The 72,089-nt window shown below is 46.0% G+C and overlaps 1 protein-coding gene across 1 annotated transcript; it reads left to right on the top strand.

Annotated features, from left to right (window-relative positions):
* Nucleotides 1–17,620: 17,620 nt before the first annotated feature.
* LOC125433326 lies at nucleotides 17,621–48,521 on the top strand. The gene is made up of 8 exons (XM_048497828.1): nucleotides 17,621–17,954; nucleotides 36,018–36,127; nucleotides 38,382–38,495; nucleotides 39,103–39,293; nucleotides 40,797–40,883; nucleotides 42,725–42,786; nucleotides 46,244–46,407; nucleotides 47,563–48,521. The coding sequence occupies exons 1-8, from the start codon at nucleotides 17,621–17,623 to the stop codon at nucleotides 47,746–47,748; spliced, it is 1,248 nt and encodes a 415-aa protein (XP_048353785.1). The 3' UTR covers nucleotides 47,749–48,521.
* Nucleotides 48,522–72,089: the final 23,568 nt, after the last annotated feature.

The following is a 72,089-nucleotide window of genomic DNA, read 5'->3' on the forward strand; positions in this document are numbered from 1 at the left end:
CTAGCTAATTTTGTAATTATCGATCCCCACCACTCCATTGCTGGGACTTCAGATAGCATGATATTGGCTATGGACTATTATGCACAGAATTGAAATTGAGTCTTATCCAGAATTTAAAGGTGACTGACCACACTCTAGTTTCAAGTCGATGTAAACCAGATTCTAAGCACAAAACTGTGTAGGGGAGGCAATGTGGAATCCCAGAAATGCTGTGAGAAAAGTTGATTGTATCCTCTCAACAGAGCTGTTCCAGGCATTAATCCAGAGTGGGACTCTGTTATAGTAGTTGTTGGACCACATTTGCCTTATAAACCTTTAACACTGCAGGAATATATGCATGTCCTTTAGAACTGAAGTACTGGACAACTACCACCAGTGTGGAATGACAACCCTTCACAGTGGCATTTCTGTGCACTGCCCATTGGGCATTAGAGTGAAAATAGACTCCAAGGTATTTGAACATTTTCACTTGTTCAATGGGAGTCCCCTGAAATGTCCACCTAGAGGGTCTAAAGACATTAGAAGCCACCATGATTTTTATTTTGGGGGGGCTCGAAGTTAGGGCATTGCGGCACAGTAAGCACAACATTTGGCAAGTAAACGGTTTAGTCCGATCCTGGTTCTAGACAGAAGTACCGCATCATCTGCATACAGCAGAATCGGCACAGGTAATTGACTAATAACTGGGAAGTGTGAATTTGTATCCTTGAGAGTAGGGGCAAAATCATTCAAGAACAGATTAAACAGGGTTGATGCTAAGACACAACCCTGTTTCACTCCTTTGGTTATGGAGATTTGGGGGGTAAGCATGCCCAACATTTGGGATTTTATTTGGCAAGTAGTTTCATGATGTTACCTCTTTATTAGAAGGAGGAGTCTTTTATCCAGGCCCAAGGAATCAAGTTTGAACCATGACCTATATTTGTTAACAGAGTCAAATGCCTCTTTTAAATTGAGAAAAGCAAGGTACAATTTAGTATGCCCTCTTATTTTATATTTTGAGAGGAAGAGATTTATGATCATACAATGATCTAAGGTCGTATAACCTTTCCTGCACCCTATTTGCTCAGGACCCAGGATCTTATTAGTTTCTAATCATCCGAGCAATCTGTTTAGAAGATATCTTGAGTAAAGCTTCCCAGCAATTGAGAACAAACTGATAGGTCTGTAATTAGATGGAGAATAAGGGTCTCCTTTTTAAAAGATTGGAGTAATAATTGCATTGGTCCAGGAGCTGGGAAAGACCCCTGTATCATTTGCCAGGGTAAACAACTTGGCCAAGATAGGAGACCACCAGTCTGCAAATACTTTATACAGCTCTGGTGGAGTCTGATCTGGACCAGGAGACTTACTAGGTTTTAATTGCTCGATAAGCAGACTGACTTCAGACTCCGACAGAAGACCAGGGAGGAGTGGAGAGCAACACAGAAAAAAAGATGTAACATTACCCACTGAACCTTGGAAGAGATTGCAAAAGTGACTGTACCACACCTGGGGATCAATATAGGTTGGCAGGTGAGTTCTCTCTTGCCACGCCACAAAACAACAACTATCCATCTGGCTCCAACAACCTCCCCGTTCTTGACCTTTAAAAGCCATTAAAACCCACCAACAACTTGTACACATGGGTCTCCATTTACCCTACTTCCTGCTTCTTCCTCTGCTCATTTAGGTAACTGATCCACTCTACAAATAAGCTACCTCCCATTCAGAAAGCTCAGAAAATCATAGTGATGTCCTGCCTTGCAAACATTCCTCTCAGCCAGAACTGTGAGGAGGAATCAAAGCCCTGAATGCATAGTGGCAGTTTTCTAGTCATTGGTAGGTATTTTCAGGTTGAATCAAAGGGGTATACTGTCTTTTATCTGTGTGTGTCTTTGAAGGAAGGTGTTGACAGAATTTCCACTCCAGGGACTTTTGCTGGAGAAACAGAGGAATCAAAAGAACATAAAAATCTTTCCCTCCAACCAACTGCACCAATGATTTAGAAGGAGTGTACCATGTTGCAGCAAAAAAAATAATAATAATTCCACAGCTTTATAATCTCTCAGTGGTTTCAGAGTGTTGCCAGAAAAGAAGGTGTTCTTATATATAGATTTGTATAATGTCATATTCAAAATTTAAGTGGCTTACAACACTATATTAAGAATCCTTAGTTTCATTAAGAATGTTGAGAAAGGATCATGGGTACCACACCATGGATGGCCCAGGATGGCCCAATCTCGGAAGCGAAGCAGGGTTAGTTAGGGTTAGTATTTGAATGGGAGGCCACCAAGGAAGCCTGGGGTTGCTGTAAGTTGGCTGCAACTTGATGGTACATTCTACCACCAGTTGGTGCTACTATAAAATGGTTGCCAAGTGAGTCAGGACTGTCATGGGGGCTAAAGAACGGGTCTATGATCAAAAGCAACTTATCACAGTACATTTTCTTCAGTAATTGTGCTTTTGATCAGTTCTCCAGAAGCAAGAGATTTCGAGAAACAGAAACAAGCTTAGCAGTGCTATAATTGCCTATAGTTTTCATTGGGCCTTTCCCCACTTTCCTTAAGCCCCGCGCTACTTGAGGAGAGTAGCGCGGGGTCCCTCGGCACTCCCCACTGAGAGGGGTGGCGACAGCGCAGCCATCCCAAAGCTGCTGCTGTCGCGCCCCTCAGAGCGCAGCATCGCAGGCGCTCTTCTCAACGGAGCCTTTTGATGGCCCTGTGCAGAGCGCGGGGTCGTGGGGACGGCCGGGCGCGCGCCTGGGATGCTGCGCACTGAGAGCAGCGCGGGGCATAGAGGGAAACGACGGGAGTGGGGAAAGGCCCATTGTTACAAATTTTATGAAACCATGAGTCTTCAGAAATGAAATTTTGTCTGAAGAAAAATAAAGCACTGGAAAAAAAATTTCTCCCCCGCATCTCTGCTCGCTCCAAAATCAAATTCAGTGCTTCTCTCTTGAAAATAGTGTACATATTCATTCTCAGTATTACAAAGTGAGAAACCTCTCCAACTATTTGGGATGTAAATATGACTTTAGGCAAGCTGGTACAGGTCTGTTAAGTGACATGACTTTCCATGACAGAAAAAAAAATACTCTGGCAAAAGTTGTGAACTGGGTGACCGGTGTGGCACGCTGGTAAGAGTATAAGACTAGGATTTGAGTGACCCAAATTCAAACTTCTGCTCCACCAGGAAAGCTTGCTGGGTGAGCTTGGACTAGTCACACACTCTCAACCTAACCTACTTCACTGGAGAATGGGAGAATGTTGTAAGGCCCTTTGGTTCCCCATTGGGCAGAGGAAAGGGATATAAATGAAGTAAATAAATCTAAAAAATAGCCATGTGAGACTTACTTTGCAAGTTGGGGTGAGGGGAGCGAAACCTCTCAGGAAGCGGTGTGACCTTGGCACCACTGTAAATGCCACTTGCACCAGAGTTAAGGGGCATTTACATTGGTTCAAAGGCATTTACAATAGCACTGGGGAGCCGTGCAGCAGTACAAAGGTCACACACCAGCACTGCTATAGTGCCAGCACTCCTTGAGTCTTATCCAGGAGCCAAAGCTGGCACTGAAAGGGGCATTCCTACAGCCAGCTTTAAGAAGAGGAAGTGTTGGATTTATATCCTCCCTTTCTTTCCTGTAAGGAGACTCAAATGGGCTTACAAACTCCTTTCCCTTCCCCACTCACAACTAACACCCTGTGAGGTAGGTGGGGCTGAGAGAGCTCAACAAAGCTGTGACTAGCCCAAGGTCACCCAGCTGGTGTGCGATGGAGTGCACAGACTAATCTGAATTCCCCAGATAAGCCTCCACAGCTCAAGTGGCAGAGTGGGGAATCAAACCCGATTCCTTCAGATTAGAGTACACCTGCTCTTAACCACTATGCCACTGCTGCTCCTAGTCGGCCTCCAGAGCTTTTTTGACCTAGAAATGCCTCCATTTGCCAGCACAGGCAAAAAAAAGTAGATCCACAGGCTGGGGAAGCCTCCCTGTTGGTTTTCTGGCCACATCGCAGCAAGCCTCTTTAGAGGTGCTGTGGTTGTGCCATCCCCAGCCATGCTGTAACTACGCCCTGCCCCCCCGCCCCCAGCATTACATTATTAGTCATGCCTAGCTTTATGCATTGATTGCCATGAAAATTATTTTGGATGGTTCCTTATGTGCAGGAGACATTCTGCTGTAATACTATGAGAAACAGATACAAAGAAAATAATTAGCATAGTCGTAGATCTGAGAAGCAAGGTGAATTCTCACTCCTGAAACGGAACAGTGCTGAAAGGGCAGGTGATATGATTTCCTGTTGTTGGGAAAGGTAACAAGTAATTAGCTAAATAAACAGATACAGGACTGTATATTATCATAGCCATACAGAAGCCGTGTTTCTGTATCTCGATCTTCCTCACGGGGATTAACAGCCAGCATTTCCCTAAAAATACAAAATAAATGAAAGAAGCCTGCGCCATATTGATATAAGAAACATTGATGTCATGTTTAAAGGGCTTTTTTAAAAGGCAACCTTCAATCTTGGCTTTTGACATTAAAACAACCTGGAGGTGGAGGCAGGCAAGCGTGAATCTCACATGGCAGGCAGTGGGGCACCTGGTCGCATTTAAACAAGGAAACATGAGGAAACCCCACTGTGAAAGCCCTGTAGGGCTAGAAGCATTGCAGAAAGCGTTCCATGCATAATGGGCCACAATCTCTGTAATCTGGAGATCAGTTGCAATTCCAGGAGCTCTCTAAGTACCACCTGGAGGTTGCCAATCCTATCTGCCCCTCATCTATTTATTTGTTTGTTTAAAACATTTCAGTGCCATCTTTCCAGTCAAATAGCACTCCGAAGGTGGTGAATATCAAAACATTAAAGCATTTCAACATTAAAACAGCTCTTAAACAAAGTATATCCTTAGAAAAAAATTGCCTAAGGGTTGGAATGAGTCGATGACTCACTTCCAACCAATGGGCATTCATCACTCCTGAAGACCCATTGGTTAGAAGTGTATCCTTCACATTCCAACCAGTCCCCTGCCCGCCTTCCCCCTTGACCCATGAACAAGCCATCCCTGTGGGTTGGATAGTGCAAAGCCACACTCCCCAACAGCCTTCCAGCAACCTGCCTTCTGTCCCACCATCCTTCCCTCACCCCCAGCAACAAGCTGAGCTAATGGGGAGGGTGATAAGAACCTGCCCTCCACATCGGGTCCGCCAGCACCTTCTCCATTGCCCCTCCCCCACCCCAAACAACAAGCAGGGGGCAGTGGGGAGGGTGGTGAGAACCTGCCCTCCCTGCCAGGCATGCCAGCACCCTTACCATTGCCCCAGCATGCTCCCTCCACCCCAAACAACAAGCAGGACCTACCTGGCAAGAACGAGGAGCAGTGACCTAGGATAAGTCTGGCTGGGGTGGAGGCTGGGGTGGGTGTGCACTTCTGGGTGGGGGGAAGGGAGGGAGAGGGTCTACCTCCCACCCTCCCCCCATCTACAACCCATTTTATTTCATTTTAAAATGGGCTCTACTGCTAATATAAAATAATTCAATAAAATATATAAACCCATAATACTGGATATGGCACTGCAGGATCAGAAAGAAATCTGCATTCAAATTTATCCTGCTCATTTCTGATCATGAGTTGCAGCCATCATTTGCCATCAAGAACCAACTAAAATAATAATAAATAAAAGCCAGTTAACCCATCAGCAATCTGCAAAATCATGTCTTCAACCTCCCTATCAATATATGTAACGATATTTCATTCCATAGTCACATAGCATTCAGGCTTCCTGTTACTCTGTGAAGTTAGGAAGATCCTCCATGTGCATGAAAGAACTGATCCCAGATGTTTGTGAAAGAACTCAATATGTTTATTCACATATTAGGAAATTTGAACTTAGAGGCCCTAACTGCAACAAATCCAGCAGTTATCTGGTTGCTACATCTCAAAAAGGATATCGAAGAGATTTAAAAAGTGCAGAGAAGGGCAACGAGGATGATTGAGGGACTGGAGCACCTTCCTTATGAGGAGAGGCTGCAGCATTTGGGACTCTTTAGTTTGGAGACGAGACGTCTGAGGGGGGGGGGGTATGATTGAAGTCTATAAAATTATGCATGGGGTAGAAAATGTTGACAGAGAGAAATTTTTCTCTCTTTCTCACAATACTAGAACCAGGGGGCATTCATTGAAAATGCTGGGGGGAAGAATTCGGACTAATAAAAGGAAACACTTCTTCACGTAACGTGTGATTGGTGTTTGGAATATGCTGCCACAGGAGGTGGTGATGGTCACTAACCTGGATAGCTTTAAAAAGGACTTGGACAGATTTACGGAGAAGTCGATCTATGGCAGTGGTGGTGAACCTATGGCACGGGTGCCAGAGGTGGCACTCAGAGTCCACTCTGGGGGCACGCGTGCACAGAGTTCATCATGTGATAATAGTGTAATTATTTCAGGGAGATTATTAGCATTGAACCCAAGACCTAGTTTTGGGGAAGCAGTGTAGGTAACCCTGTTAAGTGCTGTTAAACCCCACTGATTTTCACGGGAAATAACCAAAGCATGATCCTTTACCTGGGAGTAAGCTTGGTTGCTGGCAATGGGGCTTGCTTCTGAGTAAACCCTCCTAGGGTCGTGATTCACCCTTTCGAAGCGTTGCACAGTTCCTTCAAAGCAAAGCCACCGATTACCACCAAGCTTACTCCCGAGTAATGTGCACCTTGGAGCCAACCATTTTTTCTATACTAAAACCTCAGTATTCAGGTTAAATTGCCGTGTTGACACTTTGCGATAAATAAGTGCGTTTTGGGTTGCAGTTTGAGCACTCGGTCTCGAACAGGTTCGCCATCACTGATCTATGGTTACCAATCTTGATCCTCTTTGATCTGAGATTGCAAATGCCTTAACAGTCCAGGTGCTCGGGAGCAACAGCTGCAGATGGCCATTGCTTTCACATCCTGCATATGAGCTCCCAAAGGCACCTGGTGGGCCACTGCGAGTAGCAGAGAGCTGGACTAGCTGGACTCTGGTCTGATCCAGCAGGCTAGTTCTTGTGTTCTTATGTTCTTATCTCAACAACCACAACTCATATTCTTCTCAGACACTGGCAGATGACTAGTTCCTCCAGACATTAATTCTTTCTTTGCATCATCCTTTGCATCATCATTAATTGCATCATTATTACACTTTCAACATTCTTTTTCCAATCTACAGCAAGGAAGTAAAAATAAATTTACCATTACTTCATAGCTGCCAATGGGGAAAAGCCACAGTTTGAACAAAGTCCTTTTTGCCCAAGAAGATGTTATTTTCTGCTGCTTCAACACAGGGGCGTAACGAGGCAGCCCTGGGCAAACTGTAGCCCTGGGCAAAACCTGAGTTGGATGCCCCCTGGCATGCGGCCACTCCCACCCACGCACCAAATTTTTTTTGGCACCAGGACATTGGTGCCTGCAGGGGATGCATTTTTAGACATATCAGCACCAACATTTCAGCATATCATCAGGAGACTGTCCTTATGCTACTCCCCAAGTTTGGTGAGGTTTGGTTCAAGGAATCCAAAGTTATGGGACTCCCAAAGGGGGTGTCCCCTATCCCCCATTGTTTCCAATGGGAGACTAATAGAGGAGATGGGGGCTACAAGTTTCCGAAGGAGTCCATAACTTTTGCCCCTAGAACCAAACTGCACCAAACCTAGAGGGGTATCATCAGGGAAGTCTTCCTGGGATGAAGTCCCCTGAAAGGATTTTGAGACTGTGCCTTCAGAAATGTCCCCGCCCGGCTCTGCAACCCCCATGGACAGCAATACAGAAAAGCTCAATGCAGCACAAAGATTCTTGGGCAAATTTCTGGGATAGTTCCTGCAGGGGGGTTGCTTTTTTGGATAGTCATCGGCACCAAGAATTTCAGGGTATCATCCTGGAAACTGTCCTTATACAGGACCCCCCCCAAGTTTGGTGCAGTTTTGGTTTTAGGGGGTCCAAAGTTCACAGGGACCCTCAGAAGGGGTGCCCCATCCTCCATTCTTTTGCTAAAGGGAGATGGGGGGCTACCCACTTTCCCAGGAGTCCCATAACTTTGGCCCCCCTGGAACCAAACTGCACCAAACTTGAGAGGGGGCAATTCATCTCCAGATGATAACCCTGAAATTTTGGTGCCAATTACAGTGCTCCTCAAAAAAAGCACCCCCTGCAGGAAGATCCTCTAGAAATTTGCCCAAGAATCTTGTGTGCTGCATTGAGTTTTCTGCATTGCTGTCAATGGGGGTTGCAGGCTGGGGGGGCACATTTCTGAAGGCACAGTCTCAAAACTTTCAGGGACTCATAAAGAGACTGCCCTAATGATACCCCCCAGAGTGTGAGGGGAAAAGCAGTTTTGGTTCTTTAGGGCTGGGCCAAAGTTATGGGACTCCTCAAAACTGCTTAGCCCCCATCTCCTATTAGCTTCCATTGGAAACAATGGGGGATAGGGGCACCCCCTTTGGGAGTCCATAACTTTGGACTCCTTGAACCAAACCTCACCAAACTTGGGGAGTAGCATAAGAACAGTCTCCTGATGATACGCTGAAATTGTGGTGCAGATAGCCTAAAAACTGCGCCCCCTGCAGGCCAAAAATGGAAAACCACTAAAATACCCAAAAACGAACCCAGCATTTTGATGCCCCCCATAAGGTGATGCCCTGGGCAGCTGCCCACCCTGCCCAATGGGCATTACGCCAGTGCTTCAACATGTATCCATAGTCTTTTGGCATCTGTTCTGCATGTTTTCAGCAATGTAACATAAAATGGCAGGTGCTTTTGGCTATGACCAGAGATGTCATAATGTAAACTAAAAGGCACATTTCAATATTGCCTGACAAAGATCACAAAAGGCACTTGCTGGAAGCTGTCCTTAGAGGTCAAGAAAGCAATTTTCTATGCTATTATTACATGTGATCATGGTGTAAAAGGATCCTATATCAGTATTCAAATCGCTCTAAGGAAGAAAAAAAACATTTTTCACATGCCACCTTAACCAGATTGTGTTTGCTTCTTGCATAGCTCCTAGAAAAATCTGTGATAGAACTGACCAAACTATCTGTGATAGAACTGACCAAACAGTTTCATGCAGCCAACAGAGCCATCTCCTGCAGTTATACCCTTCTACGTCCATTGACATAGAATGACACTGCAGTTAATTGAACTTGTAGAAATACAGTGAAATCGCTTGACAAAACACAGACTTGGAAGCCTGAATTTTCATACAATTTAAGCCAATAGTTGAGGATGAATAGATAAATTCTCGTTTATGTTGGTCACCTTCCAGTTCCTATTTTCACCATAACAGAGGCTCGTTCCGCACATGCAAAATAATGCACTTTCAAACTGCTTTCAGTGCTCTTTGAAGCTGTGCGGAATAGCAAAATCCACTTGCAAACAGTTGTGAAAGTGGTTTGAAAACCACTATTTTTGCGTGTGCGGAAGGGGCCAGAGGCACAGGTCATTGAATATAGCACTGTTGGAATAATTTGCCTTCTGAAAATCCAAGAGGCAAATGGTTACAACCATGTCATATCCTCCATGGTGTAGATCCCCTGCTTGGGTCCAGAAATGATGGAAGAGTACTTAGCTACTGTTTCTTTGTTATATGATTCAAGAAACAGGAATTACCACTTTCAATTTAGATAGAATAAGAAGGATTAAAAGCTTGATCCAAAGCTTTACTAAAACTACATTTGAACAGATATTGTATTTGTTTTTAATTGCTGTAAGCTGCTTTTAGAGCCAATGTGGAGCGGGGATCAATAAGAGGATAACCAGTGGTGGGAGTCAAATAATTTAACACCTGGTTGTTTACGAGCACCATTTTAACAACCAGTTCTGCCGAAGTGATGCGAACCTGCTGAATCCCACCACTGAGCTAACTCATAATACATTTTTAAAAGTTTTGATTTCTACGAAAGCACTGCAACGCCTTCCCTGCACTATGAGCTTTCTAGACAGCAAAATTCAAAGAAATTGTCAAGCTGCTACCTAACCATCACTTCCCAGCAAGAAACTGAATATCAAAAAAGTTGTATATCTGACTGTTCAGAGGGTAGTGCTCTAAATGTCTTCCCTGATAACTGATCTTTGACTGCATATTCCTGGTAAGTGGCACATAACAAGACCAGAAGTGTAAAAATTCTAGGTTTTAAGAGTGGAGACAAACAAGATGGGCAGGCTTGATTCTTTTCTTTAATCAAGGGTTTGACAGTAGGGAATACGCTAGAATACTTGGGGTCGTTCTTTTTTGCCATATCTATAGACTTACATTTCTAACTAAAAAGGTTTTCATTTAACTGAGTTGTTACTACTGAGGAAGAAAAATCTTATTGTTCATTAGAGAGCATTTTCATAAATTATCCAGTCTAGCTTTAAAAGGGTTCCAGAAAGGAATAACCCGAGACCTTGTACTCTTTGTATATTATTATTATTATTATTTATTGTATTTATAAACCACCCTCCCCCGAAGGGCTCAGGGCGGTGAAAAAACAAATAGATAGAGCACAGATAAAATCAGTAAATAATCATTAAATATGGCTCTATATGTTAAAATCAACCCCATTAAAATGTATACCAGGGTGGATCTCAGTAGGGTTACTGCAAAAGACAACTCTGGTTGATTCCACACAGCATAATTATACAGGGTTACATTCGGTATTTAAAAATCTGGGTCTACTTTATCCCAGTTTCTCCCTGTGCAAGGGTGCCCATTTCTGTGAAGAAAACAAGTTTAGACCAGGAGGAAATACTCCAGTTTCTTTCTCACAAGCCCTGATTTTTTTTTGTTTTTACAACGCAGATGCAGCATGCGTGCTTGAACATTCCTGGTGTGTTGCATTCTGATTGGCTCTTCCCCCTAAAGGTAATGCTTCTGATTGGTGGATCCACAGCAACCACAGGAAAACCAAGCACGACACACACACACCCTTTTCTCTAGCTTTGGAAAGGAGCTGGTGAAGTGAGCAACACGGCAAACACATAGTGCTATACAAAGTAAAAACTTTTAACCAATACTGCATGGAGTACTATGTCTCATCCACTTTTAAAGGTGTGCAAGAAACCAAAGCATAAGACACTAACCCCCCCCCCCCCCCCGGACACTAACCGCCCCCATGATATACCAAATAATATCTGACTGGCTTTTGGGGCTGTCATGAGCTGCTTGAGAGAATCCTGCCAGACAGGCATGTCCTTCCCCCTCCCCCCCAGGACCCCATTGGGAACTTGAGCCCAGAGCTGCAGGGCTGGGCTCTCCGGGCTGTGGCTTGGCTAGTGAGTGGTGCTTGGCAAGATCGAGCAGGAATGGGGTGAGCGCTCATGCTTTCCTGCACAGGCTCACTTGCCTGGCTCCTAGAAGAGCTGTCAAAAGGCAGAAAATTTGCTTGGGGGATGTTTAGGAAAGGGCGGGCTGCCACGCTGGTCAGCAGCTCAACAGATATGAAACTGACATGACGTCAGGCAGGGCAGCAAGATCAGCCGGGGGGGGGGGGGGGGGGAATAAATCAGTTTTTCTGCCATTGGGTTTGCACAGAAGTGGTTTAAGTGCAGGATTTTGGGAAAGGATCATGATTTTAGCAGTTCTGAAAAACCCGGGATGAGGGAAATATCCCGGGACAAAACTTCTTGGCCAAACTGGGATATGTCCCTTGCCCCAGAATATTTGACTGTGTGGAATTGACCTATGAAGAAACAGATTGAAATATAGTAATTGTAAACACAAACAAATAACTGTATTGTACACAAAATAAAATGTAAGTAACCTATACTAAGCACCTGAGAATGGTGTCCCTAAGCCATAGGTGTCAAACGTGCGGCCCTCCAGATGTTATAGACTACAGTTCCCATCATCCCCTGCCAGCATGATGCTGGCAGGGGGTGGTGGGAACTGTAGTCCATAACATCTTGAGGGCCGTGAGTTTGACATCTGTGCCCTAAGCAATCACACACACACACACATATCAACAAAACAGTGCACTTCATAAAAGAGAAAAGGGAAATTGGGAAGTTTTTGCTTACAGTAACTGTCCATCTAGTGATCCTCTGTACAGTCCCATATGGGACCTGCTAGTGCAGAACAGCCATGGAGCATTTTTGATAGCAATTTAAGAGTTTTAGCTGAATAGTAGGTGCTCCCCTCCCCCAGTCACAAGACTGGGATCACCTCTTTTCCTGCTCAGGCCATATGAGTAGGGAGGAAAGGCATACCCTTTCCCTCCAAATGTTCCTTTGTTGCTGCGAAGAGCCAGCACTTTTGCTTGATGACAGCCCACAACGTCCACAGTATAACGCTTGATAAAAGTCATAGGAGTAGGCCAAGCAGTTGCTCTGCATACGTCATTAACTCCGCCCTGATCTTGAAAGCTGTTGACATAGCTAAGGCCCTAGCAGAATCAGTCCAAATGGAAATTGGGCATGGCACTTTAGCCTTGCTGTAAGCCAACTGAATAGCAGATGTAACCAGTGGTGCAGTTCAGCAGGTTCGCACCACTTCTGCAGAACCAGTTGTTAAAATGGTGCTTGTAAACAACCAGTTGTTAAATTATTTGAATCCCACCACTGGATGTATCCCAGTGAGATAAAGTGGAGACAGATACCGTGAGGCCCTTCTTGGGACTTCTAAAGCAAATAAATAAAGTTGGGTCCTTCTGAAAGGATTTAGTTCTAGCAATGTAGAAGGACAGAGCTCAGTGTACATCTAGGGCAGGGGTCTGCAACCTGTGGCTGTCCAGATGTTCATGGACTACAATTTCCATCAGCCCCTGCCAGCATGGCCAATTGGCCATGCTGACAGGGGCTGATGGGATTTGTAGTCCATGAGCATCTGGACAGCCGCAGGTTGCAGACCCCTGATCCAAAGAATGCATGGCTCAGTCTCAGAGGTGTATGGTCTATAGGGACATGGGGTACCCATGTCCATGGGCGCACACCTTTCGGTCACATGGGACACTGGGAGATGGCAGGAGCTGGCCTGCAGAGAGGAAGGGCGAGGCTCAGTCCAAGCCCTGCCCCCACCCCTGAGTCCTGCCTTCCACCCCAAGCATGGGGGGCGCCAGGAGGAGGTGTTGTCCCTGGGCACAACTTCCCCGATGCACTTCTGCTCAGTCTACCTGGGACTGGGGGTCCTGAAAAAATACCGGCAGAACCAAATCCTGTGATAGAGGGAACCAAAATACTACCTTGAATAGGTGTTTCAGGCTAGGCCTCAACACTACCTTGTCAGGGAAAAATTGCATAAACAACACACGGTCCTTGGGTCACTTACTCTGCATGCAGAAGGAATAGCTACCAAGAAGGTTGTTTTGTAGGACAGCAAATGCAGTGGGCACAAATTATTAGGTTCGAATGGAGCTCTTGTTAAATGGTCCAGCACCAGGAGACCAGGGTGAGACTCCATTGAGGTACAGGGGATTTAACAGGTGGATACATGTTATTGAGCCCCTTCAGAAATTTGTTTGCTAGAGATAGGGAAAATAGAGAGTAGCTGCCAACCTCATCATGAAAAGCACATATTGCTAATAAGAAGTGTTGGCTAGGCCAGAGCTCTTCAGGAATAACAGGTAAAAAAATCCTCCTCAATGACCCTGCCCTGGAAAAGTTCTCACGTCCAGCCCTATATACACACCTGCAGAGACAAAGAACTTGTTGATGTATTTCCTCCAAGTGTTCTTGCCCAGTGTAATATTAACCCGATACTTCTTCCTCTGATTAATCTCTCTAGCGACCATCTCATTTGCATTATCATTGTTCTTTAGCTGTAATTCCATCAGCTACCTTACCTCTCAGGCATTCCCAAAGTTGGACCATCAAGCTAATGCCTCAACCATTAGATCAAAAATTCAGCCATTAAGGTTGATGTCTGTATCTTGTCTTTCTCTGGAAAGGCAGGACTCCTGTTTGTCCTAGAAGATTAATGGCCACTCTGCATAACCCTGAGGGTCTCTTTTTCCCTGTAAGAAGTTCCCTCTCTCAGTAATCATAGTTCAATGTCTCTGAACACATCTCTGTCTGTGATATTGTTCCACACTACAATGTTCTTCCTGAAGGGCAACAGGTATATTTCTATATGATCCTGTTATATTTTGTGCACCGCCCTGAGCCCTTCGGGGGAGGGCGGTATATAAACCCAATAAATAAATAAATAAATAAATTAGCTGAGTAATGAACTTTGCAGCTTTGTGAGCCATTTTATCATAGGAACAGTTATCTAGCTAAAGACCAGCCTTTTTACCTCAGAAATCATTAAACACAAGAGAGCTTTACTTAAACTGAGAGAGAAACAGACTATATACACAAAGTATAAAAGTATTTCTCTTCTCCCTTTTATAAAATTTCCTTTCTCCCTTTTATACAATGCACCCTCTTGTTGATATGTGTGTGTGTGACTGGTTAGGGAATCAGTTCTCAGCTGTTTTGTGCAGGTTATACATATAACTTTTAATCTGGGCCTTGAAGCATAGAATGGGGGTCAGATGCAGCAGAGATCCAAGGAGCAGAGCAAGGAGCTGGCAAAGGAAGGAGAAAATGCCTGCAGAGTGCAGCAGGGGGTCTCAGAAGGAAACAGGAGATCTGAAGAGCCATTTTCTGTGTTTGAAGGAGGCTTCTTCCAGGTGGGGATTTGACCAATCTCAGTTTGTATTAGGTCAACATAAAAAAATTAAATCTCACTGGCTAGTTTAACATTAACTGCTGTCAAACTTTGATGGGAAAAAAATGGGAAAATACCTTGATTGTGGTATTGTGAGCCAAAAGTGCATGAGCACAAACAGCTTGTGTGAGGCAACATAATTAACATACTTTAATTAGTGAATTGGCAAAGGCTTTCACAACCGAAATCAACTGGCTGTTGGGGGTTTTCTGGGCTGTGTGGCCAGTGTCTGGCAGTTTATGCTCCTAACATTTTGTCCACAACTATGGCTGGCAGCTTCAGAGCCATGTCACAGTAAGTTGTGTTTCTCTCCATGGCACAGCATGGAGTGTTTTGTGTAGTTGGATATTTGTTTCATCTCCTTCTGAGACGGGAGGGGGAATGAGGTGCATTTGCATATATCCAAGTGGAGTTCATTTGCAATTGTATTTGCAAATTTGCAAATTTGCTTTTGTATGTGTGTGTCCTGGTAGTCTGAATGTGTGTGACTCATCTCAGAACTCAGAGTGAGGTGAGCCAGTGGGAGAGGAGGGGGGGAGGGAAAGAGTTTTAGCATCTGGTGGATTGTTGAATGGTATTTGAAAAGTCCCTTTTTATTTTTGTTTTGTTTAACACTGGTGGTCAGATTTTGTTAATTTCTGGAGTCTACATTTTTTTAAAAAAAAATCTTAAAATGTGGATTAAAATGACAGCTATAAGTATCATTAATCAGATGCCAATCACATGGCAACTAATGTTATTTTGTTAGGAGTGCATGTTTTGGAATTGGAGTGCCAAAATGAAATACAGAGATTGCTGGTGGACACTGCCATCAAGTTACAGCTAACGTAAGAGACATTCAGGGATGGTTTGCCATTTCCTGTCTCCATGTCACAACCCTGAAATTCCTTGGTGGACTCATCCAAATACTGGAGCCAACTTTACTTCACTTCTGAGGTCTGATAAGATCAAGCTAGCCTGGAGTTTCCAGGTCAGGTCTTTAAAATTATTGCTTAGAAAGATTTATTACATAAGACAAAGAACGTTTGCCCAGAATCTATTTCTCTCTCTGCCTTTGTTCCATCATTAATCATTTTTTTCCTGTTGTTGCCACAGGGAGGCGTACACATCACACAAGCCTGGTTTAAACCATATAAGGGACTTTTCCTCTTACAAGTCTATTAAATATTGTCCAAATAAGAGCAGTGTGAGATTTTCAGAAAATACACATCAGGAAATTCACAGTTCCTTTAGATGTCACATTACTGTAATTTCAAGCCCGTGATCTCCTCAGCAAACATGTAATATGGACACATTTTTAAAATCTATGGACACATTTTAGGGCAGTGCTGGGCATGTATGTTTAAGGACCAGCATATGTCTCCACACACTTACATATTTACTGTGGAAAACACTTGTGTGAAACTAGCATAGTTTCAGTAATTATGCCTTCTATATAAGGCGTGCAGCTATGACAAATGCCCTGTTTTATGACTCTTTATTCTGAGCAGTCACCCTTTTGCACGATGTGACCACAAGAGGGCAGCCAAGCAGCTTAAAAACACTCAGCCAACCTAAGATATCACATAGATGCCTCTCTCAAGACATCTTCCTTGCATGAAACCTTTAAAGTATTTAAAGTAGTTAAAGTAGTTTAAAGTATTTATACTTGCATATTTGTCATCTCACATATGTATTTAATCCAGGTGTATGCCATCCACACCTGGCTGCTTATTAATTTTCAATTTTTCCATTAGATCCATCCCAAATCTCCAGGAATCTCCCAACCTGAACTTGGCAGTCTAGCCCTTTTTGACTCGGTCCTTTCCTTATATTTATTTATCGATAAGCTCTTTTGACCAGAGGTCTCAAACTAACTCCGTTCTGCCAACAGTTATTTCCTTTCCTGGAAACCTCCAGCACAGATTACTTCCCTGTATTTCCCACGGTGAAAACTGATGCAAAGTATTGGTTCTGTTTCTCTGCAGTTGTCTCATCTTCTTTTAGCCATTCATTCAGTCCTTTGTCATCTAAAGGTGTCACCTCCTCCCTGTCTGGTTTCCAGCTTCTGGGTATTTAAAGAAATTCTAAATATTTTTAGCAATGTTTTCCTCATCTCTTCTTCTTGCCCACCTTATATGACACATGAAGTTGCCTTGGAATGAATCATACCATTGGTCTGTCAAGGCCTGTCCTCTGCCTACTTGGATCAGCAGCAGCACTCCTGGGTCCACAGACACAGTTTTTTTCACATCACCAGCTACCCAACCTTTTTAATGAGAGATGCCAGTGACTGAATCTAGGGCTGCCTGCATTGCAAAGCAGATGCATCACCACTCAGTACAGTCCCATTTTATTGTCAACTTACATTGGTTTTGCCAGAATTTATGATTTGCCCTCCTGCTCATTTACAGCAGCAGCAGCAGCAGAAGAAAAAGGGTTTGGATTTCTCAAAGCAGTTGACAAACTCCTTCCCCTTCTTGCACCACACCTTGTGAAATAGGTGGGGCTGAGAGATTTGAAAAACTGTGACTGGCCCAAGGTCACCCAGCTTGAATGCAGGAGTGGGGAAGCATATTTGGTTCACCAGACAAGACTCCAGTGCTCATGTGGAGAAGTGGGGGATCAAACCTGGTTCTTCAGATTAGAGTCCATCTGCTTTTAACCACTACGCAATGCAGTGGGAAGGGGAAGAAGCTGCAAGTAGCTATGGGTTAGGAAAGCCAGAATTTGGAGAGAATGACAAAGAGGAAAATGGGATTTCTCCTGATACTCATGGTTATAAGGGTCCATTGAACCACATATTAATAAGTGCTGGGCTTCATAGACAAAATAGTTCATGAGCCAACTGTATGTGAACCAGGGTTAATATTATTTTGTCATATTTGTTGAATACCAAGGTGCAATCTATCTATATATATATAAAGCTAACCGTGTATGTGTTACTGATGCCCTAACACCAAAACACCCGGACGGATCGCCACCAAATTTGTCCATGATGTCCGTTCCCCTGGCGGGCATGTTTCAGCAGCTTCATCGGGCTCCGAGGTCACTCCTGAGCCTGGTAAAGCCACCACGGACCAATGAGGGGCCGCCATATCACAGGGGGCTGTGCCTTGCCCACCTTTGCCTTGCCGTGCATGCTCCCGCCGGCCGAGGCCCCCTGCTGAGGAGCGCTCACAGCAAAGCACCATGGAACCACCAGTCAGCCTCTCCCCTTCCTCCTCCCTTCCACACCAAACTCACCACCCTCAGCACGCCGGGAAACAGCCGTGGACAATCACCGGGACAGGAAGGAGGAGCGTGCCAACCAAAGCCACGTGGAGCAGCCGGTACATCACTCCCCTTCCTCCTTCCTTCCCTGCCTTGCTCCAAACCGCCGAGGACACACAGGGAGAGGAAGATGGGTTGTCCCACACCAACCCACAGGGGACAGCCAGTATGCCTCTCCCTTTCCTCCTTCCTTCTGTTCCTAACCCCCGCCCCCCCCAACTAACCCCCCCCCCAGGCCCCGCTAGTGTATATATATAAATCTATCAGTGGTTTTTCTGCTGACAGGTAATCTCCCAAACTACTGGACCGATTGATTTGAAATTTTCACACAACGTCGCATTTGCGTGCGGCCAGGTTTCCATACTGTTTCCACACCTCCTGTTGTGTACATGTCACAACTGTGCCCGTTATTGTGTACATGCCACACCTGTGACAGTTGGACCACAGTTCTGTTCTGCAACACCGCCATCTGCTGGCCATCAAAGCAACACCCTCTGATACAAGGGATACAACCATGCCTTCCTTGAAAACCACTGCCATCTAGAGTGAAAAAGATGGGGTCCGCCATCTGGACATGGCCCACCCACCCTAGCGGAGGAAGGGGAAGGTGAGGGAGGGTCCGGGAGTTTGCTGGACCAAACGCTCTGAAATTTGAACACAACGTAGCTCATGCCTCCTGGCGTGTTTTCAGCTAGGTAATTCGCCTGCAAGGGAAGGGAGTGAAAGAGACAGGGTCCGCCACCTGGACATGGCCCAACCACCCTAGCAGAGGAAGAGGAATGTTAGGGAGGGATAGGGTGGGGTACCATGCAAGGGACCGGGAGAGAGGGAGGGGAGTGAGGGGCCCCTTGCCCCTCCCTTGCAAGCATTGTGCGATGACACATGTTCGAACCATTCGCTTCCCCTTTTCTTTCTTTTCCATTTCACCAGACAGAGCCACAGAAACCCGCTGCCGGGCCCTCTAGTACAGAATAAAAGGAAAGCTTAACTTAAAATACCCCCACAAAATAGCTTCAGCAAACTGAGCTCCAATGAATGATCCTACAAAAATAGCAGGGTCGGCGGGGGGGGGGGGAGGAAGCTGTGACTGTTTTCAGACAGAATATTTTTCAGTCACAAGAATATGAAACCAAATCTGTTGATCACTACTTACAGGTGAGCCTTTGCTGGGCATGTCCTCCCCCACCCCCAGGAACTGCATTTCAGGGGACATTTGGGGCTATAGCCCACAAAGGCATGTGGGAATGTCAGGCTTTGTAGGCAGAAAAGCTTTTGCCATGGAGATCCACGCCCTGTGTTTCTAGCCCCTATGCATAGTAACCTAGAGCTTCACACTCCTTTAGGCTAGCTGAGAAGGAGAGAAATTCAAACAAACATTTTCCCAAGGAGTGCCAAAACATGCCAAACAAAAATGTTTTTAACATTGCCAAACATGGTTGGAAAAACAATGATGGTTTCAGCTCAGTCTTAGTTTTGATAATAGCTGCAGACATAGCCATTGTACAATCCAAAAATATCCCACATTTGCAATGAGCCATTCTGGGGCAAAATAATAACAGAATTTACTGCCAAACCTGGAGTAGAATGTAGCAAAGATTACATCAGGTTCACATCACCCTTTCTGCATACAACAGCAGCTGTAACCAGAACCACAATCCGTACTTAATCCAGTTTGTCTCACAATACTATACTCGCCAAATCTACAGTTTTGTTACATCTGATAATGTGGCTTCAGCAGTATCCTGAGGGAACAAAATCATTCAAGGATACAAAATCAATTGTCTGAAACACAACCATAACCAAACAACTTTTCCCTTAAAAGTCTGTACTTACCAAAAAAAAACCTCTCTCACTACCTGAAATGTTCTTACCAAAGGCTTTAGAAGTTTCATAATTTATTTCTCCCAGTTGTGCATAAAGGAATATTATTAGGCCCAACGTTCTAGCATATGTGCTGCTTAACATGAAAGAAAGATGAGAAAGTTACACTGTTCACATGAAAAAATATTAAAAATCTTCCAAAAATCTTCCAAACTCAACTACACATGTTGTTCCCCTTCCTGTTTCCCTGAGGTTTACGCTAAGTGAAATTGTAAAGCAGTCTATTACGCACCTGTGGATCTGTAACTGGAAATGAGAAAACCCAGAGCCCTGAAAGTTTGAACACTCATACAGTGATGTGCCACCGTTGCTAACAACAAACATATAAGCAGGTCCAGATTTCTGGCATTTCTACCAGTAACTTGCCTAGAAGTTTAATACGAACCCAGAAGAAAACTTATAAGTTAGTGTGCATTGTGTTTAGCACCATCCTTGGACATGTCAAGTCTTCTCATATCCCATACAACAGAATCTTCAAAAGGGTAATGTTTATAGTCATGTGCAAGATTACAGCTACTGAGAGATACAAAAGCTTGGGAGGGAGAAAACCTGGGGAAACCCAGAGTAGAGGGAATAAGAAAGCTTTTAAAATCACTTTTTCCCAATCACTTTTTTCAGCTTTTCTGATTGAAACATTAGACAGTTAGGAGAAGCACTGATAGGGTGGCCAGCTCCAGGTTGGGAACTGCCTGGAGATTTGGGGGATTGTGGGACAGAGGATTAGGCCTGAAAATTGTATTTGATAGAAAAGAATATAAGGGGCCTATGCAACCAATATGATTTTAAAAATCAAGATGGTTCTCTCTCTTACACACAATGGCTAGCATTAAGAAAAAGTCATTCAAGCAGGAGAAAACAGAATACTAAGGAATGTGATACAGCTTGGTACAGGGCCAAGAGGTGACAGATATTTCTTAGAAGCAAAGAGAGAGAAGGAATTAAGAAAGGGATCTTCTAAAAATTATAGCTTTTAAAGATACATTATTCATCAACTAAGTGTATATCTTATAGGCTTTTAAAGGCATACCTAGTTAGATAAGATGGGCTATGTGAACAAACACTGAAATGGAGAGGTTGTAGGTCAAAGGAGGCATGGATCATTGTAATAATGTTTTTCTATATTTTAATGAACACTGAAATGATAGTGAAATATATGGAAAGTATGCATTAGATGTAGTCTAGTATAACCACAAACTAAAATAATTGTTATAATCATTTTTAACTTTCTAAGTGAATAAGCTGTATGTTTGTGAAACCTTTTTTACACTGGAGATCTCTCTCTCTCTCTCTTGGTACACCCTTCCTTCAGGAATGCAGGGCACTATCTACTTTGATAAGGAGCAGACTTATCAAGATCAGCTAACTCTAAAGGGGAGGAGGGTACATTCCAGATTTTCAGCAGAGAAGGAGACAGACACAGCAATTGATTTTAGAGTTTGGATTTATATCCCCCCTTTCTCTCCTATAGGAGACTCAAAGGGGCTTACAATCTCCTTGCCCTTCCCCCCTCACAACAAACACCTTATTTTAAGGCAATATAATGTAATGAAGGCATATCTGGGAGAAATATGATCAATGGATAATGAAGAGATCATGATGTCGATGGGCTTACATCACTTAGAAGAAGCCTGTGAGTTGGATGGACTGTAATTTTCTAATTTTCTATTTTTTAAAGTTGTATCTATAAAAGAGATAGGTCTTTGTCTGGGCGGGGTGTGACTCTGAGAGACCACCATGTGTGAGATATTTATTCTACACAGTTAAAGAATTTCTTTTCTTAAAAGCCTAATTTTTTGGTCTTTTTCTTCACCAGTCTCTCTTAATGTAAACTGGGCTGGGCTATAGAGTTCATGGCCCCACAGGATAGAGCCTAAGGCCATGGTGGCAAACCTTTGGCACTCCAGATGTTATGGACTACAATTCCCATCAGCCCCTGCCAGCATGGCTAATTGGCCATGCTGGCAAGGGCTGATGGGAATTGTAGTCCATAACATCTGGAGTGCCAAAGGTTTGCCACCATGGCCTTAGGTAGCTCTCAAGTCCCTAGGTAGCTCTCTTAGGTAGCTCTCAAGTCCCTAGGTAGCTCTCAAGTCACACCCTCCAGGGGGTGACTGGAGATCCCACTATTACAACTTATCTCCAGGTGACAGAGATCAGTTCACTTGGAGAAAATGGTGACTTGGGAAGGTGGACTCTATGGCATTATGCCTCACTAAAGTATCTCCCCCTATGCCCTGGTCCCCTTAGGCCAGTGGTGGCGAACCTTTGGCACTCCAGATGTTATGGACTACAATTCCCATCAGCCCCTGCCAGCATGGCTAATTGGGGACCAGGGCATAGGGGGAGATACTTTAGTGAGGCATAATGCCATAGAGTCCACCTTCCCAAGTCACCATTTTCTCCAAGTGAACTGATCTCTGTCACCTGGAGATAAGTTGTAATAGTGGGATCTCCAGTCACCCCCTGGAGGGTGTGACTTGAGAGCTTCCTAGGGAAGTGACCTAGGTAGCTCTCAGAATCATCAAAAGATCTATATATGACACCATCCAGGTTTGGGGAACTTTGCTTCACGGGGTTCAATTCTATAGGACCCAAAAAGGGTAGGGTCCATCTCCCACTGCCCCCAAAGTAAAGTTCCCCAAACCCGGATGGTGTCATCAAGAGACACTCCTGAAGATACCCCGAAAGTTTTGTAACTGTACCTTCAGAAATTTGCACCCCACAGTCCTCCACCAGAAATTCCCCATTGACAGAAATGCAGCTAAGTCACTGCAGAACAAATAATCTTGGACAAATTTCTGGGGGTGCCTGCAGGGGGTGCATTTTTAGACATATTGGCACCAAACTTTCAACGTATCATCCAGTGACTGTCCTGATGATACCCCCCAGGTTTGGTGCAGTTTGGTTCAGGGGGGCCAAAGTTATGAACCCTCAAAAGGGGGTCCAAAAGGGGGTCCCCCATCCCACATTGTTTCCAATGGGAACTAAGGAATGGATTCGGACGGCTCGGATTTAAACCCTACTCATCCAAATCAGTGCAGGTTTGGTCTGAACCTGGATTCGGACCATCCGAATCTCCAACCCTAATTTCAATTATTAAAATTCAAACACACAAAGAGAGGTTTGCACAAACTTACTGTTACTAATTGTGGAAGGGAAAACATGCACACATCTCCACACACAGCAAAGTCTCTCTTTTTTTAGTCACGTTGTCACTTGTAATGGAAAAAATGCCATGATTTGGAGGAATGCCCCCAGTATTTAGTCTTTAAATGTGTGTGTACGTGTCTTCAGATTTCTGTTTTATTCTGCAGCTGGTACACTATAAATGCACTGCAATAATTCTCACTATAAATAGAAAACTTGGAAATCTCTGTGTTTTATGGAAGTGATTCATTTTTCAAATCTAAAAATCTTTTAAACTGAAGTCCCTTACTTGTGTTTTTTCAGAACACCATAAATATTACTCAGACTACAATCAGTCATGGTTATGAAATCCATAATATCATATAGCCCTTTGCAATCTTCATATAGTCACATATTTTGCCGGTTACCAAGCCCCAGTGACCAGGCAGTGGTGTAGTGCCAAGGGGTGAGCGACACACTGAATGCATGCCCCTGTGGGGGTGTGGTGGGGCATGGTGAGGGCATGGCAGGGGCATACCAGGGAGTGGCAGGGGCAGACAGGGGAATGGCAGGGGCACAGGGTGCACACGTTCCCCGGACACAGTTCCCCCTCACTCCGCCCCTGTGACCAGGCATCTCTGTGGGTTTACAAAGTCTGCTTTGGATACAGACAGCCTAGATTCTCTTACCAAATATATGCTGTAATTTCCAGGCATCTGTACAGGAATACATGGCTCAGTAGGAAGCATGAAAGAAGCACACAAGAGACTCTTGCAGTGGCACTTGGGAATGACCTCTGCATGATATAGCATGGTGTTCTATAAAGATCTGGAGATGGTTTGAGCTCCAACCTCCAAGTGGGGCCTGGAGTTCTCCCAGAATTACCACTGATCTCCAGTCTACAGAGATCAGCTCCCCTGGAGGAAATAGCAGCATCAGAGACTATATCATATGGTATATCATAGAGTCTAGGTGAAACCACTCTCCAAATTCCCCTTCCACAGGAACCACCCCCATATCTACAGCCATTTCTTTGGGCACAGCTGTGAACCCTAGGCTGGAATTTAAAATATTTTTATGGGAATTTGTATTAAAAATAATAAGTACTCTTCCGTGCTGCTGCTTACAGTCCTAGGCTAATCTTCACAGAGAATCTGCTGCAGCACACACAATGATAGTCACCACTGTGAAACTGACAAGAACTCCATGCAACAGTTTGGGGAAAAGATCTATTTTGGTTGGCAACGCTTGTGTTCTGCTGTGCTGTGGGATATTTTTAAAACGTCCTAAAGATGTTATATTTATGTTGTGATGAATCAACCATTTTGTGCAAAGAAAACTTCATTCCATCCAAAGGAGAACATCCATTTTTACAAGGCTCAGCATATGGACACAACTGGGCTCTAAATTTGCACCTGTACAGATGTTATTCAAGAGTATAGTTATTCAATACTACTTGATGCCAGAAAAAGGGTTAAACTCATGACTACTTGATGCCAGAAAAAGGGTTAAACTCATTATTACAACAGTGCTTCATGGGAGATGAACTTCGCTCATGTTTCAGGGGACATAATATTCTAGTTCATAAACACAAACGGGGGGCCTCTAAGGAAGCACACATGCATATTACGAAACACCCACCCATGCATAGCACAATGATACAATAGTTGAGCTCTGATTACTAGTGTTATTGAACAATTGCCCTACTTGTTGAGATCTGCAATAGGTGTAAATTACATATCTAATCTAGCATTGATACTGAAATTAAGTGTAGGGATGAATGCATTTTAAGAGCTCTATTCCTAATTTTACCTTTCATTTTAGTGTGGAGTAGTGTTTTGAATGTCTTGAGAACTAGTTTCAAATGGCCACACTCTCATGGATGTTCGTTAGGTGACCATGGGCCAGTCATTCTACTGCAAACTAATCTGCTTCACAGGATTGTTGTCATCAGGATAAAATAAAGGAAGAGGCAGGAAACTCTTGGTTCCCATCGGGGCAAAAGCTAAACGAATAATTCTTAAAAGAAAACAGTAAACTGTTTGGGGCCCCTTGCCTCATTCTGTTTGTGTCTGATTAATTAGAACTGGGAGAAGCCCTTTTCCTCTGATCCTAATTCATCCACCGTCTTAATACTCTTTATCCATGGTCAGAACCTTTAAAAGCTCATAGTATCCCTGACTATGGAGGCAATTCAGTATTCACATCCCTACTCCAATAGTCCCTTCAAGAATATTACTTAGGGGTACAAGCAGATTAATTTTTCCATTTGGATCCTCTCTTTTTTTAAAGAAAGCAGTTCTCTGCAGCTTTTTAAATAGCAGTGTTTAGTTTGGCCCTTTGTTTAGCCATCTGGATGAGTTTTCCTTCTTTTTCTTTAATTTACAAAATCATTTCTTTCTGAATAACTGGGGAATTCTCTGAGTTTGCAGAAATGGGCATACTTGTCTGTGACTGGCCCCATTTTGCTGCCTTAATTGGTATGGAATCATCAGATTCACTGTGGCCCCTTCCACACATGCAGAATAATGCACTTTCAATCCACTTTCAATGCTGGATTGTACTGTGCGGAATAGCAAAATCCACTTGCAAACAATTGTGAAAGTGGATTGAAAGTGCATTATTCTGCATGTGCAGAAGGGGCCTATAAGAATTTTCGTTTTAAACCATGGCATTTATGTACGCAAGGTTAGGCCAGTGAATTATCAAGTACGACACTGCTTATGACATCGTATTCCAGAAGCTGCCAGCTAAATGGGATATTCTTCTTCTCTTACAGGCTTTAGAGAATGAAGAAGACAGAAGTATAGAAACAGCTCTCAGTGTTTCTGCCCCAGTGCCCCAATTCTTGTACTTCTACATGCTACAAGTATGTGGCACAGTGGAGTTTGGGGTTCATGGAGAGAAGCAGTAACCACGACCATTAGTGCCTTGAGCCATCCTACGGTGCCCAGGTGCAATTAGTTCAAAGGATAAATAAAGTATCTTCACTTTGCAAAGATACACCTAAAACAAATAATTTTCCCAGTTCCGCACCATTGCCCATACAAATTTTGTATGGGAAAAACTGTAGGGAAACTGTCAGGAAAAACAGTTTTGTCAACAAACCATTAAGGTAAAATTCAAAACTCCCTCTTCCCCATGTTGCAAGATGCTAGGACAGGCCACACAATTACATTTTTTTAAACTTAGGGCAATAAATAGCTTGAGACAAACCTGATCATGTTATTCCAGATGGTCAGTTTTGTGACAGGAATCCATGTGCCTCCGTGTTTTGCTAAAGTGCAGGTCCCTAATATTTAGAAGGTCTCATAGCAACACACGCAAAGTCTAAAGCAGATGACAACATAGTTCCTCCAGTGAGTGCTCACCAAGCGGGAAAAGAGTGAGATGGAGGATGACTTAAACATGGGCATTGTTAACATCAGTAAAGCCAAAGGAATCTGCATAGGAAAAACACCTGGTTAATTTAAACACTGCACTTTGTGCGATGTTTCAGTCTCAGTTTTGTCTGCTCTTCTTCCCTTTCTTCTGTTAACTGCTTTGCTGCACAGAATATGCAGTAACAATTGATGGCAGACCAAGGAAGTGCTTGCATCAATCAAGTTATATCAAATTGTATGGCTCCCCATCATCTTGCACATAGAATCTTTGCTATCACTGGACCATTCCACAACAGTGGCATACCGCTAATGAGGCATATCATACTCTCCCATTCAACTTCCTTGAGGCAGGGATCATCCATTTTCTCAAATTAAACCGTATAACTCCATAGTCACTGATGGAGCTATACAACTGGGAATGCTACTATAGGTGGGAGAAGTATTTAATGAAGCTCCACAGCATTCATCAAGAACTCTTTAGCCCTGGACATCATATTAAATGGGTGGGAAGTTTTGTAATTTTAGTCTAGACTTGATTGTTGCAGTGCACTCTACTTAGGGCTACCCTTGAAGAGTGTCCACAAGCTGCAGCTACTGTAGAATACTGTGGCTAGACTCGTGATGGGCAGGGCCAGCTATGGAGAGCAGATGACCCCAACTCTAGGACAATTATACTGGCTACCGATCCACTCTCAAGTCTAATTCAACATGTTGTTATTGATCTTCAAAGCACTACATGTCTTAGGAACAGAGTATCTGAAGGACCATCTGCCTGAGAATTCAGAATTCAGATCACAGGGAGAGGCTACCTGTCTGTCTCAGCTTGCTTGGTGGGCACACAAGATAGGGCCTTCTCAGTGGCAGTCCAATTACCATGGAACAATCTCCCTAGAGAGGTTCACCTGGATCCCACACCTTCAATCTTTAGGAGATAGCTGAGGACAGTTTTTATTTAGGACTTCATTAGATAATTTTACTAGCAGTCTTAAACTGCAGTTTTAAATTACATTTTATGGATTTTAAGTACTTCATTTTATATCTATTATAAGTAGCTTTGATCTACATGGAAGAAAAACAGTTAATAAATGTTTTATATTAATAAATAGTTCAGAATCTTACTTGAAGTGTGTTGGACATAACTATGCCAATTTTACAAATGGGAGGAGTGAGGTCAAGAGGAAGTAATTGGCTCCAAATGATTCACTATATCCATGATATAGGTTCTAGGATCAACATTTTATCCACTAAACCACATTAGCTCTATTCACAAGTGTCAGTGAAAGGACCTACAATATGTGTGTGTGTGTGTTTGTGTGTGTGTGTGTGTGTGTGTGTGTGTGTGTGTGTGTGTGTGTGTATTGTTATGTACCCCTTCCACCCCACATCTTAAACCACGCATCCAAGCCGGGATATTTATAAATACAATATATATGTGAGTTATATTTCTGAGTTATATTAAGGCTAACAGATATATATGGTGTGGCTCAGGATAAAATGGGCTAATAGCAAGCCTAAGAAATAGCAGACAGTCAGTAGAAAATAAATCTACTCATTTGCTCCTTGATGTCCACACCCAAGCCAGAGCTACAGTCAATAGAGTTGTAAATGTGAACTATCCCTTGAATTGAGATGCTGCACCCTTCCTTCCCTTCAGCTGTTCCTAAAAGCTCCTAATTGCTCCCATCCCTGATTTAATCTTTCTGGCCTTCAGCTAAATTACAATAGCCAGAGACTCACTCTTCTGACCACCTATTCAAGGTGTTGCTAATGTAACCAAGGAAACAATGGGCTACCAACCCCTGGGTTTAGAACAGGGGTAGGGAACCTGCGGCTCTCCAGATGTTCAGGAACTACAATTCCCATCAGCCCCTACCATTTGGCCATGCTGACAGAGGCTGATGGGAATTGTAGTTCCTGAACATCTGGAGAGCCGCAGGTTCCCTACCCCTGGTTTAGAATAATAGATAGAGCTGCTGATTAGCTCAGCCCCTGTAACCCAGCACAGCTGTGAGAAACGAAACCTAATGCAAAGGGTCTCTTTTCTCGCCAAACTAGCGATCCACCCTGTAAAAGTCCTGCTCACCTTAAGCTCATTGCTCATTTATAACCTGAACCTCCCTTGATCAAGTTGGTGTGAGACATGATATCGTCCTTCTATGGGTTCTCTGTGCTGGCATAGAGTCCCTGCCTTCTACTTCATCTGCTGCACTGGAACCATTAGGTAACATATCACCCTGCTGAACCTCCCTTGATCAAGTTGGTGTGAGACATGATATCGTCCTTCTATGGGTTCTCTGTGCTGGCATAGAGTCCCTGCCTTCTACTTCATCTGCTGCATTGGAACCATTAGGTAACATATCACCCTGCTGCTTCCCAATTCCCTCTCTATCATCCAAACCTATTTTTCTCACCTTTTTATATCTCTAGGAACTTGTGTGTATGTGCCTCCATATCTTCCTGTATGTGTGCTTGAAACCAAATTTATATAAACATTTTAAACTTGATTTGGACTCCTTGTGTTATTCTGAGGAACGCTCCATGTTATATTTCCCTGTATACATAGTCTAAAAGGTCCCCTCCCAGCCTGCCTCTCGCATCGCCAAGTGAGCTATTTCCCCAAAGCATTGCCAAGCTGAGTTATTTTCCCCATCGCTATTTTAAAGATATTCATGTGCTGTTACACTCTTAGCAGCTGGTGGAGATTCCTTAAAAATACGTTCACAACCTGTTAAAGCTGGGTAACTAACAGGATGGATGGATGGATGGATGGATGGATGGATGGATGGATGGATGGATGGATGGATGGATGGATGGATGGATGGATGGATGGATGGATGGATGGATGGATGGATGGATGGATGGATGGATGGATGGATGGATGGATGGATGGATGGATGGATGGATGGATGGATGGATGGATGGATGGATGGATGTTCTTTGTCACCAAGTCTCATGTAACAATTGACACATACAGCTGGACATGTCAGCAGATTGTGTGCTCTGCTGCAAAGAGGGACTGCCTTGCCAGGAAATTAGTGGGGATGGGGGAAATAACCTTATACCCCCCAACCCAAAATTGGTCTTTCTCTCCCTCTTTCTTTCCCTCTTTTTTCTCTTTCTCTCCCTCTTTCTCTCTCCCTGTTTTTTCTCTCTCTCTCCTTTTCTGTCTTTTTCTCTTTCCATCCCCCCTCTCTCTGTGTCTCCCTCTTTTTCTGTCACTTTTTCTTTCACTCTTTTCTCTCTTTCTTTCTGTCACTCTTGGGCAGGAACAGCTCCGGTGAGTGGGGGCTGGGGGAGTGGGGAGGGGAGGCTTCAGTTCTCCTCTGTGTGGGGGTAGGGGAAGGGCCAGGCAAGAGAGAAGTGTAGATTTCTCCCATATCCCAGTATCCCTGTTCTACTAGCTCAGTGATCCCAAAACATATGATGGTTGATGCTCAGCCTTTTCTGAAATCATAGGTGAAAGGATGATGTGCTCTTAACCACACAAAAATGTTTTCAGAGTCTATAAATAACTAGCAGACCTTACAGAAGTCTACCCAATGAGTCACTGATCTAGACATCTCTCATCTGAGCAGGGGTTATTCTGCTACATTATCTCAGCCTCAGAAATTATTGATCTATCAGATCACACTTGGCAGAAAGACATGGCAAAATTACTCATACTCAGCAGAGGCATACAGAAAAGAGAAACAGAGCACAAACAGTAAATCGCTCAGAGACACAACAAGCTGCTTCCTCTGAAAGCAGGCCTCTTGAGTTCCCATATACCTTTAATGAGTTAATTTCTCTCTACCAGCCAAATAAGCCATCCTCCAAAAAAAAAACCCTTGCTTTTCAGTTTTGTATGAAATTTGGCATAAAGTGCAAACTCTGTGTTCAGAAAAGCCAACATTTCTCGTATTATCACTGAATTTATTTCCTGTACAGCAACACGTGAAATGACAGGAAACAGTACTGTATGCACATACAGCAACTGGTAGAGTGCATGAGTTTGTCACTTTGTCCAACAGAGCCCGGCAAGCACTGATTTCACAGAACTGAACTAAGAACATGACCTAAGCTAAAAAAAACTGATAAATGTTGATATAATGTACGTTTACTTCACCTACATGATTTCTCATCTCTTGCTCACTGAACAATGAATGAATTGAACATGCAAGCTAATTCCCTTAAAACACAATGGCCAGTATCCAGCCATAATCCAAAAATTAAAGATAACTTCAGTTTTCTTAAGTGGGGGTAATTATTTCTGCCAATTCCCGCTCCCACTGCAGACTCTCACTAGTAGTGTTCCCAAGGATTTGCTGAAATCCCAAGGACAAAATTTCAGAGAAATCAATGGGAAGGGGGAATAAGGAAAAGCCTAGAAAAGATAAGGGTGATTACGTTTTTTGTGATTGGATCCACACCATTGTGTTTCACATCATTGTGAACTAGCTTCAAAATATGATGAAAATACAATGTATGGGAATTCATAATGGACGATTATATTGTCTAGATATTTTTTCCCATGGATTAATCAATTCCACTTGGTAAACAACTGGGAAAAGTTTTCATCATGAACCCATGCATTGCAATAGTAATCATAATGCTAAAAGCAAGGTTTGTCTGGATGATCCACTATGGTATTTTTTATAGTAACAATCCAATTTTCATGAATAAGACTCTTGAAAAATGAGCTTATCACACTCACAGTGACTATTATTTCTTCAGCACCCCATACAACCCAACTGTAATGGTCTGCAATTTATAACAAGTAGTATTTCAAGTGAGTTAGCTTAGTGACAGTCTGTTAATCCATGCTCATAGTTTAGTAGTTTCTTTCAATCGCCTATGCCCCAGGGCCACTAATACACAAAACAAAAATCATGTTGAGTTACACAGAAAGGTTACACTGTAAAGCATCTTATGGGAACAAAGAAACTACATAACTATGTACTGTTTAATCACCAAATTAATTACATGTAAATTCATATACGACTGTTACTTCACAGTTAATACATTATTTTATGTGTACATCTCAGTGTAGTTGTTGAATAGCTGCTGGACAATTATTGCAACAATTGGATTATATAATTTAATGTACAAAAGTACAAATAGTCATATGAGATTCAAAAATACAGAATCCAAAGTAACACATTCAAGTGTACAAAGTCCAATGCAAATGCATCAAACAGAAATCTAGATACAATAAACCATTTCAAATCTTTTTTCCCCTTTTGTGCTAAGAATGGAGAGTGCTGAGCTTTCAATTAGGAGACAAGGTCCCTTCAAAATGAGGGCTCTCTTTTTACATCTATCATAGGGAATCAATGCCCTTGTATAGGTAACCAAAAATGCTTCTTGAGTTTAGCACACCTCTCCTGGAACTCCTGATACACAAAACATATCTTCAAGGGTGTCCTAGGGTCACTAAGGTTAGCTTATGCATCATTTAAAAATCCACAGTTTCAATCATAAATGTTGCTTTGACCCCCACATTTTCTGCAGTAACATTCCTCAGGTTGGCCGCTGCTTAGAACTTAGAGCTGCAAAATAGTTCTCAGGCAGCTGTGTGAGAATGCATGAAGTGCCATCCTGAGCTAAATTAAACCCTTCTAAGCCCACTGACTCTGAGGGATTTAGAAGACTCCTCAGTTTCTTCTCAGAACTCCCACCCAAGGGGAATAGATACAGAAGCCATTCACAAGGGATTCGCGTCAGCAGTGGTGTAGCTATAATGGGGACATCTGGGGACAGATGCCCCGGGCACCCTGTGGTGAGTCACATAGGGGGTGGAAACTCGCCCCCCACACCCCTCACCCCTCCCCACCAGGCCTGGCAGAAGCTTTTCAGCCGGCTGCTCTTTGCAGCTGGCTGAACTAAGGTAAGTGGATCAGGGTGGGACACCACGGAAGGGCACACCCCTCCCCCACCCTGCCAGGCTCAGCAGAAGCTTTTCAGCCAGCTGCTCTTTGCAGTCAGCTGAATTAAGGTAAGTTGGCAGGGTTAGGGTTAGGGGGTGGGGTGCTGCAGAGGGCACAGGGGCAGGGGCCTATGGGGAGCAGGGCCCGAGCACCATTTTGTCTCAGAGGCTATTTGCCCCCCTATGCCTCTGCATGTCAGTTATATTCATGATGATGTGATAGTGTTGTGGCCAATTTTCCTACATGTCCATGGCTCATGCAACCCACCAGCCATGTGTGTTGGGGTCCTACAGAGGCTTACAAAAGGCTGATGTCTGCCACCTTCCTCGCACTGGGAATGGTCAGGTACCTAAGGGAGTATAAACATGGTTATGAGCTAAATTTGATGGGTTCCAGGTTTCATAGATTGGGGTTCTGTGAATTCACTCTTGGTTTCCCAGAAGCAAACACATCCTTCTTTTGCACAAAATCAAATATTGTTTTAACTGACAATAGCAATAACTGGGTTTGTGAGAATTTCCGGTAGTTCTTAGCAAAATTTGCACCTGAGAAACCAACCATCAGATATGAAAGCCGTGGACTCTCAAAAATGAGTTTCTGTAATGCCCCATGTTGAGAGTTGGGCTCCAACCTTTGAAAGATAGTGATTTCTTAGAAATATGGCTGTCTTTGACTTGACCCAAAAAGATAAAAACACAAAATGCTTTGCCCAATGAAACATTTAAAAGAAACAGAAACTTGTTTCCTCATGAGAGGAAACAGGTGCCACCCAAATGCATTTGTTTCTGAAACTGCTGCGTCTCCGGTCTAGACAAAGATCTGCTTTACACAAACAGCACAAGGAAATAGCAAAATCATCAGGGAATCATTTATTAATACTGATTCAGGTTGCAGGTCATTGTACTGACATTTTAAGACCATTTTTAAAACAACAGCAAATCAGAAATATTCCAGTCCAGATTGAATCCGACAAGGTTTTTTAAAAGGAAAGAAAGAAAATAGGGAAGTCTTCGAAAAGTTTGTCCTCCCCTCCCCCTCACCCAGCCAAAGCAGGTTTTAGGTGAAGATTGCTAGAGATCGTATGAGGAGGGAATCAAGGACACATGTGTTGAAGGACACTGATCCATGCCCATGCAATACAACTTCTCCAAACTAATTCTCCATGCAACACATCATGGCGACAGCACAAACCCAGGACAGGAGAATGTGATTTGCAAGGAAATGTGTTACTCCTGCACCAAACCAGAAAAGAAACTGAAGAGGCGGGGACAATGGCAGTGCACGATACACACCACTTACCCCGCATGAAAGGGAGGAACATTTACTGCTTAGAAAGGGTGGAATAAAGCATGTGTGCATAATTGGCCAAAGAAAACTGCATGAAAAAATAGATAGGGTGAATTTCTTGATGGGGAGGAGAAATGTGAGTCTACTCAGTAGCTCAAGGATGGAATCTTATTCATGCTAACAATGTGACAAGCTAGTTTTCATTCTGAGGTGGAAAAAGATAAAAATTTGTATGAAAGGGAAGGGTTCCCCGTTGCCTCACTTTTTATCAGCCAGAGAGGTTTGTGTGGGTTGGTTATTTTGGGTTGTCATAGGTGGATCACATTCATAGGATCTGTGGTAGAGTGAGGGTTGTGGAGAGAATAACATAAAGGAGAATTATGTGCATCTCTCTGAGTTCCTGAGAAAAAGTATGGATAAAAATAAAATGGACAGCCAGGTCACTGAAGTGCCTTGTGTGAGTGATCACTGGACATAAACTTATGACAACACTGTGGCCTAATGACGTTCTTGTTCTTCTATGCATTACAGCATGAAACAGGCTGTGTGCTTCATTATTCAGAAATGCTGTGAGGTGCAATGAGCACTTTTCAGCTTTTAAACAAATAAAAACAGAAGTAGTTGTAGATGATGAGCTATAGATGATGCACCCCTTAAACTTTACATGACTATAGTTTTTCCTCTGCCTCTTCCTACTTATTTACTTAAGTATTTTTGTCCCCTTTTCTCCATAAAGGGAGCCCAAACTGACTTACAGTATACAAATATGCAATTTAAGTGAGCAGAAAACAAAGACCAGGTTCAATACAGTCTCACTGGCCCAGCTTACTCAAGTTACTTAGGGTCAGAGGTGACAACCCAGTAGGGAAGAAGCAAGGGCTCTTTTGGCTCACATCTCTGGCCACGCTCTGGCTAAGTGCCTGCAACAGGGAGGAACAGAAGCTCAGCTCTCATTCACCTACCAAAAAGATGCTTCCAATCTTCCATCCATTCCTTTGGCCACATCTTTTGCACCATGGTGCATATTCTAGCCTCCTAGCCAAGTTCCCTTTTCAGATCAGTGATTTTCTTCCAAAATTAGGAAGGCTCACAGCTCTATTGACTGATGGTGGTATGAGAGCTAGAGTCATTCATTCTTGTCCCTGTCTGATTAATATATGCAAGGATTGAGTCAGATTTCTGAGTGCTTTCAGAAGTTCCATATCCCAAAATATAAGAAGTGATTCAGAAGACAAAAATACATGTGAGTAGACAATACAAATTAAGAAAAAGGAATAGTCTGAAATGAGTATAAATCAATGGAAATTCATGAGTGCCTCTATTTCCATACACACTCCCCCCTACACTCTTCCCACCAGTTTCTTAGCTTACTTTTCCTTAAATAACTCTGATATTTCCTCTGACTATACATTTTTCTGCACTTTCCCCCTCAATTTACGTATTTTTTCCTATTGTTTGCCCTGCCATCTTTTCTAAAAGGCAGCTGGCAAAAATAAAATCAAAATCCAGGACAACTACCAAAAAGGGTGCAGTCTGTCCTTCCTTGTTGTTGGCTATCAGCCATGAATAAACCTCAACTATGTGCACAACTGTTACCCATTTTTCTTTATTTTCATTTAAACCTGAGTCAAACACAATACTACCTGGTACAATTCAAACTATCAACTTTAAGTTTTTCACATCCTAAAACATACATCCTAAGATGTATTAGAACAAGCAGTAGGGCCTCTAGTTGTTGCCCTAGGGCTATGGGGTAACCTCCCAGTAGAGTAGTCATCCCTAACATTTTGCCCTGGGCACCATGGTATGCACTGATCTCTGTACTGGTACCTACTTATGTTTCCCCATGTATCCCATACAGAAAGCAAAGGGCCAGTCCTGGATTTCCACCATCTCATTGCAGAAAGAGCTGCCTCAACCACAAGACAATGCTTAGCTTTAAACTTCCCAGTATCCAAATACCCAAATCCTATGACAACCATTTTGTCATCAGATATGCCTTCCAGACCAGTCATATTGTGGCGCAATCCCCTCAAAATACTTCATGGTCCAACAGTACCCACAAACTAGGGCAGGAGATCGCTTGCTGATACTCCATCAGCTGACAGAGAAAGAAAAAGAAGTAACATCATACTCCTCTAGGAATTGCCAGAAACTCTGTGGTAAAACCATAATTTCTAGCAATTCCCAGAGAGATGTGACATTTCTGAGTTTTTGTAAAAGTGATGTAACACCATTGCTGATACATAAAAAAAGGATTCCTTTATCAAATTAGAACAATAAGACTCAACTAGGACCCACACAGTAGAGATTGTCCTGAGTATACTCTTGCAGGTGCTTTTATAGGATTAGAAAACATTTATTTGGAATAGAATTTGGCCTGCAAAAACAGGCAATTTGCAGATATCAGCCACAAAACAAAGGACTCTGGCCAAGCCTGTGAAAAGGTGATAAAAAAAAAGAAACATTGGGCCTTTCTTTCATTTGGCCGTCTCACATTGGGGTCCAGTACCATATTCACTTTTCCCTCCCCCTTTAGGAACAATAATCCATGGGACTGGAAAAGAAAAACCTTATGACTGTTACTCACTAGAAACTTGGCCACGGGTACTGAAACAGAGTCAGCTGAACTCACCTAAGACTTTGCAAGTATGTCTCAGTTCCCTATGAGAGGTCTTACTGATGTTTAGTAAATAAACTTTGTTCTGTGTGGTTTACTGTTTACCCAACAATGGGAACGTCATGCACACTACAGGAAAGCCACCAGAAAGTTGCATTAATGTCACTGGTTTTCTTCAGAAACCTGCCATGCTCCTGTGGTTAAGCTCATCAACACAGGCGAACACACAAGAGGATTTTCATATAGTCTTGTGGCTGTAGACAACAGCTGCTAAAGCGATCATTTTCATTCATAAGTTACCATAGCAGGTTGCTTTCTGTGGTGGAAACAAAATCTCTCAAACTGCCTGACCTAAATTATCCCACCATAACCTCCTTCACCCCATTCACAAGAAGACAACAGTTGAAAAGAGATGAGGTGGGCATAATAGATAGATAAGCCTTTTGATAAGCAGCGGTTCTTCAGAGCCCCAAATTATTTACAAAAATACTGGCTGAAATAGTCTACCAACCACACCAAGGCCCCTTCCGCACACGCAAAATAATGCATTTTCAAACCACTTTCACAACTGTTTGCAAGTGGATTTTGCCATTCCGCACAGCTTCAAAGAGCACTGAAAGCAGTTTGAAAGTGCATTATTTTGCATGTGCGGAATGAGCCCAAGTTATCTGCCAACTGGTTTCCTGGTTACCACTTGTTCCTTCATCAAACCAATGAGCCAGTACAGAATTTCCGGGGGGGGGGCATTCAGACACCCCAGAAGGCATCACCTTACTGAGTGTGATTCAGAAAGTGCCCATTGTGCCCCCATCATACTAAAAATTAAGGGTTTATTTAGCTGTTTCTAGTTTATAGATAATTTTATGCTGTTTATGTCCAATTATGAAGTGGTTTTAGTTTTAAACTGCCTCAAGCAAGACCTGAGGAGGAAACACAGAAATATCCTAAATAAACAACTGACCTTGATTAACCACATCCATACATCTGCATAACTCTATTATTTCATGTCTAAAATGTGACAAAGCTCTAAGACTTCTAAAATAATAATTGCCTCAGAACCAGGCCACATATACTATGGCATAAAACTAACCAATCACTTTAAGATCACCTTCAGAGGTTCTTCCTTTGAAGACTTCCACCTTCAAATGTTACATGGGGAGATACCAGAGAAAAGCCCGTTTCTGTGATGGTGATCCAGTTACAGAGCTCAACAAGGTTCACTTGACAACACCTTTACTGAGTTTCAAATGTCAGATGTAAAAAAAAGTTTGGTGGTTGTGGATTTTTCGGGCTGTGTGGCCGTGGTCTGGTAGATCTTGTTCCTAACGGTTCGCCTGCATCTGAGGCTGGCATCTTCAGAGGTGTATCACAGAAAGAAGTCTCTTATACACTGTGTCCAGACTTCTCTTATAACAGACTTCTCTCTGTGATACAGCAGCCATGGAGATGGGTTCAGGTGGAGAAAAAGGGCCTGGTATAGTTTCTACATCTTCCAGCTATCAAAGATCATTTTCTTTGATAGACCCTTTAAATTCAGTGTCAGTTTCAATGCGGAAGCATCAAAAACATTTTTTTAAATGAAAGAAAACTCTTCCTATTGCCCTGAATTGCTGGCCTAAGGAGCAGGAGAAATTGCTATTAGGTGGGCAGGGGAAGGCGAGAGGAGCAAGAAAACATGATGAAAGTGAAACATAGGCAGACCCTGTACCTGCACTTTCAGAGGTTTTGGAAACAGAAGATTCTCTGATTTGAGGCATGGTGAGTTCAAGAAAGGGTAAAATATGTGTGTTATGGAGAATCCACCCTGAAGGGAAAGTACGCACAATGCAAAGGAAACCAGAAGTGCTTAAATGACCAAAGACTTTTCTGGTTTGAGTCTGATGCATCCTGCATACTCTTTTCCACAGCAGTGGCTGGGTTTGTAGTCCCAGCCATTAGAAATATGTTATACACAATCTTGACACATAATGTGGGACTGCATAGGAAGTGATGAGGAATGAAAGAACTGGAATGTAATTATTAAATGTTTCAACTAATACACAGAAGAGTCTGGTTGGCTTTTCTAGAATGCATTTTGTGGAATGATCTGTGCTCTGATCATATCCAGGTAAGATTACTATAATGTATCCTATGTGGAGCGATCCAAAAACGTGATACAAAAACGTGGTGGCCAAATCAGTGTTGGAGGCTAGCTACAGTTGAGCAAACCCTATGGTGCAAGATCTGTGGTGGATACGCCTTTAAGTGCAAACATAATTCAAATAACTGGTTCTTACATTTAAGGCCATCAGTGGCTTAGAGAGAAGGTACCTCAACAACAATCATGTCATGTGTTGTCCCACTTATCAGTTAATAGCTGCCTTGCCAGCCCTGAAGTCTGTGCCCTTGCCTTTAGAGGTGAGGCAGGTGAAAGATAGACAGGGCATTTTCTGTGAAAGCACCTAACCTTTAGAATGCCCCACCCCTTAAGGCACAATCTATACTGTCTTTTAGGTAAGAGGCCAAAACATTATTTTTAATCCAGGCTTTTAACTAAGGGTTATATCATTTTTGCCATTGTGGTCTGCTTCGGATCTGAGGTCTGTTTCATGTGTATTTTAAGGGTACTTGGCAGTTCTTTTATAATGTTTTAATGTACCTGGCTTGTTTTTAATGGTTAGTTTTATTTTTATGCTGGAAAGGTGAAATCTGAGACCACGCCTAGCCCTCCACCACTAAAATTGATGCTTTAGCTACTCCAATACAGTAAAATTAACTTTAGCTACCCCAACACGATGAAATTCATGTAACAACTGATTTATCAGAATCTATATTTTAAATTGCTTATCTTCTGATATGTTTTTGTAACCAAGGGGATCCGCTCTCATCCAGTTTAACCACATCCACAAGAGCGTTCTGTCTCGCTCTTTTTTAAAAAAAATACACGTCATTGACACTGAAGAAAAAAGGAAGTTCCTTTCTGCTTGCGGTAACCCTGCATGATAAATAGACCTTTTCATACAAGTCTGCTGCTGTGGGTTGGTATATAAATCCATCAGAGGTGCTAGTGGCACTTAAATCTGCAAGGGCTACAGGTTGGCAACCCTACAAGTACAAAAAAAGAATGCCTTGGATGTTTTTATGGCACAACAGGTCGACTGAAATGACAGAGGACCATGAGGCTTCAGAAGGCAAGGATCATAAGAAGAAGATTTCGTAAGTATAGCTGCTCTTTTGAAATACATTGTAAGCAAACACGTGTCTGGACCGCTTGTGAGAAAGGAGTTAGATACAACCAGCAGAGTTCATTGGCTAAAGATATTCTCCAAGACCATGAAGCATCTACCAATATGAAGTATAAGACAGTTTGGAATATGCATGATATAAAGGTGAACAGAGTTACAAAATCAAAAGCTTTGCTTCATTGGAACAAAACCTGCAGTGTGTATAAACCTGCATGGGTATAGGTTCAGTGGATGGATTAAGCCTGGGTTTTGCTGTGCACTCAACCCTTTCGAATTAAAGCCAATGAGACTTAAACTTTAATTTGGGCTTGATCCTGCTTTTAAAAAACCCACAAAGTACAGAACAAATAATGGAATAGTAACAACTGGGAGTTCTGGTTTCAGTATCCACACTACAACACAATTTTCTGGGTGACTGTGGGTCAGTAGCATTGGCCAGTCTAAATTCCCTCACAGGGATGGTATGAAGATAAAGTTGAGGAAGGATAGGAAAAAAAGATGTACTAAGACAGAGTGATATGCACTTGAGTATGCTTCTATGTACTTGCTGAAACAAACAGTTATGTCCAAAAGCACAGAGCAGAGATGAAGGGATGCATAAACCATAATCTTAATTAAAATAAAATATGCAAACTCTATTTGCCCAAGAAATAATGGACAGATGGAGAAAAAGTACTTCAATCCACAACATGTGAGCACCAAGTATTCTTGTTATATGTTTAACTACAATCAGGACACTTAAGGTTGAGTGATGAAGAACCCACAAGGCATCTCATACAGTCCTAAGGCAGAATTTGCCATGTTCAGATCAATAAATGATGCCTAACAGAAAATAAGTAGGGAACACCTTACATGCTAAATTTTAGTTTTTAATCAATCCGCAGTTTTTTCACCAATGTTATTATAAAACATTTATTTTCACAGATATCCAAAAAACTAGACTGGCTACCAAATTTTTCTTTTATATGATTGATGTACAAGATACTTATTTTAGCACAATAATCAATTATTATTTGTCACAAGAGACTATACACTATTTAAGACATTCCTTGCTGTTCTGGAGATGCTTTTTAACAGGTCATCTCCCACCCCACCAAATTAAATTAGACTGAGGTTCCTTTTGCACGTGCCAATCTTTTGCTTACATTGCATAATAAATTCAGATGTATGACTATGTTGGATGGCAGGTGTTTCTAAATTTTGTCCCAACTATATTATTCAGCAAATCTCCCATTTTAATCTGCTTCTTCTACAACATTTTATGCACCTTCTACACTTTGCATCATTTTTATGCAATTGAAATGAATAGCAGCCAATATGTCTATGAAATCTAGCTAACTATAAAATCAAGGGAAAGGATTCCGCTTTCATCTGGACGTGGTGAAACCATAAATCATGCTATACATTCAAACAGAACCAGAATTGTCACAAGATTCAATAATAATAAATAAATAAATGTGCGTTTCTCTTTCAGGGGCACAGAACTGAAAAACTTTTTGATGTCTGTTGTGCCGCAGATAGAACCAGCTGTTATCAACAATCCCAATTCTAAACCTGAAAAGTAAGTATTAAACAACAGTAACTGTACTGTAGAAATAATGGTCTATATTCTACCACTCGACTATGCCACATCTGAAGCCTTCCTCCAGACTAGGATAGAATAGTTTCCATTGCTGTTACTGGTTCTTCTTTTGAGAAAGCAGGAGAAAATGGACATTTCAAGATGCATCTCCACTTGTCTTCTGATAATTAATTGAGACTCAATGGATACCTCTTTTTGATACAATAACAGGCACCAGGATTGCCAGATCTGGACATGGAAAGGAAGCCCTCCCTGCAAGGCATAGTTTTATATACAGCACCCCGACACACACCAAAAAAAACCCCAAAACTGAGTGCTGTCCTGTTTTGTTCCGTTTTTTTCCTGTCACAGGAACATCTACACACAAATTCAACAAATGAAGCATCTCTGAGGTGGGGAAAAGTTGCACCTGTTGTTTTTGTTATCATCATGCAGCCGCTTCAGTAACACAACCTCCACCTGAAAAGCCTCTTCAGTTGCTAGGAATTGTTAAGAAGTTGAGGCTAGCAAGAACCAGAAAGAAGTTAAATGTTGTTTCACCATCTGAAATTGAAGCTGCAAGACGGAATTGTGACATTAACCTGAGGGATTCGCAGTAAAATCCTATGCAGGATTTGGTTGAAACCTACTGAAAATGATTGGAGAAATTCTCAAAGAGCATCCCTTGAGTTGTGAATTCACTCTGAGTTTTCTTGCAGTGTCAGTTTTGTAATGAATTATTCACATCTGTGAGCCATTTACCGGATGCATTATAACATTTCATGCATTCATTAACATAAGCCTCCCACCCTTGTGAGCTGAGATACAGTAAACCAACTTCTGCTGATAGCACCACAGAGTTTCAGAACTCAGATTAAAAAAAGAAGTCACACACAATACTTAGATTGCTTGTGGATCCACTCAGTTTCCCATAATTGAATGAAAGGTCTCTTTACCTTTTTAATATTAAGAAATCTCAATTCATTTTATTTATTCCAATGAATGGATTTGTATTATCAGTCTGACACATGTAGTCAGAACACAGAGGAGTCATGGGCTTAAAACCCCTCTCAACTACAAAATTCACTACGTAGGTTTATGAAAATGTTGATCTCTTTTCAAACTTTCTAGGTGGATAGGATGAATGGGTGCTGGAGTTGGTATCATGGCGAGCTCCACACACATAATGTTTTTAATAAATATAGGTATAGGTGAAACCTAACAAGAAGTTAGGGAAACCTAACAAGAAGTGTTTCTAGACACATGGCACATGCCATCCAGGTGAAACCGCTATAATTTCCATGATTCCATGTTTATTACCTCCACCTTAGAATGCGTCCTGAAAAGAACTTAAATCTCTCCACCTGCCTTGCTATGGGGATAAAATAAATAAATAAAACATGACATTGGAGCAATCCTAATTCTGTGGTAGAACTCATGTGTTGTACACCATTCCTGGCATTTCCATTCAGAAGAATTTCAGATACCATCTGTGGGAAAGGTCATGTCCTGCAGAGTCAGAGTCAATCACAATAGATAATCCTGAGCTGTATGCATTAATCATCTGCCTCAGTATTAGCCTGCTTCATTCATCCAATCCTGCTCTGAGCTCCTTGGAAAATGAGTGGGATATAAATTTGATAAATCCATTCTTTTTATGTTCAGATTTTTCTCATGACAGACTCTATTTAAAAAGATACACAGATAAAGCATTGGACCATTTTCTTCCAATAATTTTACTTTCCAGCAATGTTTAATTTTTACGCTATTTAAATAATCTTTTCTAGAGCAGCCCATACAGCCAATTCTTACAGTTAAATCTTAAATATTTTTCCCCTCAGGCTTTCTGCAAAAGAAGTCAAACAGTGGTCCCAGTCGCTAGCAATGCTTCTGTCAACTCAGGGTAAGTATTTTATTTATTTATTTTTGCAGCCTCATGGGATGAAGTGTTTAATCTCTAAAAGGAGGCTAAACCAAGCACTAGAACTGCTGCCTTCATTAATAATGATTTTGAGTTTTAAAGACAAACCTCTTAAACTAGGTTCTAAATTATCCTTACATGCAGTTAACTCTTCAGTCCCTGCTCAGCTGCCAAATCCCAAAAGTTGCTTTTTATAGACAGGAAGATTTCACATCATATTCTGATCTGTTGGAGTTCTTAAATTTAACTCAATTGGATTAAAAGTGTCAGAGCCCAGAGACACAGCAATTGTTTTGGTTTTTATCATCACTTGCACTGTAACCTTACACTTTTCCTTACACTGTAACCTTACACTTTTCATTGCACTGGATAAAATATTTATTTTGCAAACCCATTTTCCAACTTTATTATATTATACAATATTATATATTAAATGTAAAATATTTTCCTCAACTACAACCATGGGATTTTAGGACAAACAAGAGGTTGATTCCATATCTATGGGCTGAAGCAAGATCAATTACTCCCCTCCATGATTCCAGATGAACACTCACTTTGGTCAGGTGTGCATAACATTTGATTGACCAAACCAGGCGCAGTCCGGTACACTGTGGCCTGCCAGAGGCAGCATCTGAAGGAAGTGTATTGAGTAACTGACTTGTTGATAGTGGGTGAAGATCACCTTAGTAATGTACATGTTTGATATTCTTGATTTACACTGTTCTTTAAAACATTCCAAAAATAGGAAGTTTATAGCAGGGCTTGTACAAAAACCAGCACTCTGTTTTATCTGATGGGACTATTTGGATCTCGGAGCCAAAAGTTTAGTCACTGGAGAGAACAGATGAAAACCCTATTCTAACTATCACTTCCTTTTCCAACAGCAAGACAAGTGTGCATGTTTTCTTTCCACCAACATTTTTTTTAAAAAAGTTATTAGATTATGATTATTTAAAATGAAACCAGACTGCAGGTGACTCATAGGCACTTTGAAACTCATAAAATAACTAACAAAAAAACAGCAAAGCCTCGGGAGATTTAAAACTCTCCCCTAACGAAGCTTAAAAGAGCACCATCACTATGGAACAGAGGATAAAGTTCTGACAAGAGACCATAATGAAAACCCCCATCCACTCATCAGTCTCACAGAGTGACCTCATTTATGTAAAATGTTCAGATCCACCATTTCTCCAGAACTCAAGACTCAAAGCCATTTAAATGCCAAATCTAAAAAAAGAGCGGCCGGGAATAATCATGGCCAAAGTTGCTGCCCGGGAAGGGCAGGAGGGAGCCCCTGGCATCCGCCCTAGTAAGGGCGGACGGGGGCCTTCCCACCATGCCCCTCAAGGGCAGGTGCGGCATCATCTGGGGGACACCAACCCCTACAAAAGGCCAGGCCGGCCTTTGTGCTGACCATGTGCTCCAGTCAGCCGGCAGCTTGCTCGCCCACCACTCCCCTTTATGCTTTGATGCGGTGTTAATGCATGCTTCTTTGTCATAGCCATTTGGCGGTTTGGCGCATGGGAATTGATCTGAGGGGCTGGGGGAGGGAAGCTAGGGAGCTACCCCCTCCATTTTGGTATGCAATGTTACAGCAAGAAGGTGACTGCCCAGCTGAGCATCACAACGAAGGTCCAGTAAGCGGCTGACTGCCCGCTGGAACCCCGCAGCAGCAGCAAGGGCATCTACTCAGCCACCAGGGTGGTGGGAAGAGCAGCTTGCCCGGGAGGCACCCCTGAGGAGGGGCTGCCTAGTGTTACAAATCAGATCAAAATCCCATGCTGCATCTCACGCTTTTTACTGCACAATAAACGGTTGGCTATGGCCAAGTAATTTACCCCAGCCATGAGTGTGGTTTGGTTATTGGATCAAGGGGCTCCAGGAAGGGGTGGTCCCATCCTCAGGCAGCAACACTCAACCAAAATGATAATAAGTACATACACTGTAAGATTAAGAGAACCGGCCCCATAAAATTCAGCACAGAGAGTTAGCATTGTGGAATGGTGAGAGCATTGGACTAGGATCTAGGGGACCCAGTTTCAAAACCCCACTGTGGTGTGAAAGCTTAATTGGGCAGAAAGTAAGGGTATGAATCAGAGGTGGGATCCAGCAGGTTCTCACAGGTTCCCGAGAGTAGGTTACTAATTATTTGTGTGTGCTGAGAGGGGGTTACTAATTGGTGATTTTGCCATGTGATTTTTGCCTTAGTTACACCCCTCCTCTCAGCAGTAGCGCGCAGAACTTGAAGCAGTCTAGCAGGAGGTGCACCGGCGTGCGTGGCAGCCTGCGCCTGTGTGCATTCGTTTCCCGCCCAAGGACTGGCGCAGTGGCTGCGTCCTTGCCACAGCCCCTCCCAGGAATGCCCTGCCCCCAGAATGCCTGGCCATGCCCTTGTCGTGCCCCACCCAGCCCCATTGGCGCTATGCCACAGTTTGAATCCCACCACCATGGGAACTTGTTACTAAAATTTTTGGATCCCACCACTGGTATGAATTAAGTAAAATAAAAATAAAAGTAATGAATCATCACAGTCAACAGTTTCAAAGACATCTATACTGTTCTACTCTGTACAACTTTCTGAACTGCTATAAACTGTTTTCCTCACTTGCTCTGCAAACTATGCCAAAGAAGCAGCAATAGAGAATGCCCAAGGCCAAGTTGAAGAAAAGCACACTCACTACAGGTGGCATCACAGCAATTAGAAGTTATTTTCCAAACCCATATTATTGGCAAGGGGAAAATACCTTAGGCCTATTGCAAATGTTATCTATTGGTCAAACTCAAAATATCTGTGAGGATAATAGGTGGTACAAGGTTTTGAGCCCCTTTAACAACAACAAAAGTATTAACACCCAAAATAAGCAAAGTGGGTGGTGGACTTCCTCAAAAAGACAGTTGCAATATTACTACTGAGAAGACCAACATCTAAACTCCTATAGTGGTATCTGGAGTGCAGCTTAACCAGCTTACAGCCCAATGAGGGGTGAACATGCACAGGGACTGTGCCAGCGTGTTTGCTCCCCCTCCCCCAGCACATAAGGGGCATCACCAACACTGCATAGAGCATATGCACCAGCGGCTGGCTTCCCCGCACCTCTGTGGCGAGTGGACCCAGAAATCTGGAGCACTGTCAAAATGTGCTGGTGTCCAGAATAGACTTCAGTGTGGGGAGGGGGTGACTGAGGCATTTTCACATTAGTCAGCTTCCACCCAGGTTTGCATCCAGTTGCACCGTGGCCCCAGCCCTGGACTTATGCCACCCTTTTGCGTAGCGTAAGTCGGGAGGGGTTTTTCTCCCTCCCCGCAACTCAGGAAAGTCCGTGGAGGTGGTGAAGCTCTGGCAGCCATGGAGTGTCTGGATTGCACTATAACTTACTTATTTATTTTGTTTTGCTCTATTGAAGATAATTAGTAAAGCCAATATTTCTATTCATTGTAGGGGGTCAAGATGCTTTCAGAGAATTTCTGAAATCAGAGTTCAGTGATGAAAACATTGATTTTTGGCTGGCTTGTGAAGACTACAAGAAAACCCAATCTGATCACTTACATGACAAGGCAGAGAAGATTTACAAGGAGTTTGTCCAGTCAGATGCTATTAAGCAAGTAAGTTCTAAGAAAATGAAGGAGTAGGGCTATTTAAAATGTGTAATACTGATGCAATCCTGACGCCACCACATTGAGAAGTGTTCTGCATAAAGTGACCCCACTAAATGATAGCATGACATTATTATCATTATCATTATTGTTGCTATTAATAATAAAGTATTCTCAACATGTGTGGTGCATGGTATTTATCACAGGAAAATTTTTTCCACACATCAGTGGTACTATTTGGATGTTCTTCTTGGTACCACTTGTGTGATACTTTTCTAAGGACAAATCTACACATTACATCTGAGCAATCACTAAGATCTAGTTTACACACAGAACAAACACCACTACTAGGAGTGTTCAACAAGATAAAGGCTGAAAGGGAGTCAAGCATCTCCAAACAATAGATAGATATACAGACAGGCAGACCAAAAAACATAGGCTGTGCACAAATATGACATATTCTCACATGTCCATCTCTTCACAGCTGGCCCTATCATAGAGACAAAAGAAGCAACAAGCTGGACACCCACTGCGTCAGTGGGGCTTGCCTAAACTTTGTTAATGTCTTGAAGAGAGGGATCTACTCCCTGCATTTTGGAATTTATCCAGTTTCTCAGTGCGTATTTATTAAAGAAACAGGTGAACAATCCACACAGCCCTAAATACCACATTACCACATTATTCACCCCCTACAAAAATCCAGGAGGAGAATGCTAGGAAAATCCAGATTAATTATTATACTGTCTAAAAACATCACTGTCTAAAAACATCAAGATCCAGCCATAGATTGTGATCCAGAGCAGAGCCTGCCTCAGCATACCCTGAGGTGGGGCATTTCCCAGAGCTCTGTTAGAAGCAGATACAGCCACATACATGCTATTTGTATGTAGATTCACTGTTACTTGGCCACAGAGCTACAGCACAACACATTGCAGCTGGGCTTCATATTTGATGTGCATCCTTAGGCAACAAAGAAGTGCATCCTTAAGATTCCTTAAGATAAATTCCTTAAGATAAATTAAAAGTCCTCAAGGCAATTACTTAGCAGTAATCAAAGGGCCTTGGGTTTTGTTTTTATCAACAATGGTCTGAGCTTCTCTATAAGATGCCGCAATGCCAAAAAGGGTTTTAAAAGATTGTGAAGTATGATTTTTCTCTTCCTAGATCAACATTGACTTCTATACAAGAAAAACTACAGTTCAGAAGGCTCAGAATCCAACCACCTCAAGCTTTGACGAAGCACAGAAAAGTGTATATGTACTTATGGAGAAGGACTCCTACCCTAGATTCCTCAAATCCAGTTTCTACCTTAATCAGTTAAACCAGGTTCAACCCAATAGTCTCAAGTGAAAGGATGGATCGTTCATTTCTCTGGTATAAATCTGAAGTATGATTGGGCTGCAAAGTAATGACTGGGACTAACAGAAAAAGTGGAAACTGCACAAAACAATGACAGGTCTGCAAGAGGTACCTGAGCTGAAATCCCCTGGACAAGGTGCAAAAGGAAGAGAGACTATTGCCTTGATAGCAAGGAACTAAGCATCACTTTTCACATAAAATACTTTTTCAGCAACTGTCCTGCAAATGAGGTCACACTTGTCGAAAGGATGCACAAGCACATTTATTTATGACATTGTTAGGGGTCATTCCACATGCATACTGGTTTGATTCATCCTTTGATTCTATATCGCTGGACTGCTCTACTGAAAAGCACTGAATCAGAAGTATTGGAAGTTGATATGAAAGTTATATCTGTGATGGGTCATTTGGTGGATAAAGTTCTGTATGAAAGTTAGGCTTGCACAATAAGTACTGTGTTTAAAGAGGGAAATAACAGAGGGACACCAAAGTTATTGTGTGGAACCTCAGTCTGCAACCAAGAGAGAAAGTGTTCGTTTAGACTATTATTGTTGAGATAAAATATGTTAAGAGATGTATGGATATTTAGTCTTAAATTCATACACCGTCAATTGCTGTAAATTACACTGAGATACCATTTCACGTGGATATAAGCTAGGCCATAAACAAGTTTAATTTTTGGCCCTGGTAAGTAGCCTATTTAATTTATTGCAACTTGTAAATGAATGGCAAATGATCATAAAATTAAAGATGTGTCACAACCATGTATGCTTTTATTGTTATTTTCTCTCTAATTAATAAATATTGTGAGGGACATATGAAGAATATGGCATCTCAAAATAGGTGATGAATTACATTCAGATTGGAGGGCCATACAAGCTTGCATCAAGGTATATGCAAAATTCATAATTACTTGTGAGAACGAATCCATGTTTCCCGCCTTCTACCCAGCAGCCCAATTTACTATTCCTTTATTCTGTTTGTACATTTATAAATTTTGATATACTCATCCTCAGCTACAAAGAAGATTACATAAGGTTACAAAGAAGAATCTTAGAAGATTACAAACTGTTTAGTTTTTTGACAATATCTCAAATATATTGCCAAATCAGCAGACTTCTCCATATTTAACAGGTGAAAGCAGGACATCTTTACAACATCCATTCTAATTATAAGGATCACTTTCTAAGCCTTTCCTTCATCCCAATATTAAACATTGTCAAAAGCTTTGACTTAAATATTTATCTGCAGCAAATTGACTTGATAAACCGATATTAGACACTGCATTAAGGCATTGCTTTAAATATTTATCTGTAAGTAGTTATCAAAGTACTGTATTCATCCAAAAGGAAAATGATCCTAAAAGTATAATGATCCTCACCCTATAAAAAGGTTATACCAAACAAGATGCACCCTCCCACACATTCAGAAAGATCTGATTTCTAGAGACCTTAGGGAGGGAGCTGAACTTGAAAGAATGACAAGTCATATTCACAAACTTTTAACACAGCATCTTCAAAAAGGCAAAAGTAGACACAGCTTTCTATCAAGAAGACGTGCCACAAAGTAATAACTGACCATGATATGCATGTTGGGATTGTTGGAGAGCATGACCCTGTCTCTGGTCTACAAAATCAGTCACCAAGCCAAAAGAAGACCACCAGCCACATGTGCAATATTATAGACTCCGTAATTCTTTTGTTTTCATCCAGAGCTATGGGATGAACTTGGTTGATACTGGCTATGACTGCAAAAATTGTGTTGTTTTTTTATAGCATGGACAATAGGCCTATTTCCAGCCCCATTTTTGAGCTGAGACTGCCTCGACCACACTGACTGACAATGCATCCTGTGAACATATCTGGGCTTCTTAGCAATGTTTCAGTACCAGTAACCTTTTGGCCCAGCTAGACAAGATGGGTACTGGTGCTGTATTAAGCTGACTGGTATCAGAAAACAATATTGTGGGCAGTCGCACTGTAGGATTCTATCTGGTCTTATGTGCTGTGTAATATCTGCCTTGGAATTTGGAGTGAGATGCTACCAAGAAGCTGACGAAACACAGGCCTGTTTCACATCTTTAGTCAAGGTAGAAGATGTTGCAGATGTTATGAAGCATTGCTTGAAGAGAGTAACAGATGGGGGCCAAGGTCAGTAAACTGAGCCTTAATATGGACAAGAAGGAAATGTTGTTTTTGGTCAATAGTGCTGCCAGCCATGGACTAAAGAATGAGCCTGTTCTCAGAAGGAGTTCTTTGCTGCTTGGGTGTACATTTAGGTTTGCAGCTTGGTGGTAGAATTAGATTCACACATCCTTTGTGGAACATAATGCCTGTGCCCAACTCATTTGTGTGCCAGTGATTACATTATTTAGCTATTATCCATTGTCTGGTCACATCTAGATTTGATTACTGCAATGTGTTCTCTCTGGGGTCTCCTTTAAAGCCTGTTTGGAAATTCAGAATTATACAAAGTGCAGCAGCAAGCCCTATTGACTGCCACCACACAAAATACTACGATAAATTTCACCAGTTCTAAAGGGACCGCAGAGTGCCTTTTTAAAGTGCCTTTAAAGTGCTAAGTGGTTTGAGATCGTGCACTTAAAAGGTATCTACTGCCCATGTGCACATCTCTTACTTTCTTCAACAAAATATGGGTCTTTAACAGAAACCCTGATCTGCATGCCCCCTCCTTCAGATACTATATAAAGGGCTCCCAGGAAAAGGATCCTATCACAACAGCTTGCATGGTCTCTAGATTCAGCCAACTTTTTACAATTTAAAAACATTTAATAGTATTATTAGTTGAAATTTATCAAAGGTTTCAAAAACACATTATTATTTTAATGCAGTCTATAATTGTGAGTGGAGTTAGAAACACACATCTTACACTATGTAGAATATAAACATATAAATCTGGATTCAAATTCCTACTTGGTCATAAGATTACTGGATAATCATGGCTCAGTCATTCTCTCAGCCTAACTATATCACAGAGTTGTTACAAACATAAAATTAAAAAGAAAGAACCATCAGTTCCTTGGTCAAAAGGCAGGATAAAAAATAAGCTTGAGATAGAATGAGGCTTGGAGGAAAGGGAAGGTAGTACAGTACAGACCACTCTTAGCAGATATCAAAAGCTAAGTAGGGTCAGCCCTTGGATGGGACACCACCAAGGAAGACTCTGCAAAAGAAGGTGATTGCAAACCACTTCTGCTTATTACTTGTCTGGAAAACCCCTTGCTAGGTCACCATTAGTTAGTTGTGACTTGGCAATACCTATGTACATAAAATTCAACAGGAGTCAACAGAGCTAGTTTTATTTTATTTTTACACAGTATTTCATTATTTTATTTATTTATTATATTTATCACAAAATAAATTTCTCACAAGAACTAAAAGCAGATAATGCATAGTTAGTCACTACAATCAACAAAATGGGACATTCAGTAACCAATGCATTAGGATTTAGAAGTCTGGAACCACCAGAAAGAACTGAAGCACAGTGTAAATATTAACATGACACATTGAGTGGTACAGAAAGTACACCATAGAATCCTACCTACAATAAGCTATACACAGCAGCATCCACCAAAATTCCAGTCATTTATCCAAGTGAGTTTGTGATACCGTTTTGTACAGTATAACTTTATTGCCTGCAGAAAAAAAGCCCTCTTAAATAGTTCGATTTTGCATAGTTTGCAGAAAGCCAAGAGCATGGGAGCATTCTTGACCCCTTCAGGCTGGCCATTCCACAGGGCAGGAACCAAAATGGAGATAGCACATTACTGACAGTTGTTGACTTTGCCCATTTGCATGTTGACACCTGCAGAACCCCCTGCTGACATGAGCAAAGTTTTCATAATGGAGCATAGGTATAAGAGAGGCCAAGGCCATGAAGGGCTTTGAGTGTGATAGCCAATACCTTAAGCTGAGCTCAGTAACAGATGGGCAGCCAGCGGAGAGCGCATAATGCATGTGTAATGGTTGTCTTGGTGAATAACAAAAACTTGTTCTTTCCATCCTACTTATTTTATGGTCCGTTAGTCAATATCATTAAGAATCGCAGAAGCGGTCAGCCTACCCCAGAGACTTATAAATGAAAAACAAAGTGTTCAACACTTAGAACACTTAATCTGAATCAGAATTGTGGCTGGAGACTTTGAAGAAGCCCAGATCCTTGTGGCCTTTCTGATTTATAGGTGTTGATTTGCCCACATTGTTTTTTTTGGGGGGGGGATCCCCTTTAATTATTTATTCATTTAGATTTTATTCGCACCCTTCCCCTAGAATGTGGCTTGAGGAAGCTAACAGCATAGTAACACAGTGACAATAATAAAACCATAATTTTAATAAAATCCAATTTAAAACTCTGTTCACAGTAAACTAATGATTTAACATAAAAAATCAACAGTGTTGATTGCTTTCATAGACAGGCTCTCAAGACCCAAAGATCAGTGGTGTAGTGTCAATGGGGCCGGGTGGGGCATGACGCCCCAGGTGGAGCAATGGAGGAGCATGGCCAGGCCACGGAAGGGTGTAGTGGGGGCTTGGCAGGACATTCTGGGGGTGTTCTGGGGTGGGGCGGATGGCGCCGCAGCAGGGGCACAGGGTGTGCACATGCCTCAAGCACTTTTCCCACTCACTTCGCCACTGCCAAGGATAGTCCACCCACATGTCTTAGCAGATTCAGACATTTACTGTGCACAGAGCAAGGAATCCAGACAAGACAAGAAACCTGCAAATTAAATCACAATGCTGCTGCCACAAACTAGCTCAACTGCAACCTCTCTTTCATAGCCAGCCTCCGATTCCCTTGTGCAATAACCTCTTGCAGCTGGGTTACTCTAGTCTAGCTCCTGAAAAGACTCTGTATCTACTCTAACTTGCTCAATAGCTCCTAACCTGCTGCTGTGTCTCCTTTGCTAGCACATAGTTTCCTCTTGCATTGCTTCTAGGGCTCTGGAGACAGGGGGGGTGAGGGAGCTGTCAGGGTTTCATCTGGCTCTGTATCAAGTAGCTGAAGAGTCTCAGAGCTAAGCTCTTGCTGGGGAATCTCAGAGCTTGAACCTGGCTGTGGATCCAGGTTCTAAATGCTCTGCCTGAGCCTGGGGAACTTGTCCTGCAGGAACTTCTGGTGCTCAGTCTCTGCATCTACAGGTAGTGCCTGAGAATCTGAAACCAACACTGTCCCCTCTTCTCTGAGCCTTCCTCCCAGGAGTTCCCATTGAGAGCACGCTGAGCCCTAACAATTGCAGAGGCCACAAAATTACATTAGTGGAATGCTTGGTGGAATAACTCCACCTTACCTGCCCTGCAGATCACTGACAAATCCCACAGGACACAAATCTCCTCACACAAAGCATTTCACCATGATGAAAAAGGCCCTTGCCTTTGTCACACAAGCAAGGATCAAGCACTGCAAAAGCCCATAGGACAGAACGAAGACAACACAGGGGAAGTGATAACAGGATTCAAACGCATTATTGTGAGTTCTATCCTTTGCTGCCTACAGGAACAGCTCTCTGCCCTCCTCTAAGTGACAGCCCTTCAAATACTTAAAGAGAACAATCATGAATCCCCTCAATCTCCTCTTCTCCAGACTGAAGATTCCCAGATCCCTCAATCTTTCCTCATAGGGCTTGGTCTCCAGGCTCCAACTATCCTTGTCACTCTCTTCTGTACTCCCACCATTCTGTCCACATCCTTTTTGAAGTGAGGCCTCCAGAACTACACACAATACTCCAAGTGAGGCCTGGCCAATGCAGTGAAGATTTTCTTTGAAAAGGTCACTGCACAGATGCCTGAGCTTTGCTCCACCTGGGTCACTCCTGCAATCAGGTTAATCTAGGTACCAAACTGTGTGGCTAAAATCCATCTTGCTGCTAAAGTTATGTGAAATAAATGTTCAAAAGTATTCTGAAACACAAAAGCCAGAAAGATTTTATTACAAACTCACACTTCAAGTTATTAAAAACATCATTTCTGCTTGAATTTTTTTTAACCCATCGCCTGAGGGAAACTCAAAACAACTCAGCTTCCAACTTTGGAGCTGCCAATGTGCTCAGCAAGGAGAAAACTAAAAAGCAAAGAAGAATTTCCAGAAACTTCCCTTCAATACAAACTGCTGTGACACATCTTTCACTGAACAATAAACTCCAGAGGCAAGCATAACTCACTCCCGAAGCATTCCAGCTTGCTTAGCAACACTGTTGTGCTCTGTTAAAGTAAACAGCAGAGCCAAAAATTAGGGTGGTTCTCTACTAACCTGCCACCACGCATACTCTATATGCAATAGAGTTTGCTATAAGAAGTATACGCAAAGCCATTTGTTTCAATGGAGCTGGATTTCAAGTAATGCACACATGAATTTAACAGATTTCACTGACCATAAACAGCAAATGGTATAAGGTTGGTCAAACCGCCAACGGTATGAGAAAAACAGCAGCATGTTAAACTCCTTCTATTTGTGCTCATTTTTTCACCAAATGTCTACAAAAACTTCACCTCCATCTTTATTGTAGTGTTGAGTCTGCGTGCTAGCATGGGAAGGCTTTTATGATAAGGTATAAATTCTCAGTGCCTGGAGCATCATTAGTGGGCTACATACTGCACTGATTCCCATCCCAGTGCCCACCAAATATCCCACCCACACTGCAGGCAGCCAGGCTTTGCTGCTATTTTTTTCCAAAACTGCTTGCTCTACCATTTCAAAGAGCAAAGAAGATTGAAGAAAAGCCAGGGAAACCCGAGAAAGTCATATGAATATGCCACGATGCTGTGGAGAAGCAAGAAAAATTCCTGCATTCCAAAAGCATTGAGCCTGGGCCTGAATGTGTCAGCTTTATACACCAAGAGAGTTGGAAACAGGACAGTGGCATAACTACCATGGGGTGGGGTGGAGACAAATGCCCCAGGTGGGCCCCTGTTCAGTCATGTGGGGGTGGAAAATTGCCCCCATACCTCTCCCCCTTCCCCCCTAGGCTGGGCCTGTGGAGGCTGAAGGAGTGGCCCAGATGGGCCACGGCAGGAAGCCCCTCAGCCCAGCCCCACCAGGCCTGGTGGAAGCCACAGCTGAGCGACCCTAAACCCCACCCTGCCGGGCCCGACTGAGCGCCTCTTGGCCCCACCCTACCAGGCCCAGCAGAGGCCACAGCTGGGCGGCCATTGGCCTGCCCCTCTAGCCCCCACCAGGCTGCAATGAGACCATCGCTGGCTCACGTGAGTGGGGCACGGGGGCATAGCTACCACGGGGTTCAGGGGCATGGGGGATGCTGGGGACACAGGGAGGCACCATTTTGCCCCAGGCGCCATTTTCCCCTGCTATGCCTCTGAAACAGGGATGATGTGACTGACTGCATATACAACATGTGGTTTAGTTTGGAGTACAAACCCAACAGCAAGGAATCATGACCCTGAACAACAGACAAGGACTTTTCAAAAAAAATTATCTTACTCAAAGCTTTCATTTGATAACAACACTATTTTTACCTATTGCAAACTAAACTACGGTATATTGGGTCTGACTGAACCTTCTGTATCTGCTTAATGGCACAGTGCTTTGCTGTACTATACCTTGGCTGTAATTAGATATTTAGTTTTCATGGCAGAAAATGAGGCAGTTCCAACTATCCCGGAGATTAAGCAACAACTATAAAATCCCATTTAGAAAGGCAGAAATTACCATCATGTTTTTGATTTAAAAAAAACACAACAGGATGCAAGGCTGGGGTGAAAAGCTTGCCCTGTGATAAGGATCTGTGACCAGAATCCCAAATATATACTTTGCCAGGAAAAAGTCATGGTGGGCCTGATGCTGAGCTTTAGGGTGGTGGTATTGGGAAACTGGAAAAGACGTTTTCCTGCCCAGAAATGTTCTCTTCAACTGCCTTAAACCCCAGTAAGAAAAACTTGGCTTCACATACACATCTTTATTTCCTGCTGGGGCTTTAATGAGTCCGCAGGAACATTTCATTCCAAGAAACAGCCTGGACACAGAGAAGGGGGAAAAACGCCTTCCCCAGCACCGAGACCCCAAATCATATTGCCTTCCCTCCAGTGGTTGGATGGGTCTTAAAATGGTGATGAAAACCACCAGTCCCTCAGATACAACCAATTTTACTTTCATTTTCAGCCTCCAAAGCATTTTCTCTGAATACTGCTGTTGTTGGTAGGTTTACCAACCTCACAGTGGGGCCTGTAGTTCTCCGGGAATTATAGGTGATCCATTCCTTGGAGGAAAATGGCAGCTTTGTAGAGTGGGATGTATGGTAGACCATAAAATACAGGAGCAAAAGAGTAGCTACAGTGTCAAAGTTTAGTGCAATCATTCCCAAAACTTCAGAGAAAAGCAGATCTCAGAAAAACTGGAGAAAAACCAGGGAAGTTCCCAGAAATACCCAAATGCACCATGATGTTGTGGGGAAGGGGGGGGGGGCTTTCTAAAATTATTAGGCTGATAACCATCTTAGATGAAAACTCAGTTTTTTTGCTGGGCCCAGCTTTTTACCCCTAAGCTCTACTCTTAGGCACATAGTCCCTAACCCTTGCTTCTTCTGGCCATGTTCCTGGGTGGGTAGACTCTGGACCAAATTATGCCTCAGCAGGGACCGTGCCAGATTTCTGATTTCTGAGAGTTAGCAAGCTTAGCCCCTGAGGTATGGCTGGTTTCCAGTTGTCTGGCCTCCTGATAAAGCCATCTGCATGTACTAAGCGAAGGTCGGGGGAGGAACTTCTGACTTAAAGAACTGTGGAACTTCACAAAGTGACATCACTGAAGTCTACAGTCCATGGTGTTGATTTGTTGAAAACCTCAGAAACACAGCAGAGCTTACTTTTCAACTCTGACTGTAACTAATGAAGTTGACCAGCAGGCCAGCTTTCTCACTCATGGGTCAAAGTCTCTATGGGAAAGCGTGACATAATTTATAATAGCAACATAAACATGAAAGATTGTTTTCTTAAATTCATTTTCGTAACCTTTCAAGTTGAAGTATGTTCTATTCTGGGCCAGACAAACCAAAGTGGACCACAGTGGGAAAGAAGGTGGCTGGTGTTGCAACAATTAAACTTGAAGTTACTAAGTAACTCCAAACACAATTACTAAAAAAAACTGTAGCTTTAAGTGCATAGAAATTTATGATGAACATAAATAACTATAAAAAAACATTGCCAACTACATCTTGCCCTGTCCCAGATAAGAAGGCTGTTTTCCTCGCCTCTACCTTTTCTCATTTCACTTTGTAATTTATGTTTGTCCATTCTCCAAACAATGGACAAACTTTGATTTATTTCTGGTTCTAACTTTTGTGTAAATCGAGATCCCAAAGATATTGCAGAGGGTAGATGTCTGACCAAACTCAAGGTCTTCCAAAATGTGGATGAAAAGCAATGGCTGAGGTGAAAAAGCTAGAACTTGAATTTAAAATACTGAGGATCTAGCACACAAGGGACTAAGAACCAAAAATAAAATGCCAATACAATTTTCAGAACCTGGATATTTTGGACCAGGTTGGGCAAAACATTTATCTCATAAATCTGCTGGTAGTCCCTGGCCCCTCAATGATGCGGCTGGCCTCCACGCGGGCCAGGGCTTTTACAGCCCTGACCCCTGCCTGGTCGAACACTCTTCCTCCAGCTGTCTGGGCCCTGCGGGATCTTGGTGAGTTCTGCAGGGCCTGTAAGACGGAGTTGTTCTGCTGGGCTTTTGGAGTGTCCAGTCGCTGAATTATGGGCAGAAATGTTCCAACTGGATATTAGAAATTTTTTTTACACTAAAAGTCATGCCACAATGGCATTGACTACCTAGGGTGGTGGTATGTTCCACCTCATGGGCAGTTTTCAAACAATGGATGATCACTTACCTGGGATGCTCTAGGCAGGCTGATCCAGCATTAAGCAAGAATGACCTGTATGGTCCCTTCCAAATCTATGATTCTACTATTCACATCTTAATGCTTTGGAAGGGTATCCTTTCAAGCATCTTGTCTTGAACATATCCAGTTCTTAATGTGAAAAGATGCAGACATCAGTGCACATGAGAAACGTAACTTCTATCAAGAGTTGCTTATGAGTGAATGTTTCATTTTGCCATAATTTTCCCAGTGTAGAGCAACTGATCAGAACATTTACCTAGTGGAATGCTGAAACAAGCCAATTAATCTCTGTGTTCTTTGCTGGATTTTCTGGAATTTAATCTGGACTCAAAATTAGGTACCAGACAAGACTTTGGCGTGAAGTAATAACATCATAGCTATGTGTCATGGCTTGGAGGGCAAACCTATGACCTTGAGGTTAAGGTTTTGGGGTATTTTCAAGGAAGCAGGTTGAAATTTCAGAGCTATAAACTAGCCTACACCCTTGAGGGGATCTTTTAAGATTTGTAGTAACTATGGCACATACAAGTAGCTTGGACGCAACAGTCTGGTATTAAGAACCCAACTACATCTTATGTGCAATGAATAGTTAATCTCCATGCTATTTTTAAATGTTTGGTGATTATGGTGACTTTATATCTCTTCAGTGTCAACTGTGACTACATGCATTCTGAGGTACCCTATAGTCCCACTTACAATAGTTTTTGAAGTGCCAGATCCCATCGTATGAAACTGAGGATTTGAGATGCTGGGGTCCAGGAACCTATGACGTTCCTAAACTAAGCCCTGCTGAGCTTTTGAGATCTGACAAGATTGAGCTTCTGGGCTGTGAAGCTCTGGGCTGTGCAGCTCAGCTGGACAATATGGGACAATAAATTGGAAGTTAGAGTATTTATTTATTTACTTACTTACTTACTTACTTACTTACTTACTTACTTACTTACTTACTTACTTACTTACTTACTTACTTACTTACTTACTTATGGGTTTTTTATACCACCCTACCCCCGAAGGGCTCTGGGCGGGTGAACAACATAAAACATGTACATACAATAACCCTTAAATACATTAAAACAATGTAAAACGCAGCAATCAGTAACAAACAATGTCCACAATAACCCTCATTAAAACCTCCCAAAAGGGGGAAGAAAATGGGTTCCATAGATGGTGAGGGACCCATAAAGATAAAGAAGAAGAGGAGGAGGGGGGCAGGGGGCACTGGTAACAAGGGACAGCATTATTGGCCATTCCCAAGGTGAGGTGAGGAAAGGTGAGGCTTGGGTGGGGGAGATATGGAAGGTGTAGCTAGACATGGGGGAGGTTGGAAAAGTGAGGCTTGGGGTGGGGGAGGGTTGGAAGGTGAGTATTGGGGTCGAGGGAGGGTGGGAAGGTGTGGCTAGGGGTAGGCTAGAGGGTGGATTTGAGATGGTTGGGGGAGGCAGGGAGGCTTAGTTTGGGGTGGGGAGGCAGGAGGGCAGCGTTGGGCCCACGGAGCAGCCACTCCATGAACCAGGGTGCTTGTTGGGCTTGGGGTAGGCAAAAGGGCTTGTGCCACCCACAGGTCAGCTGATCCACAGGCAGGGGTGATTGTTGGAGGGGAAGCAAGAGGGCTTCTGTGATCCCTGGAGCAGTGGCACCGCTTCCACCTGCTTCATGGAGGGGTGTAGCTACCTCCCACCACTCAGCAGCTGTGACTCACTTTCCTGCTCCCCCATTGGGGAAGGGTTTGTTGTCAGACATTAGCGCTTTATAATGGGTAAGATAAGCTCTAGTGGAGAATAGTGGGCTGATGAATGACTTTATTAGTCTAAATAAGAACATACTATCTATATAGAAAAGCAAGTTATCAACATTTTCATCACTAAGAGAATCTAGTGGTGGAAAGTGCTATCAAGTCACTTCTGGCTTATGGCAACCCCATAGGGTTTTCAAAGCAATGAGACACTCGGAAGTGGTTTGCCATTGCCTGCCTTTGTGTGGGATGAGAGATTTCTGAGAGAACTGTAACTGATCCAAGGTCACCCAACAGGCTTCATGTAGGGCAACCAAATCCAGTGCTCTGGATTAGAGTCCACCACCCTTAACCACTATAAGGTTATGTAAACAGAAGAAAGATGGTCTAGAAAGGAGCTTTCAAACTATTTGATGCATTCCTTTCTACTCATTCCCTTGGAAGAAAAAAAAGACAGAAAGATACCCAGCAACCCTGCAGTAAAGTTTAATAAAGTTTCAAGACACCCTGTGATCTATTACTAAATTGTTCTACGTGTGCAGTCATTCCAATATGACTAAGTGGCCCCTAATTTTAGTATGAAAAAGTGTAACTTTATACTGTGGCATCATATTGTAACCCAGCAGACTTTTCAGCCCACCACAATGAAAAGATCAGATAAAAGTGAAAGAGGAAGCTATGAGCCACAGTCTGAAAGCAGAAGTGATGATGCTGTTTTCACTGAAAACTGGAGGTTTGGGATGTGAAGGCCTATGAAAAAAACTAAGAAATTTTCAGAGAAGGGGCTTTTTTACCAGTTTTCCCCTAAGGATTTTCCCCATTTTTCCAGCAGAAAAACTGGGAAACTTTGGGGAACCCTCTAATTTCCTGTGAAAATTTTCTCTTTTGAAAATATAAAATTGTATGGAGTCTATGGACTATGAACAAATAAAGAGAGTTCTTCTCTTTTGAAAGGAATAAAATGCTTTTTAAGACAAGGTCCTGCTTACTCAAAATATATAGTGTGATTTTAAATGTAAAATAACCTATTTTACTGAAACCATTTATTAGTCATCTTTTTCCCTGTGGAACTCAAGGCGACTTACAATGTTTTATATATAAAACAGTAAAAAAAAACAGTTTTAAAACTCCAGTGAGGACCGCCAATAATAAAATCAATTAACATGCAGTTCCAGGACTTTTCCGTATTATAATTTTCCTTATTTGTACATTCCTATTACTTGCAAAGAGAGGTGGAGATCCTTGTCTTCATGGTGTGCTCCCTCTACCTGTCAATTCAATATCACAAAAGTCTATGTCCAGCGTAAAAACCTGCAGTTTAAATCTGCAGGGTGATATGCCAGACATAAACCTATGTGATATTGAATCAATTGCTAGATGTAGTAAAACATTTATGGAACTGGACCCCCTCCCACACAGATACAGGAACGTACAAGTCAGGAAAATGACAAGGTGGAAAAGCCTCCTGAAGATTGACAATGGCCGTTTTTGCACGGTCAAAATATTCCAGGATAAGTACAAAAAATATCCCTGTGCAGCCAGGAATTCCACATGGTTCCCGAAGCTGCATAGGATCTGCCCAGGTGTCACCCCGCAATATTTTCTACAGCCCAGGATTTTCAAAAAATGCCAGTTTGGAAGTTCTTTTAAAAAAATCCTGGTGTGACCTTGTTTGTTGCCTGTGCCGTGCAAAATCCAATCAGGAACAGGACTGGGCGTTTTTTCCCATCCAGCTACCTGATCGTCTCTTCAAGCTGCAACAGATCAATTTCTTCCATTCCCACAGCACATACACAAAAACACCAACCAGGAGCAGACCAAGTTTATTTCCCCACCCAGCAGCCTTATTTCCCTGCCTGACATCCATTCAAGCTGCCACTCAACAGCAGCCAATCAGAGCACAAGATACTGGGCCTCCTTTGGCATGCAAGGGAAAGGAGGCATGCGGGGGGGGAGAGAAGGGGAGGGGGCCCGGCATCTGGACATGACCCACCCACGCTAGCAGAGGGAGGGGGAGGGGGAGGGAGGGGGAGGTGGCATGAAAGGAAAGGGGAGGGGGCCTGGCATCTGGACATGGTTCACCCACCCTAGCGAAGAGAGGGGAGGGGAGGGGAGGGAGGCATGCAAGGGAAGGGGAGGGAGGGGTGGCATGCAAGGGAGGGGGAGAGAGGGGGAGGAAGCACAAGCTCATAGGTGCTTCCAGCTGTCACTCAAAAGCAACAGTCAATCAGAACAATCACTTTGTCTATTTTCCTCAGTACAAGCTTTATTTTAAATCAATTAGCAGACCTATTCACTGGTTTTCTCCCTCTGACAGCAAAATCTTGTTTTAAACCATTAAGATCACTTTCTTCCATTCCGACAGCACATATACAGAAACACCAATCAGGAGCAGAACAAGTTTATTTTCCCCACCCAGCAGCCTGATCACCCCGCCTGATGTCTTCATCATTCTGTCCCATTTTTGCATTAAAGTCTCCACCAATAATTAGATGAGCTGTAGGGTAGGTCAGTGATAAATAGCATAACATTTCCTCTACCTTGGCCCACTTTAACTTAACCTGATCCTTGGTTTGAGAGGGAGGAAGATAGATATCAACACATAGAAAACAAACTGACTTGGAGTATAATAACACCACCAAAGCCCATGGGCATGGGCTATAAATTCTTTTAACATGCAGATTTAAGCTGGTTGAGATGAATATTCCCAGTCCCCCTGATGGTTGCCTCCAATACTACAGAACAGAAATTAGGGATATCAAAATTGTCAACCATCCATGTCTCTTGTAAAAGCAGGATATCAAATTGATCCCCGCCTGATGTCCATTCAAACTACTACTCAAAAACAGCAGCAAATCAGAATGCAGGACACTGGGCATGCCCAGACATGCTTCCGAAATGACTGCAGAAGTTCAGCTTCTGAAGCATTTCTAACTCTGCTCCTGGGCAGAAGCAGAGAACCATACATAGGCAGGAACAAGGATAAAATAGCCCAGGTATTTATGATCCTGGCTCAACCCCGGTGTAATTGTGCCGTGCAAAAATGGCCAATGAGGGGTCCAAGTGCACCCACCTGGGAAGATTGTGGGGCTGCCACAGAAAAAGTCCCTTTTTATGTACCCACGAACGAGCATCCTTAATTGGTGGAACAGTCTTGCAATCTTAATTCCCAAACAAGAATGTATAGGGGAATACGGTACTTCAGATACTCCAATTTCAAACTGTGTAGGACTTTAAAGGAAAAATTTACACTTTGATTTGAACTTGGGATCAGACTGATAGTCAATGAAATTACGGTAGTATTAGGGACGTGAGCTTAGCTTTTTCCTACCAGCACTCTAGCCAAAGCATTCTGAATAACATTCTAAACTAGCTGCAGTTTCCAAACACTCTTCAAGGGTAACCCAAACACAGCACATTTCAATGGACCATTAGAGATAACTAACTCCACCATTGCTAGTCCCAAGTCCGGATGCAAAAGGAGGAGAGTTGAGCACTGGGTTAGCAACATGTAAAACCCCAGTCACTATGGAAACAACAAAAAGAACTTCAAGCATATCTAGGTACTTTCTCTGCAGAGACCTACAAACAAGCCCTTTAAGTACTGTTTTACTTATTGTGTGTTTTAAGTATTGTCTCTGTGATGAATTTCTCTAGGAGCTCAGGTTTCAAATACCTTTCACGGGCCTTTCAAGGTCCTTCACCAAAACCCAGCTATCCAGCCTCTTGAGAAGTAAAGCTCTCTTTCTCTCACTTCTGAGCGCTTCCTCCCTTCTCCCTCTTTTTCAAATCACCAATGTATTTTATTCAGATTTGTCACTTTTCTGCAAATCTGGGGCATTTTGGAGGAGGGGTTGTAGAATGATCTCTTGCCTATTTGCAACTCCAATCACCAGTCAATTTAAGTATCCTCAGATTCAGCTGACTTGCCTGTTAGTGTATGGAATAGATTCACTGTGCCAGTTGCACTCCTACTGTGGGTTTTGTATGTATCCCATGCCACATTTAAGCCTACCATTTAGCTGCCTCAAAGCTGGTTTTCAAATGTTTCACTCCAGACAGAATATCACCATGACCAAGTTTAAGAATAATGATGTTTTAAGGTTTTTTTAACCCTATTACTCTGGGGCAAGAGGTAAGCACTCAGCAATAATCAGGGCCAGTTCAAGGTATTTTGTTACAAGTAAGGTAGACCCTCCACTGCCCACAGGATTTGAGAAAAGCTTGTGCAGCAAAGCTGCAGCACTTGGCTTGGACCCAGTTAGTGGAGACATGAGCCTGGAGGAATCTCATTTACATCTCATGCTGCTGAATCTTGGTGGGAGATTGGTGCCCTCCTTTTCATGCCACCCCTAGCAATCAGGTGGCTTAACCAGAGATTTGGTCTTGGCACTGTTTCCACATGTTGTAAACAACGTATCTAATTGGGATTTGTTTTCTTTTTTATTGCTATTTAAACTTCCTTCTGTGTTTATGAAATTTGTCTTCTCTAAACCATATGGTGGTGCCTAAATATTGTTTATTACACACAGGGAGGCATTTGTGAATATCTTTCATCTAAAAGGTAATATTCATTGAGTACTTTTAACACTGCTCATTCATTTCAGTGTCTGTTTTTCATAGGATATTGATTTAGAGAGTCTCTGAAGGAGACTGCTTTTAGAACACATTGGACAATTTATATGCAATATTGTATTGAAATGTATTAATAGGTACATAATGCATTATTGAACATACTAAACTGCCTCATATAATGACATAATGCTAATCAATCTAGTTCTGTGCTGTCAACAGACTGGAGGTCGCTCTCAGACAGAACATCAGTAAGCCATTGTTATGAGACAGACCTGTGGGTAGTATAGGGAGGTCTGTTTTTAAGAAGCAGTGCTCTACCCATCTCCTCTAAAGGTGCCTTGGCAATGCAAGCTAAAATGGATGCCATCTCCTGAGCTTGTACTGTGATGCCTACAGAAAGGAACCTGCCTGAGCAAGTCTTCCAGTCACCCATGGGAATATGTAATTGCTAGTTATACCTTTTCTGAAACTATCTGGAGAACAATGGCCAAACCCTGAGAAACAGCCTCAGCCCCTGGAAACTGCACACCTGCTCTCTTGCTCACAAAGGATATGCTAAATGCCAGTCAGCCTAATACAATCAAAGTTTCCTGACAGCTATTCTTACCTTGCTAATCCTATCACACTCTTCCTGCCCCACTCCTGGGAACCACTCCCTCTCTTTGAATTGGAATGACCATGGAATTGTGATTTCAATTCCACCCAAAATCTAGAAAGTCCCTGGCTTTGACCGATCATACCTTCATTCACCACATTGTCCTCCCCCAGAGAACAGGAATTTTCTTTGTTTAAGGAGACAGACTCTTTTAATATTGCTAGAGGGTCAAAATTTCCCATACCCAGCCCTCCCAAACCAGAGTCTCTCACTTTTGGAACTTGGGCCACCCTTGGTTCTAGTCCCATTGTGCGCAGGAGCGGTGCTGGTGCTGGATCCTGCCTCTTTGGATCTATTCCTCTTCTAGAAAAGTAGCTATTACCCTCCCCACAACAATCTATTCTATTCCAAACCTATCTTTCCTCTCTTTTCAAATCTTAGGACTCTTAAAATTATCTGTGTGTATATATACAAGTATTAGTGCATGTAAATTTATTATTTTATTTTTCTAATAAAAATTGTTAAACTTTACTTCCTGATCTCCTGTGGTTTGCTAATGGAGGAAAAACCATGTAAACACAGGTGGCAAAGGTCTCGGATACCTTTCTTGCAACTCAAGGTCTGCCCTGCTAATTTCCCATCCAAAAGGGTACAGACACTGCCATTTTGGGTAACACCATGGTTCAATAATCTCCAATGTGGCCCATGGTCATTCTGTCACCACCAACAAAATAAACTGATCCCTCAGGAAAAGCCAACAAGAGCTCAAGTGACTTCGGTTCGGAATACAGTATCTATGGAGATGCAGACCGAGAGGGAGGTTTTTCTAAATCAACCACATACAAGCATGAAACATGGCAATGTGCATGTGATAAGTGATAGTGTGTACAAAGGGCTGGAGGGCAAAGCACATAAATCTCAGGTTAGGGACAGAGACAGAGACAGGATATACAGATGTCTCTATGCTAATAGCAGAAGCCTTCAATCTAAAATGGGGGAGCTGGAGTGCAGAGTTTTGCAGGAGGACATTGATATAGTGGGCATCACAGAGACATGAGGAATGAGGAGAACCAGTGCGATGCTGTTATCCCAGGTAACAGACTCTAAGGAAGGATAGGACAGGGGGCATCAGGGGTGGTGCTGCCCTCTACATCAAAGAGAGCATAGTGTCACATAAAATAGACAATGCAAGGGGAGCTGGTTCCCCTACAGAAGCACTGTGGATATCAATACCAGGTATGAAGGACAGTCTAATATTTGGAATATATTATTGGCCCCCTGACCAAAGCACACAAGAGGATTCTGAGATGGAAAAAGAAATTAGAAGAGGACAACAAAAGCAAAAACGTAGCGGTAATGGGTGATTTCAATTATCCCCACATAAACTGGAAAAATGCATGTTCAGGTCATAGTAAGGAGAGAGCATTCCTGGATATGCTAAATGACTGTGGCTTAGAGCAGATGGTTGTGGAACCAACCAGGGGAGAGGTAATGCTAGATCTAATTCTGTGTGAGATCCAGGACCTGATACGGGAAGTCACTGTTGTTGAGCTGATAGGGAACAGCGACCACAATGCTGTCAGATTCAGTATCTCTGCATGTGACAAGTGACAGCTACTAATGTAGTTACATTCGCCTTCAGAAAGAGAAATTTCTCAAAGATGAGGGGGACTGTACACAGGAAACTGAAAGGGAAAATCAAGAGAGTCAAAACTGTTCAAGATGCTTGGAGGTTATTTAAAAACACAGTAATAAAAGCACTGCTGGAATGTGTTCCGTAGGCTAGGAAAGGCAGCACCCAGTCCAAAAGAAAGCCACCATGGTTAACAAGGGAGGTTGAGGAAATTATCAGAAAAAAGATGTCTTTTAGAAAATGGAAGTCCAGCTCAACTGATGAAGAATACGAGAAGGAACACAAATGGTGGCAAAAGAGAAGCAAGTTAGCTGTAAGGGAGGCAAAAAAGTGTTATGAGGGATGCATGGCTGCAAACATCAAGATCAGCAACAAACAGTTCTTCAAGTACATCAACAGTAGGAAGCCAGCTAGGGAAGCGGTAGGCCCATTAGATGACGAAGGAACAAAAGGTGTGCTAAAGGATGTCAGGGAGATTGCAGAGAAGCTGAATGAATTCTTTGCATCTGTCTTCACCCAAGAGGAGGTGAGAACCAGTGGACATTGTCTACTTGGATTTCCAAAAGGCTTTTGCCAGTTCCTCACCAGAGACTATTGAGAACACTCAGCAATCAAGGAATAAGAGGGGAAGTCCTCCTATGGATTAAAAACTGGTTGAGAAACAGGAAGCAAAGGGTGGGTATAAATGGGAAGTTCTCACAATGGCTCTCCATGTAGGGAGTAGTGTCCCTTTTGTACCGGTGCTCTTTAACCTATTCATAAATGACCTGGAAGTAGGGGTGGGTAGCATGGTGGCCAAGTTTACGGATAATACCAAATTCTGTAGGGTGGTGAGAACCACAAAGGACTGCGAAGAGCTCCAAGCAGACCTTGATAAATTAGGTGAGTGGGCTAAGAAATGGCAAATGCAGTTCAATGTAGCAAAATGTACAGTGATACACATAGGGGCAAAAAATCCAAACTTCACATACACGCTGCAGGGGTCAGTGCTATCAGTCACAGACCAGGAAAGGGATTTGGGCGTCTTAGTTGATAGTTCCATGGGAATGTCAACTCAATGCATGGCAGCTGTGAAAAAGGCAAACTCTATGCTGGGGATTATTAGGAAAGGAATTGATAATAAAACTGCAAAGATTGTCATGCCCTTATATAAAGAAGTAGTGCGCGCACCAACAATTGGAGTAATTGTGTTCAGTCTTGGTCACCACATCTCCGCCCCCCCCACACCCCCCCCCCCGCCCCCCCCACCCCCCACCAGCCCCCACCACCCCCCCCCCCCCCCCCCCCCCCACCCCCCCCCCCCCCACCCACCCCCCCCCCCCCCCCCCCCCCCCCCCCCCACCCCCACCCCCCCCCCCCCCCCCCCCCCCACCACCCCCCCCCCCCCACCCCCCCCCCCCCCCACCCCCCCCCCCCCCCACCCCCCCCCCCCCCCACCCCCCCCCCCCCCCACCCCCCCCCCCCCCCACCCCCCCCCCCCCCCACCCCCCCCCCCCCCCACCCCCCCCCCCCCCCACCCCCCCCCCCCCCCACCCCCCCCCCCCCCCACCCCCCCCCCCCCCCACCCCCCCCCCCCCCCACCCCCCCCCCCCCCCACCCCCCCCCCCCCCCACCCCCCCCCCCCCCCACCCCCCCCCCCCCCCACCCCCCCCCCCCCCCACCCCCCCCCCCCCCCACCCCCCCCCCCCCCCACCCCCCCCCCCCCCCACCCCCCCCCCCCCCCACCCCCCCCCCCCCCCACCCCCCCCCCCCCCCACCCCCCCCCCCCCCCACCCCCCCCCCCCCCCACCCCCCCCCCCCCCCACCCCCCCCCCCCCCCACCCCCCCCCCCCCCCACCCCCCCCCCCCCCCACCCCCCCCCCCCCCCACCCCCCCCCCCCCCCACCCCCCCCCCCCCCCACCCCCCCCCCCCCCCACCCCCCCCCCCCCCCACCCCCCCCCCCCCCCACCCCCCCCCCCCCCCACCCCCCCCCCCCCCCACCCCCCCCCCCCCCCACCCCCCCCCCCCCCCACCCCCCCCCCCCCCCACCCCCCCCCCCCCCCACCCCCCCCCCCCCCCACCCCCCCCCCCCCCCACCCCCCCCCCCCCCCACCCCCCCCCCCCCCCACCCCCCCCCCCCCCCACCCCCCCCCCCCCCCACCCCCCCCCCCCCCCACCCCCCCCCCCCCCCACCCCCCCCCCCCCCCACCCCCCCCCCCCCCCACCCCCCCCCCCCCCCACCCCCCCCCCCCCCCACCCCCCCCCCCCCCCACCCCCCCCCCCCCCCACCCCCCCCCCCCCCCACCCCCCCCCCCCCCCACCCCCCCCCCCCCCCACCCCCCCCCCCCCCCACCCCCCCCCCCCCCCACCCCCCCCCCCCCCCACCCCCCCCCCCCCCCACCCCCCCCCCCCCCCACCCCCCCCCCCCCCCACCCCCCCCCCCCCCCACCCCCCCCCCCCCCCACCCCCCCCCCCCCCCACCCCCCCCCCCCCCCACCCCCCCCCCCCCCCACCCCCCCCCCCCCCCACCCCCCCCCCCCCCCACCCCCCCCCCCCCCCACCCCCCCCCCCCCCCACCCCCCCCCCCCCCCACCCCCCCCCCCCCCCACCCCCCCCCCCCCCCACCCCCCCCCCCCCCCACCCCCCCCCCCCCCCACCCCCCCCCCCCCCCACCCCCCCCCCCCCCCACCCCCCCCCCCCCCCACCCCCCCCCCCCCCCACCCCCCCCCCCCCCCACCCCCCCCCCCCCCCACCCCCCCCCCCCCCCACCCCCCCCCCCCCCCACCCCCCCCCCCCCCCACCCCCCCCCCCCCCCACCCCCCCCCCCCCCCACCCCCCCCCCCCCCCACCCCCCCCCCCCCCCACCCCCCCCCCCCCCCACCCCCCCCCCCCCCCACCCCCCCCCCCCCCCACCCCCCCCCCCCCCCACCCCCCCCCCCCCCCACCCCCCCCCCCCCCCACCCCCCCCCCCCCCCACCCCCCCCCCCCCCCACCCCCCCCCCCCCCCACCCCCCCCCCCCCCCACCCCCCCCCCCCCCCACCCCCCCCCCCCCCCACCCCCCCCCCCCCCCACCCCCCCCCCCCCCCACCCCCCCCCCCCCCCACCCCCCCCCCCCCCCACCCCCCCCCCCCCCCACCCCCCCCCCCCCCCACCCCCCCCCCCCCCCACCCCCCCCCCCCCCCACCCCCCCCCCCCCCCACCCCCCCCCCCCCCCACCCCCCCCCCCCCCCACCCCCCCCCCCCCCCACCCCCCCCCCCCCCCACCCCCCCCCCCCCCCACCCCCCCCCCCCCCCACCCCCCCCCCCCCCCACCCCCCCCCCCCCCCACCCCCCCCCCCCCCCACCCCCCCCCCCCCCCACCCCCCCCCCCCCCCACCCCCCCCCCCCCCCACCCCCCCCCCCCCCCACCCCCCCCCCCCCCCACCCCCCCCCCCCCCCACCCCCCCCCCCCCCCACCCCCCCCCCCCCCCACCCCCCCCCCCCCCCACCCCCCCCCCCCCCCACCCCCCCCCCCCCCCACCCCCCCCCCCCCCCACCCCCCCCCCCCCCCACCCCCCCCCCCCCCCACCCCCCCCCCCCCCCACCCCCCCCCCCCCCCACCCCCCCCCCCCCCCACCCCCCCCCCCCCCCACCCCCCCCCCCCCCCACCCCCCCCCCCCCCCACCCCCCCCCCCCCCCACCCCCCCCCCCCCCCACCCCCCCCCCCCCCCACCCCCCCCCCCCCCCACCCCCCCCCCCCCCCACCCCCCCCCCCCCCCACCCCCCCCCCCCCCCACCCCCCCCCCCCCCCACCCCCCCCCCCCCCCACCCCCCCCCCCCCCCACCCCCCCCCCCCCCCACCCCCCCCCCCCCCCACCCCCCCCCCCCCCCACCCCCCCCCCCCCCCACCCCCCCCCCCCCCCACCCCCCCCCCCCCCCACCCCCCCCCCCCCCCACCCCCCCCCCCCCCCACCCCCCCCCCCCCCCACCCCCCCCCCCCCCCACCCCCCCCCCCCCCCACCCCCCCCCCCCCCCACCCCCCCCCCCCCCCACCCCCCCCCCCCCCCACCCCCCCCCCCCCCCACCCCCCCCCCCCCCCACCCCCCCCCCCCCCCACCCCCCCCCCCCCCCACCCCCCCCCCCCCCCACCCCCCCCCCCCCCCACCCCCCCCCCCCCCCACCCCCCCCCCCCCCCACCCCCCCCCCCCCCCACCCCCCCCCCCCCCCACCCCCCCCCCCCCCCACCCCCCCCCCCCCCCACCCCCCCCCCCCCCCACCCCCCCCCCCCCCCACCCCCCCCCCCCCCCACCCCCCCCCCCCCCCACCCCCCCCCCCCCCCACCCCCCCCCCCCCCCACCCCCCCCCCCCCCCACCCCCCCCCCCCCCCACCCCCCCCCCCCCCCACCCCCCCCCCCCCCCACCCCCCCCCCCCCCCACCCCCCCCCCCCCCCACCCCCCCCCCCCCCCACCCCCCCCCCCCCCCACCCCCCCCCCCCCCCACCCCCCCCCCCCCCCACCCCCCCCCCCCCCCACCCCCCCCCCCCCCCACCCCCCCCCCCCCCCACCCCCCCCCCCCCCCACCCCCCCCCCCCCCCACCCCCCCCCCCCCCCACCCCCCCCCCCCCCCACCCCCCCCCCCCCCCACCCCCCCCCCCCCCCACCCCCCCCCCCCCCCACCCCCCCCCCCCCCCACCCCCCCCCCCCCCCACCCCCCCCCCCCCCCACCCCCCCCCCCCCCCACCCCCCCCCCCCCCCACCCCCCCCCCCCCCCACCCCCCCCCCCCCCCACCCCCCCCCCCCCCCACCCCCCCCCCCCCCCACCCCCCCCCCCCCCCACCCCCCCCCCCCCCCACCCCCCCCCCCCCCCACCCCCCCCCCCCCCCACCCCCCCCCCCCCCCACCCCCCCCCCCCCCCACCCCCCCCCCCCCCCACCCCCCCCCCCCCCCACCCCCCCCCCCCCCCACCCCCCCCCCCCCCCACCCCCCCCCCCCCCCACCCCCCCCCCCCCCCACCCCCCCCCCCCCCCACCCCCCCCCCCCCCCACCCCCCCCCCCCCCCACCCCCCCCCCCCCCCACCCCCCCCCCCCCCCACCCCCCCCCCCCCCCACCCCCCCCCCCCCCCACCCCCCCCCCCCCCCACCCCCCCCCCCCCCCACCCCCCCCCCCCCCCACCCCCCCCCCCCCCCACCCCCCCCCCCCCCCACCCCCCCCCCCCCCCACCCCCCCCCCCCCCCACCCCCCCCCCCCCCCACCCCCCCCCCCCCCCACCCCCCCCCCCCCCCACCCCCCCCCCCCCCCACCCCCCCCCCCCCCCACCCCCCCCCCCCCCCACCCCCCCCCCCCCCCACCCCCCCCCCCCCCCACCCCCCCCCCCCCCCACCCCCCCCCCCCCCCACCCCCCCCCCCCCCCACCCCCCCCCCCCCCCACCCCCCCCCCCCCCCACCCCCCCCCCCCCCCACCCCCCCCCCCCCCCACCCCCCCCCCCCCCCACCCCCCCCCCCCCCCACCCCCCCCCCCCCCCACCCCCCCCCCCCCCCACCCCCCCCCCCCCCCACCCCCCCCCCCCCCCACCCCCCCCCCCCCCCACCCCCCCCCCCCCCCACCCCCCCCCCCCCCCACCCCCCCCCCCCCCCACCCCCCCCCCCCCCCACCCCCCCCCCCCCCCACCCCCCCCCCCCCCCACCCCCCCCCCCCCCCACCCCCCCCCCCCCCCACCCCCCCCCCCCCCCACCCCCCCCCCCCCCCACCCCCCCCCCCCCCCACCCCCCCCCCCCCCCACCCCCCCCCCCCCCCACCCCCCCCCCCCCCCACCCCCCCCCCCCCCCACCCCCCCCCCCCCCCACCCCCCCCCCCCCCCACCCCCCCCCCCCCCCACCCCCCCCCCCCCCCACCCCCCCCCCCCCCCACCCCCCCCCCCCCCCACCCCCCCCCCCCCCCACCCCCCCCCCCCCCCACCCCCCC

The sequence above is a fragment of the Sphaerodactylus townsendi genome, linkage group LG05 (assembly GCF_021028975.2).
Source record: "Sphaerodactylus townsendi isolate TG3544 linkage group LG05, MPM_Stown_v2.3, whole genome shotgun sequence".
Lineage (NCBI taxonomy): Eukaryota > Metazoa > Chordata > Lepidosauria > Squamata > Sphaerodactylidae > Sphaerodactylus > Sphaerodactylus townsendi.

What these genes read in the sequence shown, in the direction of transcription:
- LOC125433326 (XM_048497828.1), top strand. Translation starts at nt 17,621, where the DNA reads ATGTCCGTTCCCCTGGCGGGCATGTTTCAGCAGCTTCATCGGGCTCCG. An exon ending in AAAGCCACGTGGAGCAGCCG is followed by an intron (nt 17,955 to 36,017) that starts GTACATCACTCC and finishes CTCCCCCTTTAG; the next exon opens with GAACAATAATCCATGGGACT. An exon ending in CTGTGCCCTTGCCTTTAGAG is followed by an intron (nt 38,496 to 39,102) that starts GTGAGGCAGGTG and finishes TTTTCATACAAG; the next exon opens with TCTGCTGCTGTGGGTTGGTA.